This window comes from Oryza sativa, chromosome 5 (genome assembly GCF_034140825.1).
Source record: "Oryza sativa Japonica Group chromosome 5, ASM3414082v1".
Classification (NCBI taxonomy): domain Eukaryota; kingdom Viridiplantae; phylum Streptophyta; class Magnoliopsida; order Poales; family Poaceae; genus Oryza; species Oryza sativa.
Window position 1 is genome coordinate 3,063,165 of NC_089039.1, and position 70,810 is coordinate 3,133,974.

The 70,810-nt window shown below is 40.5% G+C and overlaps 7 protein-coding genes and 1 long non-coding RNA gene across 9 annotated transcripts; 6 read left to right on the forward strand and 2 right to left on the reverse strand.

Annotated features, from left to right (window-relative positions):
* The first annotated feature begins 1,147 nt into the window (after positions 1 to 1,147).
* Positions 1,148 to 2,557, forward strand: LOC4337836 (E3 ubiquitin-protein ligase SINA-like 10). The gene has a single exon (XM_015783025.3). The coding sequence runs from the start codon at positions 1,227 to 1,229 to the stop codon at positions 2,427 to 2,429; it is 1,203 nt and encodes a 400-aa protein (XP_015638511.2). The 5' UTR covers positions 1,148 to 1,226; the 3' UTR covers positions 2,430 to 2,557.
* A 3,754-nt stretch (positions 2,558 to 6,311) lies between these two features.
* On the forward strand, positions 6,312 to 12,375 carry LOC4337837 (villin-1-like). Its single transcript, NM_001420181.1, has 20 exons — positions 6,312 to 6,625; positions 7,134 to 7,233; positions 7,324 to 7,392; positions 7,494 to 7,730; positions 7,815 to 7,992; positions 8,077 to 8,212; positions 8,299 to 8,461; positions 8,728 to 8,878; positions 8,963 to 9,048; positions 9,119 to 9,274; positions 9,562 to 9,630; positions 9,721 to 9,789; positions 9,897 to 10,034; positions 10,168 to 10,296; positions 10,396 to 10,543; positions 10,626 to 10,636; positions 10,982 to 11,122; positions 11,211 to 11,339; positions 11,607 to 11,669; positions 11,790 to 12,375. Exons 1-20 carry the CDS (start codon positions 6,582 to 6,584, stop codon positions 12,120 to 12,122), a joined length of 2,550 nt encoding a protein of 849 aa, NP_001407110.1. The 5' UTR covers positions 6,312 to 6,581; the 3' UTR covers positions 12,123 to 12,375.
* An 845-nt stretch (positions 12,376 to 13,220) lies between these two features.
* LOC107277097 (probable ubiquitin-conjugating enzyme E2 23) lies at positions 13,221 to 17,398 on the forward strand. The gene is made up of 3 exons (XM_026025569.2): positions 13,221 to 15,547; positions 15,730 to 15,805; positions 16,494 to 17,398. Exons 1-3 carry the CDS (start codon positions 13,235 to 13,237, stop codon positions 17,240 to 17,242), a joined length of 3,138 nt encoding a protein of 1,045 aa, XP_025881354.1. The 5' UTR covers positions 13,221 to 13,234; the 3' UTR covers positions 17,243 to 17,398.
* Positions 17,399 to 18,222: 824 nt separating this feature from the next.
* On the forward strand, positions 18,223 to 22,995 carry LOC4337838 (factor of DNA methylation 1). Of its 2 annotated transcripts, XR_001545902.3 has the most exons (8): positions 18,223 to 18,399; positions 19,337 to 20,208; positions 20,358 to 20,539; positions 20,972 to 21,061; positions 21,154 to 21,441; positions 21,542 to 21,763; positions 22,400 to 22,682; positions 22,775 to 22,995. XR_001545902.3 is itself a non-coding variant. In XM_015783368.3 (7 exons), the coding sequence occupies exons 2-7, from the start codon at positions 19,365 to 19,367 to the stop codon at positions 22,625 to 22,627; spliced, it is 1,854 nt and encodes a 617-aa protein (XP_015638854.1). In that variant the 5' UTR covers positions 18,223 to 18,399; positions 19,337 to 19,364; the 3' UTR covers positions 22,628 to 22,995. The 2 variants fall into 2 exon arrangements, 1 of the variants encoding a protein (XP_015638854.1); XM_015783368.3 differs by having other exon boundaries at positions 22,400 to 22,995.
* A 2,019-nt stretch (positions 22,996 to 25,014) lies between these two features.
* Positions 25,015 to 29,862, reverse strand: LOC4337839 (triacylglycerol lipase OBL1). The gene is made up of 4 exons (XM_015782228.3): positions 29,399 to 29,862; positions 28,077 to 28,375; positions 26,515 to 26,548; positions 25,015 to 26,218 (listed from the first exon to the last, which is right to left on the reverse strand). The coding sequence occupies exons 1-4, from the start codon at positions 29,760 to 29,762 to the stop codon at positions 25,323 to 25,325; spliced, it is 1,593 nt and encodes a 530-aa protein (XP_015637714.1). The 5' UTR covers positions 29,763 to 29,862; the 3' UTR covers positions 25,015 to 25,322.
* Positions 29,863 to 39,170: 9,308 nt separating this feature from the next.
* On the forward strand, positions 39,171 to 40,986 carry LOC4337840 (pentatricopeptide repeat-containing protein At2g13600). The gene has a single exon (XM_015782759.3). The coding sequence runs from the start codon at positions 39,320 to 39,322 to the stop codon at positions 40,841 to 40,843; it is 1,524 nt and encodes a 507-aa protein (XP_015638245.1). The 5' UTR covers positions 39,171 to 39,319; the 3' UTR covers positions 40,844 to 40,986.
* Positions 40,987 to 44,981: 3,995 nt separating this feature from the next.
* On the reverse strand, positions 44,982 to 45,645 carry LOC136356459 (uncharacterized). The gene is made up of 2 exons (XR_010741284.1): positions 45,364 to 45,645; positions 44,982 to 45,275 (listed from the first exon to the last, which is right to left on the reverse strand). It is a non-coding gene; the product is annotated as an uncharacterized lncRNA (long non-coding RNA).
* Positions 45,646 to 46,992: 1,347 nt separating this feature from the next.
* LOC107277240 (probable alpha,alpha-trehalose-phosphate synthase [UDP-forming] 10) lies at positions 46,993 to 50,633 on the forward strand. Its single transcript, XM_026025570.2, is given in 5 exon segments — positions 46,993 to 47,081; positions 49,520 to 49,588; positions 49,715 to 49,988; positions 50,078 to 50,235; positions 50,237 to 50,633. Coding segments are annotated over 5 exon segments (756 nt in total). The 3' UTR covers positions 50,403 to 50,633.
* Positions 50,634 to 70,810: the final 20,177 nt, after the last annotated feature.

A 70,810-nucleotide genomic window follows, 5' to 3' on the forward strand; every position in this document is an offset into this window, starting at 1 on the left:
CTCTTCGGACCGTGCATTACATGGCTGAACTAAGTTGTCGACAAGTGATACTCGCTGACCAGATGAGTAGAGTATTGGGGTACGTTGGAACGAGGGTCTACGTAGTACGACATTAAGCACACAAAAGACAAGGATCATACTGGTTCAGGTCCCTTATCAGGTAATAGCTCTAGTCCAGTTTATATGAGATTAATGATGACGAGAACAGATTACAAAGAGAGTAGTCGAAACAGATGATACCGACGAGATCGCAGTCGAGGGATTTGACGAGATCTCCCGGCGAGTTGGCTCCACGTACTCCGGCTTCGTAAACTTTGGTGGGGATGTTGGCGATTGAATTGGATGCCTTGAATCTCTCCCAAGGGGTCCCTTTTATACCGTGGATCATCTTGACCCCCAAGAAAGGTTTTGAGGATATCGGACCTGGTACAATATAATAGAAACTCTGTCTCTTCCGAGTAGGACTTTGGAAATCACTTGACTCGTAGAGATATTTTCTATAATTTAAACGGTTTCCACACGACATTTACGGGGACAATCCGTATATGCAAAGGTATACCTTATCGGTATATTCCATAAGTCGTAGGATAGAAGGTATGCCTTATCTGTAATCCTGACATAAGTCTATTTTGAATCCGTCAACTATTTTCCTTTGATCGTGTCGTGCCAAGCTGGCCCATCGTGCTAAGGCATCGGCCTAGGAACGGCCTAACTGTCGAGCCGGGCTGGCACGAGCCCAACACCAGTCGTGTCATGTCGTGCTTGGGTCGGGCCGTCGGGCCTCGAGACTTATGGCCATCTATACATGCAACTGTGTTTTCATATTATAAAGGCTATAAGAGTCCTTGTTGAGCCGTTGTTACCCATATCTTGTCTCTCTTCTTTCTCTCTTGTCCATGTCAACAAATATTTCTAATTAGCAATGCTAAGAGACCACTATTAACAAACATTGCACATGCCCTATATGGTTAGATTAGATAAGATTGGTAGGATGTGATTAGTTGGGGATGTTAAGATTAGATTAGATAGGATCGAGTTTGTTATGGTATGCTATGATTAGTTCCTACTTTTATCTCTTCGCGGTTGCTTAGGATCCAAGCCATGCATCTCTATTTATACACCTGCTCGACTCCTAAATCCTAATGCTCAATTTGATTTGATTACATTACACATTTATACATCTCTCATATACGAGCTTACGAAAAACGAGTGTGTTCTTGACTTGGATGGCGAGATCGATAGCCTCTTCTTCCAGGCGGCGAGTCATGGCGGCGTTGGATCACGAAGGTGACACCATGGCGAGGAAGAAGCGTCGCGTCTATGTCGCAATCGAGGAGATCGAGAGCCATGGCCACGAGGAAGACGACGATGGCGGCGAGGAAGTGGAGGAGGAAGATGAACAAAGCCATGGCGAAGCTGATGGTGATGGTGATGATGCTGCAGCTGCGATGGAGGAGAGTGATGGCCACGACGAGGAAGGTGACAATGGCGGAGACGAGCCTGATCAATCACCTGATGGTGATGATATGGAGGAAGAAGAGGAAAGAGGCGGCGGCGTCCATGGTGGGGAGGCGGAGGTAGAGACGTTCCATCACTCCGAGCAGGCGTCGTCGGCGCGCCCGGTGGTCGCCGTCGCCGGCGTGACGGTGGAGGACGCCGACGCGCTCGAGTGCGGCGTGTGCTGCCTCCCGCTGAGGCCGCCCATCTTCCAGTGCGAGGTGGGGCACGTCGTGTGCGCGCCGTGCCGCGACAAGCTGGCGCCGGCGGGGAGGTGCCACGTCTGCCGCGCCGCCGTCGCCGGCGGCGAGTACCGGCGCTGCCACGCGCTGGAGCGCCTGGTGGACGCCATCCGCGTGGCGTGCCCGCACGCCGCGCACGGCTGCGGCGCCACGCCGGCGTACCACGCCCTCGACGCGCACCGCCGCGCGTGCCCGCACGCGCCGTGCCGCTGCCCCGGCGAGTCCTGCGGCTTCGCCGGCTCCACCGCCGCGCTCCTCGACCACTTCGCCGCCGCGCACGCCTGGCCGTGCGTCGCCGACGTCAGGGCCGGCGAGACGCACCGCCTCCACGACGGCTTCAACTTCCACCGCGTCGAACACCGCGGCGGCGGCGACCACCGCCTGATCATGCTGAACATGACGCGCGAGCCGCTCGGCCGCGCCATCTCCGTGCTCTGCATCCACCCGCACGCCGCGCCCGCCGCCGAGATGCAGTGCGAGCTCCGGCTGCACGTCTCGCGCCCCGCCGACGACGCCGGCGGCGGCCTGTGCATCAGCCACTACCAGAAGTCGGTGTTCCACATAGGCTACAGCGACCTCGCCGACGGCGTGCCGGATCGCCGGCGGCGCTTCCAGTTCGTCGTGCCGCGACATGTCGTCGGAGGAGACAACGAGGATGGTGTCCAAATCCGTGTGCGTATCAAGTATTAAGATCAACTAGGCACAAGCATCAGATTTTTGTTAATTAGGAGTTAATGCATGAATTATCATTTTGTTTAATTAGGAGTCCATGTGTGAATTCAGCTGGTTATGTGGATTTGGAATTTGAATTTGGATAATGAGGATGAGTTGTGGCAAAAAAAAAAAATTAATGCTTACAAACAAAAATCGGAAATACAGAAGGAAATACAAAACAACACTCTCCCAGAGTAAAAACAAACTGAGGAAATAAAATTGGTTTTTATAAGTTTTGTACAAAAGAAAGTTGACAATGTGAAAAATGCCTTCTGGGCAGATGATTTGATAGAGGAGAGAGGCCTTAAGCCTTTGAATGAACAATACCCAAGCTCATCGATATAACATTTACAAAGAATATTGCTATGAAGAAAGCAATGCAGAGAGTTTTTTTTCTAAAAAAAAATAAATTAGAAGAACCCTATCGGGAGACAATTAAAAACTGAATGTCAGACAATTGATCTGACTGAACATAAACAGGGGCATTTCACTGTCAAATTATTGAGCCTTGAAAATTCAGACAAGATATCCTTTTAAGAAGCCGTGGAAATTCAAGATCCCTCTAAAAGTGAAAGTTTTTATATGGCTGATACTAAAAAACAATATAATCACAAAGGATAATCTGATTTTTTTTATCTAAAAGTGTAATCTGATTTAAAGAGGCTGGCAAGATGACAAGGTTGAATGTTAGTTTTGTGATGAAATGGAAACGGTGTCAATTTTTTGTTTCAAACTGCGCTTTTGATTTTGAAACATGCTAAGAACATGAAACATGTGCTTGGTGGATGGCTTATGGCAGCGGCGGATTCACCGCCTAGCTAGAGCAGTTGCCCAGGCTCAGCGTGCGATCCATTGAGATCAGAGTGATTTATGTGCGTTGATTTGCTGTTTTCTTTTTTTCTTTTTGCAAAGTGTCGGTTAATCACCTCATCTAGTAATGTATTTCAACGATGGAGCAAGATGGGTTCTTGATTCTTGCGGGTGCATTTTTTAGATGATAGAATAAAATCTGCCCTTTGCTTAACGAGTTACAACCAATTATTATACAAATTAGAGTAAACTAGTGCAAAAAAACAAGTCTTAAAAATACACCAACAAAGCAGAAGGAAACACAAGCTAATAATCACCCACACAAAACAAAGACCCCTTAATTATTGAATCATATTTGTGAACCTCTAACAAAGTTAGTGAAAAGCTGTATGACCATTGGCTCAAGTAGTCGACATGCAGTTTTTATTAGCTTGATATCATTATCACACCTTTATATTTGAGTTCATAACCGGAGCGGAATATTTTCCTAAAAAGAACCTGCATATAAAATACAGACGGTGATTTATTAAAAACCATATCATTTCTATTAAACTATAGAGTCCAATATATAGTAGATGCTCCTAAAAAATAAGTTTCTGGTTCAATACCCACGAGCTAATTCCCAATGATATGAGAAATACTATATGGAGGATATAAACCAGAAGAAATTTGTAAAGCTCTTCATAGAAACTTTGCATAATGGCATTCCAAAACTAAATGTTGGATAGTCTCTTTTTCTACATAAACAACATCTCAAACTACTATTTCTATATCATTATTCTTTGTTAAAACTACCCCTTTAAGTAGGAAACTATACATGCAAGTTCGGTGGATCGTCTATTTCTGCATGCAATATATGCCAAAAAAAATTAGTTATGTGAATTAAGCATCGTTCAAGCATTGATGCAGGAACCATGCATATTAATAATAGTCCACTCCTATAATATATTATTTTTGTCGTTGAGCCGGCGCCGGCGGAGGGGCAAGGGGAGGGCTGGTGGAGTTGGAGGAGGTGAGGGCGTGATGTGAGGAGGGAGGATGCTGCTCTGATGAGGGGATTTGGTAAAGTAGTATCTGTGGGTCCCACTAGCGGTACTTGCACTGTGAAAAAAATGTCTTTGCAGCTCTTCATCCTAGGTGTCACCCTGTGATACCTCATAGTGGATGCTTGCACTAGGTTTGCTCGTGTCGTCGTTGGCGGCAATGGCGGTAGCCGGCAAGATTCTTCCTTGGAAGTTTGAACTGTTCAGCTGCCTGCAAAATGACAGTTAGCATGCGTCAACGGATAATGTGTGTCATGTCATACTTTCAAAGATGTTTAAAAAAGCTTTTCCAGAGCACGTTAGAGTGTACTAGATCTGTAAAACTTTAAAACCAAAAATTGTTTTTTAAATATTTTAACAAATCTCTACTATTATAAAAATTGAAAATGTTTTTATCGATATTTTGATATGTCATTCTTGTTTGAGTCGGTTTTTAATTTTGTTTGATTTTGGAAAATATATATTCGTGTTTGAGTCAGTTTTTATGTTTGTTTGTTTTTGGAAATACAAAAAGAGTTGTATAAGAAATATCTTTTAAAAAAACTCGTATGCTAACTTGAGACGAAATTCAAACTCCTAATTGCATTGCAGCTCATGATTTTGTAAAGAAACAATTCAAGAGAATTTCCAGAGTAAATTTACCCTACCTAAACCGTATATGATTAAAATAGTATTCACCTGTTGTAACGTACGGTAATTTTTTTAGTAAAATTAAAAATTAAAATAATATCGATTGCGGATTACGTTCAGACCATTTGTGTTGGCCTGAATAAATCTGCGGCCTACATATTGGGCCGGAACGGAACAGCAGCCTACGTGCGGCCCATATCGTTTGGTCAGGAAGTAGTACACAGGAATTTAGCATGTGTGGATTAAATGAGTCTAGCATGGTGCATTGATATTTTGTTAACAAACAGCACTTTACATTCTCATTTTTCAATGATCTTTTTTCTTATTTATGTACTCCATCCGTTTTAGATTATAAAATATTTTAACTTTGGTCAAAGTTAAACTACTCTAAATTTGACTAATTCTATAAAAAAATATAATAATATTTTTAACCCAAGACAACTATATTATAAAAATTTATTCAATTATAGATTTTAATAAAACTATGCTGATATTATAACTATTACTATTATTTTCTATAGAATTAGCCAAACTTAAAGTAGTTTACTTTTCACCAAAGTTAAAACGTTTTATAACCTAAAATGGAGGGAGGAGTACTCACACACAAAGGAAAAAAAAACTTTTGCAGTGACAAGAATGGTATCTTTTATTACTACCGCAATCAATCTTTTGGGATGGAGCGTGTTTTAAATGAATTAAGCATGACACATTGACATTTTGTTGACAATACCATTATACACTCACATTTTTCAATATTTTTTCTTAATTACAGAGTAGTACATGACATGCAATAAATAAATAAACAAAAACATGTACTCTAGGTCTCTAGTATCCTTGGCGCCGTTAAAACCTCTAGTACCTCTCTGTCACTACCACCGCAATACATTACTCCCTCAGTACATTACTCCCTCCGTTATCGTTTGACTTTCTTTTCATTAATATTTTAAAGTTTGATTAAGTTTATAGAAAAATATACTAACATTTTCAAATACAAAACATATATAATATCAAAGTATATTTATGTTAGATTTAATAAAACTAATTTGACGTTGTAAATATTAGTACTATTTTTTTTAAAAAAAACTGATAAATAAAATGTTTAGAAAAATAAAACGATTTATATAATATAATACTAAAAAGGAGGGAGTGCTGGTCAAAGAGAAAGGGTAAAAAGCAACGCACGTCAGCAGCTTCAACGCAAAGCAATGGCCTTTTTCTTCTTCTTCTTCTTCTTTCTCTCTCCTGCAGCTGCGTCGTCTTTTCTCTCTCTACTGGTTGGTATGGTAATGGCGGTGGTGGAGCCCGCGGCCCGCGGGAGAGCGAGAAAATCAAAGAAGAAAATGCTCCCTCCTGGGTGCAGTGATGGTTTGCTGCTGCTGCTGCTGTCCTACCAAACTTTTACTACTCCTACCACCACCAGCTTCTTGCTCGCCTTTCCCTTTCTCTCCCTCTCTCTCTCTCTCTCTCTTCTCTCCTCTCTCTGCATCCTCTGCTCAGTGCTCATTCCATTTCTTCTCAACTCGCCTCAGCTGCATCCTCATCTTGGTCAGTGAGCGAGTGAGTGAAGTGCAGAGCTATGCCTGTGCTGCGGCGGTGAGCTTTGCAGCGACCTCCTCTCTCTCTGCTGCTGCCGGCGACGGCGGCCATGAAGGGCGTCGACGATGCATTCCTCGGCGTCGGCGACAAGCCGTACGTCTTCTCTCTCGATCTTTAGCTTTGCTGTTTCTTCTTTTTTTGTTTGATTCCGTTTGGTTGTATTGTTCTGTATCTGGATGATGAAGCTGGAATCTTGGGGGATTGGTGTTTGAATATGCCTTCGCAAGATTCTCATCCTCTCTCCTTTGCTTTTAAGGTGTTTGGTTACAAAATCAAAATGTACTTGCTTGGTAATTAATTTCTACTCAAGAACATCTACAAATGCATCTTCTCTATCTGAATGGAGTAAAAAACAGGAGAACTTTGTTGAGTTATTTTATTGCTATCACAAGGGAACGTGTGGTAGGTTTTTTTTTTAAATACAAAGACAATTACTTAGAACTCTACAATCTTGGTAGGAATGGGTTTAGTAAAATTCAAGGCGGTCAAAGTCCTGTGTAACTAGTGATGCCATTCTTGGTTTTACCTCTGTGCTGTAAGTGTTGGGGATAAATGTAGCCTATGTTGTTTGTCAATTAAGGAAGATAATCTATGGTTCCAGGGGACTGGACATTTGGTGCATTATGGGTAGCAATCTAATTGCAATTGAAAAATCATTGCATGGCAAGTTCTACACTGGGAACACCTACATCATACTAAGTGTAAGTTTCTCAAAAGTCAGATTCAGCTGTAACATTGGTCATATTTTGCTGATTTGCGCAAGCGAATTCACATGATTTACGATGTTTCAGACCGTTGAGCTTAAAAGCGGAGTTCGCCAGCACAATGTGCACTACTGGGTAGGGGAGGAAGCCAAAGAGGTGTGCCACTGCAGAATTGATCTGTTTATAGCTACACTTGTTTTGCTTGGATATACATTTTGCTTATGACTTTGTCTGTCTCCTGCATTGTGACCACACAGGAGGATTGTCTGACGGCCTCTGACAAGGCTATTGAGTTGGATGTAGCACTGGGCTCGAACACGGTCCAATATAGGGAAACACAAGGCGAAGAATCCGACAAGTTCTTGTCATACTTCAAACCATGCATCATCCCCATACAAGGTAGCTTGTCTTCGCACATGAGAATATATGGAGATAAATCAAAGGATACAACAATGTTTAGGTGCGAAGGAGAGCATGTAGCCCGTGTAACAGAAGTAAGAATTTCTATTTCAAAATTTTCCGACATCTTTGGTGTTTGCTGATGTAAGATAACCAATGCTATTCTAATGCTACCTCAGGTACCGTTTTCACGGTCCTCCCTAGATCACAAGGCAGTGTTTGTCGTGGACACGGAATCAAAGATCTTCCTTTTCAGTGGATGTAACTCTAGCATGCAAACAAGGGCTAAGGCTTTAGATGTTGTTAAGCACCTCAAAGAGAACCGACATTGTGGCAGATGTGAGATTGCGACTATAGGTACCGGTACTATATACAATTGTTTCTTCCATAAGCATCGCTAGAAGGTTACTGAAATTTCGGACTTCTTATCATCAACCATAGAGGATGGGAAACTTGTTGGTGACTCTGATGCTGGTGATTTCTGGAACTTATTTGGAGGCTATGCTCCTATTCCCCGTGATGTACAAGACACGGTTATGACAGAACTGATGACTACCTCATCCAAGAAACTATTTTGGTGACTAAGCCCAGTTTTAATTCAGATTTCATTAGCCCTGAGTTAATACGTAGCAATTTGTTTCTTAGCCATTTTCCTGTCTGTAGGATTAACAAGAGAAACCTTGTTCCTGTGGAGACAAATCTGTTAGAAAGAGAAATGCTGAACTCGGACAGAAATTACATTCTGGACTGTGGCACCGAAGTATTCCTATGGATGGGTATGACAACACTGGTTTCTGAGAGGAGGACATCAGTTACTGCCCTAGAAGTAAGATGGAATATGATTATGTTTCTTTTCATTATTATACAATGTTCATATAATCATGTAGTTGTATTTCTAGAGTAACTAGATAAACAACCATCCTAGTTTGCCTCATGATATCCGTAGCAGAACAGCAGAAGATCAGAAAAAAATGGCCACAGATTTGAATAGCTGCAAATAAGTTACAGGCAGAACAAACAAAGTGTGCCAGAACATGTGTGAATACTTGAATACACTTTAGTGTGTTTGACACCAACTTCTACTATTTTTAGGATTATGTGCGTTGTGAAGGAAGGCAATCGAATGCACGTTCAGTTATATTGACAGAAGGTCATGAAACCGTTGAATTTAAGATGCATTTTCAGCATTGGCCCAAGAATGCTGTGCCAAAGTTATACGAGGCAGGGCGGGAGAAGGTGGCAGGTGCATGGACCTTAGTTATTTTGTGTATCAATTGGTTTCGTTAAGAGTTCAGAAAATTTGGTCTAATACAGCACCATGGTGCAGCAATTTTCAAGCATCAGGGCTATGATGTCACAGAAATCCCAGAGGATAAACCTCGTCACTTCATCAGTTGTAATGGTAGTCTGAAGGTAAAACTCCTTTGCCTCTATGTTGATATGTGTGAGGCTGTATCTTGAAACTGAATAAAATATATTACAGGTTTGGTTGGTGGACAATGGTTCTGTAACCCTGCTTTGCACTGAGGAGCAGGAACAACTATACAATGGGGACTGCTATATCATACGGTATAGCTACATCGAAGACGGAAAAGACTATCATTTGTTCTTTGCTTGGTCTGGACTGAACAGCATAAATGTGCGCTCTTTGATAACTTCCTTGCTAACACATCTTTTAGAGAATTTTAGTCTTATTTCTACATTCAGAAACCACGAGGAATTTGTTAAATGGTGACCAAACTGTGAAAACTTCTTTGCTAAGAACCAGTTCAAATTTCCTGCTGAAAGGAAAGTCTGTCAAAAACAAGGTCCATTGGAAATTGTTCCAGTACTTGTGCTTTTGCTTCACTTTGTTTAATAAACATATAATGTGTTTGTTACTGTTATACTTTCATTTTTCTTAATTTAGTTAGTGCTTCACTACAGGAAGATAGAGTTGCAGCAGCGTCACTAATGTCAGGCATGATTGATTCAGTAAAAGGGCATGCGGTTGTGGTAAGCTACTCCAGTCCTTTCATCTACAACTTCAGAAACTTCACAAATTTCATTTCCATGATATTGTAAACTTTCAATATGTAATTCCAGGCACAAGTATTCGAGGGCAGAGAACCAGAAATGTTTTTCCTAGTATTCAAGTCATTGATCATATTCAAGGTATACATTGTGAATGTTTTTACATGTAGTGTATGAAGCTGAATAATAATTATAAAGGAATCTCTAGATATAAAATTCTGGAGTTTGTTGACTCCTTCCATTTCCAGGGGGGCAGGAGTATGGCATATAAGAACTTCGTTTCTCAGAGAAGCGATGCAAACGGATGGTACCAGAAAAATGGGGTTGCTCTATTCCGGGTTCAAGGGCTGAAACATGATTGCATACGAGCCATTCAGGTTGATCTGGTGAGTTGGTAAAACTGTATTAAGAAATGCAAAATACACAATTTTCTCCTCTGTTTGAATCACATTTCTATTTTTTCTCACTAACTGCTGTTGTAAGCTTTTCTGGTGTTTTGATCACTCAACTGAATTGCAGGCTGCAAGTTCACTTAATTCTTCGCATTGTTACATTTTGCAAGCTGGTGGTTCTTTCTTTACCTGGCTAGGAAGCCTTTCTTCACCAAGTGACCACAATTTACTTGACAGGATGATGGATAAGTTGTGTGTAAGAATAACACTGCAAGCAAACCCCTTATTCTTTTTTGCGATGTTCCTTGATAAATGAGAAGTATTGCCTTGTGAATTTTCTTGTATTTTTTGGCAGCCACTGAAACAATCCTTGTTGGTAAGAGAAGGTTCTGAACCTGATCGCTTCTGGGAAGCATTAGGCGGAAGATCAGAATACTTGAGAGAAAAGCAAGTCAAGGATTGGCCTGCAGATCCACATCTGTATACTTGTCATTTCGAACAAGGTATAGAAATGCTATTTTGCCGTGCCTGAAAAAGCCTCCATGCACATAAGCTTTTCTAATCAAAATATATGATTTTTTTCAGGTCTCTTCAAGGTTAGTGCTACCTTTATGATTCAAGATGAACACAAAGGGCCTGTTCACTTTGATGCCATTTTCAATCTTACCAAATTTTGGTAAAGTTGCCAAAAAAGTAGCTACATTTAGTTTGCTGTCAAATTTTGGTAACTATGTAAGAAATCATGCCAAAATTTTGGCAAGTTACTGAAATTTTGGTATAGTTACCAAAATTTTGGCAATGCCAAAATTTGGTAAGGTTTTTTTTGGCATCAAAGTGAACAGGCCCAAAATTTTCTACAAGGATACAGTCAGCTACTAGTAGCTTGCACATAAAAGGTTGTGAAGGTTGAGAACTTTTTGGTTGCGGTTTCTATCTTTCAGGCAAAGGAGGTATTCAGCTTCTCTCAGGATGACCTGGTAACTGAAGAGATATTGATACTGGACTGCGTCGAAGAACTCCATATTTGGGTTGGACATCAATCTGGTGTTTTATCCAAGGAGCAAGCTCTTGATATCGGCAAGGTACTCTATTATTCCAATTTCCTTGTGATCTCTGATCTATCAAAATAAATTTTCCACAGGAAGTCTCATTCATCAACATTACCTGCAGATGTTCCTTCAGGCAGGCATTCATCAGGACGGACGACGGCCAATCGACACGACAATGTATATCGTCACTGAAGGGGATGAGCCTAGATTTTTCACGAGCTTCTTCAACTGGGATTATTCCAAGCAAACAGTAAGTGCACATACATGATCATCATATCATTGTCGATAAACCAGACATGTCCTTCTCCTTCCATTTTATGAATCAAGAACTATGCAGTGACCAGCAGGGTTTACGTTGTTGACGAAAAATGATCGAAAACCACGAAATTTCAAATGGTTTTCGAGAATTCAAAACTGAAACAATAAAATTCAATTGAAATTTGTTGAAAAATGCCGTACCTCTGGGGATCGGGATCTGGCACTCAATTGGAAAAGGTTAACCTGTTTGCAAATGCAGATGCTTGGCAACTCATTTGAGAGGAAGCTGGCAATCCTGAAAGGAATTTCACAAAAGCTGGAGGTTAATGAATCAACTCTCTTACAGAATATTGTTCTACCTAGAAATTTCGAATTAACTCGAACCTTACCTGATCTTTCAATTAGACATCATAATTTTTGGGAATTTTCTGATGCATTTCAGACACCGGAGAGAAGCCTACGCAAATCATCATCGTCTTCGCTGCCGAGAAGGTCGCCGGGGACATCGTCGTCGGAGCCGACCACGCCGGAGCAGCGAGCGGCGGCGAGGACGTTCGCCTCGGCCTCTACCGGGAAGCTACTCAGGGAGAGATCACCGGCCGCGCTGTCACCGTCGCTGTCGACGCCTTCGCCGTCTCCGAGAAGCCGCTCCTCCGCCTCCTCGTCGCCGGCGTCGTGGAACTCGACGCCGTCCACGGTGGCGCGGCGGCTCTTCCCGCCCTCGCTGCACGCGTCGGCGGAGGCGGTTGCCACCGGGACCCCTCGCCGGCGGTGAGCTTCAGCTAACGCTCACCTGCAACTGCATATGCCTGTACCATTAAGAATTTGAGATTCAGATGAAATTCAAAGAACATCGGCCATCTTTTTACAAGGTCCCTAGATTTTCAAATTTAAATTAGGTTTTTAGAGGAAATTTAAATTAAGTTTCCTCTACTGCAACGAAGAAAACAAAGCACCAAATATGAATATGAATTAACTAAGGCATGTTTGTTTCAGCTTATGATTATTATAATATAGATTATTAAGCCAGATTACAATAAGCTGGATTATAATAAACTGACATATAATAAGCTATGAGTTGTTTGTTCGTCTGGATTATTGGAGGTATGGATTATTGGGTTTGGAAGGCTAAAGTCTATAATGCCCTCAGCTATCTGTTCGGTTGATGGTATAGGTGGGTAATTTTTCTCAAGTATGTAGGAGTAGTGCGTCTTTAGCCACTCAATAATCTGAAAAAAGCTTCGCTAGAGCAGCTTATTAGATTATAATAATCTGGCTTATAGATTATAATAATCTGCTATAATAATCTAATTGTTTGTTTCAGCTTATTACTAATAACTAATAAGCTAGATTATAATAATCCTAAGTTGAATAAAAGAGGGCCTAAAACCCGATATTTCTGCAGTTACGTTTTTTTTTCTTTAAAAAAGCGGGCTAGTTTGGGAAGCGATCGAGGCCCAATAGTGGCCCATCCGTACTCCGGATCATCGAGCATTACGCCAGCCGCGCGTATGCCTCAATCCTTAACGGGCCGGATTTCTTGGCCCATTAACAATCGTTGAACAACACAGTTCTTACCCGATCCAAACTAAATTTAAACCACAATAATAAAACTCTAGTTCGACCAAAATTCTGAACTGCAGTACAAGTTTGATCGCAATTCGTGCATATGAAAGCAATGACTCTTATACTCTCGTGCAAGAACGTGACACGTACGGTGTCAGAGACATGAACCAACTACAAATCCAACCGCACATAAATAAATTTCGATGATTTTTCCCGTCTCCCTCGTGATACCAACAAGATCAATTCGATCAGCAGCCATCAAATCGAATTATAAATCGTCAAATTATAGCAAATCGATCGTACTCTCCTAGCTAGTTGATCATGGCCGGGGTCGAGGCGGCGGCGGCGGCGGCGGCGGCGCAGCTTCACCATCTTGACCTCGTGAGGTTCGAGGCGGCGGAAGGCGACGAGAAGAGGCACGGCGACCATGGGCTGGTGGTGTACACGGCGCCGAAGACGACGGTGATGTGCGTCGACGGCGCCGTCGTGGACAAGACGGACGCCGCCGCCCTCGTCGTCGTCGACCGGAGCTCGCTGCACCCCGGCATGGAGGTCACGTCGGCGTCGGACCCCGCCGGCCAGATCGGCGTCGTCACGGCGGTGTCCACCGCGGTCGACCTCGTCGAGCACCGCGCCGACGGCGACTACGGCGACGCCGAGGCGGCGCCCGCGGCGCGCGGGCTCTCGCCGTCGGGGCTCCGCCGCGTCACGGAGTTCAGCCTCGGCGACTACGTCGTGTGTTCCGGCGGCGGCGATCAATGGCTCGGCCGCGCCGTGGAGGTGTGCGTCGCCGTCGACGTGGTGTTCGACGACGGCGCGGCGTGCAGGATCACCGGGGACCGGGCGCAGGACCGCGTCATCGAGGTCAAGGTGGCGGCGAACACGTACCGCCGCCGCGGGATGAACGGCGCGTTCTACCCAGGCCAGCGCGTCACCGGCCACCACGTCCTGGCGTCGCCGTCGATCGCCTTCAAGGACGCGCGGTGGCTGAGGGGGTACTGGAAGCTCACCCGCCTCGAGGGCACCGTCGCCAAGGTCGCCATGACCGGCGTCCTCGTCTACTGGATCGCCTCGGCGCAGCTCGGCACCAGCAAGAGCCTCATCAACGCGTCCTCGCCGCCGGCGTTCCAGGACCCCGGCGATCTCACCCTCTTCTGCTCCGACGACGAGTGCCCCTGGGCGTTCGGCGATCGCTGCTTCATCGCCACCCCTCCCCGCCACCGCCGCCGCCGCCGCCAGCCGCGTGTTCCCACTGATGATGACAAACAGGAAGCGTCGCCGGCGGCGGCGACGACGAACCAAGATGCCGCGGCGGCCGCGCCGCCGGTGGAGAAGAAGGAGAACACGTACAGGAACCAGCTGAGGAAGTTCTTCTACAAGAGGGACTTGAGGGCGACGCGGTGGGGCGCCAGGGCGCGCGCCGTGGACAAGGTGATGCTCGTCTCCGGCACCCGCACCACCGCCGACGTGCTGTGGCAGGACGGCACGCTGCGGCGCGGCGTGCCGTCGCTGGAGCTGGTGCCGTTCGACATCCTCAACGACCACGAGTTCTTCCCGGGCCAGCACGTCGTCGTCGACACCATGGCGGCGGCGGAAGCAACGACGGCGGCGGCGAGGCGCGTCGGCGTCGTCAGGAGAGTCGACCCCAAGGACCAGACGGTGCGCGTGTCGTGGCTCGATGGCGGCGACGGCGGCGGCGAGGAGACCGTGGCGAGCGCGTACGATCTCCGCAAGTACTCCCGCCACGACGTGTTCTACGGAGACGTCGTCGTCCGGCTGCTCCCGCCGCCGCCGGAATCAGCCGACGCCGCCGGCGAGGGAGCAGCACCACCGGCACAGGGCACCAAAGCCGCCGCCGCCGACCTTTCATGGGTCGGGCGTGTCGTCGACGTCCGCGACGGCCACGTCCAAGTCCGGTGGGGCAACGGCGAGACATCAACGGCGGTGCACAGCGAGGTACGCGGCGTCGACATGCGGAGCTTCTGGGCGCTGGAGCACGAGGTCGGGCCATGGCTGGCGGAGGGACGCGACCGCGCGGCCGCAGCACTAGCGCAACCTCCTCCTCCACCTCCACCACCACCACCACCACCTGCCGCCGGTAACAATAACAACAATGTCGCCAACGCCGGAGCCGCCGGGAACACTGCCGGACCTGCCGCCGCCGCCCCTGCACCATCGCCGACGTTGATCGTCCGTGTCAGCGCTGCCGTCCGGAAGGTGTTCGACGCGGCGTCCCAGCTCGTGGCCCTAGGTAAGAGCTACCTGGTAACCGTCTCATCGTCGTCGTCAATCTCGGCGGCGGCGGCCACGGCCACGGGCAACGCCGAAGCGCCGCCGCCGGCTGGACCCACCGCCGGTGGCGATGTCAACGTCGAGCCTGCTCCTGCTGTTCCTGCTGCTGTTGCTGTCAATGGCGTCGCCGGCGAGGACGCAGCTGCTCCTGCTCCGGATGCTGCTGCTCTGCCAAGCAGCAGCGACGCAGGTGGCGGCGACGGCGACGGTGACGGCGATGGCGGTGACTCCGCCAGCGACGGCGGATGGAAGGAGAAGGTGGAGGATGATTCGCTCGGCGTCGCGCACTTCGACGTCGTGCAGTGCCCGCCTGATCACCATTTCCTGGATTGCAAGCTAGAGGTAATTAATTCTTGTACTAATTCTTTGGATTACATTTTTTTTATTGAAGTGATCTCTCTTTTTTTTTTTGGCTATTTGTAAGTGTCAGCCACACAGTATGTTTTACTGTTTTGTTTTAATTTTATTTTGTTTTGGTGTAAATTTATATTTGGTTTGATTTGGACGTTGCACATGAAAAACAGGGTGCTGCTCATGGAAACAAATGGGTAAAGAGAGTCCAAAAAGAATGGCAGATATTGGGCAACGATAACTTACCAGGTACACTTTCTAGTTGACCATTTTATAAATTTTAGTTGAATTTTGATGTTAAAGTTAAGTTTAGTCAAATATTTATAATTTTAATCATCAACCTGTTATTACTACAAAAGAATTTATAAACATAACCTAATTACGATATCATGATAGTAGTTTTAAGACAAATTTGGTTTTAAGCTAAGAATTTGGAAAAATATTGATGATCAAAAGTTTTAAAAGTTGATCAAATCTTGTCGAAAACAAATCAGACAGTACTTAAAAAATATTCTAAACATAACCTATTTTTGATACCATGATAGTATTTTTAAGACGAATCTATATGTACCATATACTTTTCAAAACTTCTCTTTTAAAACTACAAGCATTTAATCATCCATGGTCAAAGAATTTCATAAGTTTAATAGAAAATCTCGTCGTAAAGACCATATAACTAATACTCCATTCATTTCTAACTGTAAATCGTTTTTACTTTAACCAAAGTTAAACAACTTCATCTTTAACCAAATTTAAAGATAAATATAGTAATATATATATACAACACCAAATTAGTTTTCATTAAATCAATAATTAAATATTTTTTAATTATATATTTTTCTCTAGATGAAAATGTAATTACCTTTTCAACCAAATTCAAAACAACTTATAATCTGAGATCATAAACCGTGCACTCGTGTACATTTATGCAATGCAGGGACTATATATGTGCGCGCGTTCGAAGACCGGATGGACTTGCTCCGGGCAGCGATGGTGGGCGCCGCCGGCTCGCCGTACCACGACGGCCTCTTCCTCTTCGACCTCCACCTCCCGGCGACCTACCCGGCGGCGCCGCCGGAGGTGTACTACCACTCGTTCGGCCTCCGCGTGAACCCCAACCTCTACCCCTCGGGCACCGTCTGCCTCAGCCTCCTCAACACGTTCGACGGCGAGGGCGTCGAGGTGTGGTCGCCGGCGAGGTCGACGCTGCTCCAGGTGCTCGTCTCCATCCAGGGCCTCGTCCTCACCGCCGACCCCTACTACAACGAGGCCGGCTACGACGCCTACGCCGGCACGCCGGGGGGCCGCCGGAACGCCGCCTCCTACGCCGAGAACGCCTGCCTGCTCACGCTCCGGAGCGCGCTCCACCTCCTCCGCCGCCCGCCGCGGGGCTTCGAGGGCGTCGTCGGGGCACACTTCCGCCGCCGCGGCGCCCACGTGCTCGCCGCCTGCGAGTCGTACCTGCGGGGAACGCGCGTCGCCGGAGACGGGGGAGACGGCGGCGGCGGCGAGAGGACGTGCTCGGCGGGGTTCAGGCTCGCGCTGCGCAACGTCGTGCCGGTGCTCGCGGCGGCGTTCGCGGAGATCGGCGTCGAGGGGTGTGAGCGGTTCGGCGACGGCGAGCTCGGACAGTGCTCTCTCACCGCCATTGATGACAGCGCTGCTAGCGCTGATGCTTCAGATTAAGCTTTTTTTTGGGATTAGTAGTAGTAGTATGTTTATGTTTTGATGATGGGTTAATTAGTCGATTTTGTAATATTTGTCGGGCCAAAGAGTTACTGCAATGTGATTGTTTAGATACATATAAAATATATCAATATTAGATACCAGATTCGATTTTAATGGGATTGTTTATATACATATAATACTAAAATATATCAATATTAAATACTACTCCCTCCGTCCCACGATATAAGGGATTTTGAGTTTTTTATTAAAACGTTCGACCACTCGTCTTATTCAAATTTATTTTACAAATATAAAAAACGAAAAGTTGTGTTTAAAGTACTGTAGATAATAAAGTAAGTAAAAAAAAATAATTTTAAAATTTTTTTGAATAAAACGAGTGGTCAAACGTTATAAACAAAAACTAAAAATCCCTTATATTATGGGACGGATGGAGTAGGTTTGATTTTAATGGACAAAGGGAATATCTTAGTAAATCTAACTCCTTTCTCCACCAAAAATATAAAAATAAATCGGATGGTACACTACGAACCAAAATATCCAATTATATGTTTTATATTTTGAGAGAAATAGAGCAGATAAAATCAGATAATGCGCTTCGGGAAAATATGTAATGCAAATCATAAATGCATTGGAAACTTGGAAACTACCATTGAATCGAGAAATAGATGTCTGGGAGTTAAATTTTAACTTATAGTGACGTGGACGAATCTCGAATGTCCATTTTTTAATCTAGCGATAGTTTGCAAGTTCCCTTGTGTGTGTCTATATATATATATATATATATATATATATATATATATATATATATATATATATATATATATATATATATATATATATATATATATATATATATATGTGCGCGCGCGCTTGCACTGTGTATTTTCCCCCGATACTCTAGTGGTAGTGGGCACTGGGCAGCAGCTTGATTTGATTGCTTCATTTATCAAGTTGGGTGCTTCTACATCTTCCCCTTCATCTCTCTTCCGCCTCATCTTGTTCACAGTGCCTGCTTGCCTTCCTCCTCCTCCCTAGGGCTTCCTACCTAGCTAGCTAGCGATGCCAAGAAGAGACCATCGCGAAGAATAATCTCCCACGCAAGAACAAGAACCACCACCACCTCGCTCCCTCCCCTCCTCCTCCTCCTGCTCCAGGTGAGAATGCATTGGGAAAAAAAAGCCCTCGGTTTGTTTCCTTCCTCTCAACCAAAAACCCTCGAATAGTACCCCAACTTTTACTTTTTCCATTTCCTTTCTCCTCCCAACAAGATCGATGGTTGCTTCTTTCTTCTTTTCCGTGTTGTGGATCGGTGGTTGCGGTGTGCGCTGCAGTCTGGATAGCGTCGAAAAATCGTTTCTTGTTTTTTTTTTTGGGGTTTATTTACTGGCTTTCGCAATTAATCATGGGTTGATGACCACAAATTTCTTTTTTTTTCTTTTTGGATGGCTTAGTTCTTGCTTCTTACGATTAGAGGAATTTTGACCGGGTATGACGCAAAATTTTAGTCAAAGTTTAATTTAATAGATTTTGCTAATTAATCCAATTAGTGCCTGAAAGAAAGATAAAGTTATGGATTAGAGGAGGCTTTGCAAATTATGAACAAATGGAGAGTATCGGTGTTGGGTGTGTTTCTGGAATGCAGTAACTTTTTAGGTACCTTGTTACTGTTTCTATATACTCCAAATCCTCATGCACACCTGGCATGTATGAGGTTTAATATAGAGCTCAATTTCAGTCGTTAAACCTTGTTGATAGAAACCAATGATGGGATGATGTGACGGGCTGTTTGCGAAACACATTGCTAACCCCATCGTTGTGCATTGAGTACAGATTGTCGTGTTGTTTCATGTTTTGTAGTTTGCACTATGTCCTGTTTGTTCTCTGCAAGAGGACAGGCGGTTTGTAGGGAGTATGAGATGAGCTTACTCACCATCTGAAACATATGTATTTAGTCACTCTTGTAAGTTATACTGTTGTTTTTACGCTGACATTTTTCTAGTATTGACCATTGCTCACATATGTACTGCAGCTTCAGCATTCTGTACTATGTTGAGCACACCCAATTCATGTTCACTTGTTTATTTCTCCCAGGGTTGTTGATTTGCCCTGCTGTTCTCTGATGGAGCATACCTCTGATGAGGATCCTGAGCTTGAAGCTTATGGCAGTGACACTTATGCGCTTTTGGAAGCAGGAGATATAAAAGTGATGAACGATAAGAATATGTACCAGTGTCCCTTTTGTTCAGATGAAAAGAATGACTACAATGCACATGGTTTACTGCAGCATGCCTTGGCTGTAGGATCTGCGGATGATCGGCCAGCGAAAGAGAAGGCTAACCATCGAGCCCTTGCATTGCATTTGAAAGATGATACCGCGGAATCGTCTAGGCCACTGTCACAGCCTCCTCAACATAGCAAGAACGATCTGTTTGTTTGGCCCTGGATGGGTATCATAGTCAATATGCCTGCTGAGTATGTTGGAAAAAGTGCAAACCGGCTGAAGGAGCATTTCTCGTGTTATCATCCATCGAAGGTGTATTCTGTATACAGTAAAGGTAGACCTTCGGGCAACGCTATTATTGAGTTTGGGAAGGACTGGAGTAGTTTTAGGAATGCATTGCAATTTGAAAGTGAATTTGAGAAGAAGGGGTGTGGTAAAAAGGCTTGGCTGGATTCAGGGCGTGGAGGGCCAGAGCCTTTTGGATGGATCGCAAGGGCTGATGATTACAATTCCTCGGGGCCAATTGGTGAGCATCTGAAAAGAAATGGTGACCTGAAAACAGTGAGTGATGTTGAGAATGAAGGAACAGTTAAAACTGACAAGCTTATGGCCAGTTTAGCTTGTCAAGTTAAAGAGAAGGAAATACACTTGGAGAAACTTCAGAGTGTGTATGATGAGAGATATCTGTCGCTTGGCAAAATGATGGAGAGCAGGGAAAATATGCTCAAGTCATGCAATACAGGTGTGCATGTGCCTATCTCCTTCAAATTTGTGTAAGATATGTTGTTTAGTAAATGTTTGCATGTGATGGTCTCTGTTCTCTTTATATTGAGCAATGTTCTTTAGGTTATATTGAATACTAAGTTATCTTTTAAATTTCAAAATCACTAGAAATCCAGAAGATGCAACAACTTGCTTATGAACAAGCACAAAGGACAGTTGATGAGAACCAGAAGCTACGTCTGAATCTCCAATCTATGATGCATGAGCTTGATGCAAATTGCAAAAGACTTGAAGAGTTGACTGCACAGGCTGATTCTGACAAAAGAAACCTTGAGGTGCTGATGCAAAAGGTGAGTCATTTCTTCTCTACGTATCATATTGATCAACCAATAAGAATTGTATAACATCATTTAAGTTATAAAATTTGTAGTTTTCTTTGGCTAACAGAACTACAGTTTTTTTGATTTCATATGTGTTTTTTTTGCCGAATCATTTATATTATCTACAGCTTTTGTTTAGCATTCATAACTTTGATTATTGTTCCATCAAAATGATTTTTTTCTTAACCTCCCTCAGTCAAAGACACCATGTTCTATCTTTTGTTCTCAGATATCATGTAGAAATTTTTTTTGAATGTTTTGATTGACATACATAATGCAATTTGGGCAGCCTTCCTTGGCTGGTAACATAGTTGCAGTGGAAAAGGAGAATGCCACTAAACCACTTTTATATGAAAATATACATACACCATACATGATATAATTGTGTCTTTTGCTTTATAGAATGCAAAGAAAGCTGATCATCTTAGGCTGGCAGAATTGGAGCAGCAGAAAGCTGATGGCAATGTGCTGAGGCTTGTGGAAGAACACAATGTCAGTTTCTGTTCTTTGATATTTTTAAGCACTGTTTTTTTTTTAACTGTACAGGTTTTGTGATCCTTTTTTTGATTGTGTGGAAACTGCAGAGGGAGAAAGAAGCTACTTTGAACAGTAATATGAGGTTGCATGAACAATTGGACAGGAAGCAGAAACTTGAATTAGAAATAGCCCATCTGAAAGGCAAATTGCAAGTGACAAAGCACACGCAAGGCACTGAAGATTCAGATTTAGAGAAAACGATAGAGGCGCTGACAAATGAGCTGGAAGAAAAGATTGAAGATATGAATTATATGGACAACATGAACCAGACTCTAATTCTGAAGGAAAAAAGGAGCAAGGATGAGCTGCAGGAAGCTCGAAAATTGGTGATAGATGTATGTTACTTTCTATGGAATACTGTATGGTTCAAGTAAGTGTACTTGTTTTCCATGAGAATGCATGTTTGTAACTCTTTTTGGTTCTGTTTAATTGCAGTCTCTACAGAGATTGCCTTCTGACATAAGGAGCCAAGCACAGATAGGCATCAAGAGGATTGGTGAGCTTGACTTGAAAGTATTTTCGGATGCCTGCAGGCGAAGATTTTCAGAAGATTTTGCAGAAGTTGAAAGTTCTGTTCTTTGTTCGAAGTGGCAAAATGAAATCAAAGATCCGGAATGGCATCCTTTTAAGTCTGTTTGGGTCAATGGAAAAGAGTCGGTGAGAATTTCTCTTTGCTATTTTAGCCCTGGTAGTTAATAATTGAAATATCTAGTGCCGTACAGAATTTCAAACCTTGCAATCTACTCAGGACGATCCTTTTACTGGAAATCTAAAATTGCTAGTCAGAGAATCGGTATGAGTATGACCTGATACATGAACTCAGAGTTTAATACTTACACCACATATACAATGATCCTATTATTCTTAGTTACCAATCTTCGTCATTTACTCGTATGCGGCTCAGTGACTTTACCAACTTTTCTGTTTCATGTTCCCCCTGCAACTATACTTGATCGATGGTGTAGATTTGTAGAAAATCAAATCTTTGAAGAATTTCTCTCTTCTCTTATAGATAGATAGATAGATAGTGTAGATTTGTAGATATCTATCTATCTATCTATCTATACTTGATCGATGGTGTAGATTTGTAGATATCTATCTATCTATCTTTTTTGCTGGGATGACCGAAGGATCTATATGTATGTTTCATATCCTTCACCTATTGGCTGTGCGCATCTTAGCTATGCAGAGACTGGGAGTGTTTTTAGTACGGTTGTATCACCCTTGATGTAGTCGGAGTTCAATAAAGCTTCTATCATCTAAAAATCACTAATGGTAAACATGTATTTCCAGAAAGTAATCAGGGAGGATGACGAGAAGCTCCAACAACTGAAAGAGGAGTACGGTCAAGAAGTCTATGATGCGGTGACAAATGCTCTGTTCGAGCTCGACATGCATAGCATTGGTGGCAGGGATCCATTCCTGGAGCTATGGAACTACGAGGAGGGGCGGAAGGCGGGCACGAGGGAGGTGATTCAGCAAGTTATCAAGCTGTACAAGGCGACCAAGAGAAGGCGCTGATGGCTTGGCCGCCACTTGGTTCTTCATCAACCTACCTTTGACCTCAATGGATATGGTATGGAACACACATATATATACATGAACCAAATGCAGTACTGCATATATATACATGAACCTAATGCAGTACTACATATATTTTGGAGCTAGGGCTTTGAGACAGTGAAGTTTGTTACTGGATATTAGCTGGAGATATATTTTGCAGCCCTCTGAACTTATGACTACTAGTATTATGGGCCTCTGTGCTTTTATGTCCATTTGACTGGTTATGTGACTGATAGTCTGTGTATTCTACTTGCCAAACTTAATTTATGGCCAGTCTGGGCTGACCTAATATCTACTACAGCTGAGATGGACCGACATGTTCTAAATTGTGATGCATTTTCACCTGATATGTACTCCCTCCGGTTTTTAATGTTCGACTTTCAGACATATATTTGATCATTCATCATATTAAAAAGAACACCTAATATTATTTATTCTGTTGTGATTTAATTTATCATCAAAGTATCTGTAAGCCTGACTATGTTTTTATATATTTGCACATTTTTTTTCGAATAAAACGAATGGTCATATACATGTAAAAAAAATCAACAGCGTCGAAAACTAAAAACCGGACAGAGTACATATCACACGTATTGGCTAAATGCATCTCCAGGTGCTAAGGCTGGGGTATTTTTCTCGTCATCTGAAAGATCACTGTGCTAGCTGTAGGTAAAACTCTGAATGCACCATCTTTTCTTAGGGAAAAAAAAGAGACAATAAAAGGGAAATGCAATGAGTATTCAAGCATGCAAATAGTACAAAAATTAAACTGAAGTTCGTGAAGCGGAACATGATGTTTGATGATGATGCATGGAAAGCAAGAGAACATCCATTCCTTATGAGCAAGACAAACAAATCGGGGAATTATTAAGCCGTGCGCATGGGGCGAACGAGGAGGGGTGCCACGTAGGATAGCAATAGTGCGCGGGTTGGCGATTTTGCGAAAAAGCCATCCAGTTCGCGCGTAATAATTTGGCCACCGCCCTTCGTGAATAGTACCCTGAGTTGTAATTTTACGTTTAGGCCTCTGGTTAACCTTTAGACATACATTTAGCCATTTTATCTTATTGAAAAACTTATATAATATTATTTATTTTGTTATGATTTGATTTATCATTAAAGTTATTATACATATGTCTTATAATTTTATATATTTACTAAAATATTTTTAATAAGACGAATGGTCAAACATACGTCTATAAATCGATAGCGTCAACAACTAAAAACCGGAGGGAGTATATACCATATTTATTGGCTATGTGCATCTGCTGGTGCTAAAGCTGGGGATATTTTTCTAATCATCTGAAAGATCGCTGTGCTAGCTGTAGGTAAAACTCTGAATGCACCATCTTTTGTTAGGAAACAAATGAGGCAATAAAGGGGAAATGCATCGAGTATTCATGCATGCAAATATTACAGAAATCAAACTGGAATTCATGCAAATATTAAAGATTTGATCAGGACTCGCTAGAGAGGAACATGATGTTGATCATATGATGCATAGAAAGCAAGAGAGCACCCACCCAAAAACGTCGGTCACCCTTGAGAGCATATATGAGTAAGGCAAACAAATGTGTACTACTCCAGGCCTCCAGCTGGGAAGTCAGGAGACAATCAGCATCAAGTTAGTAAGTACTGCAACAGAAAAAATGGATCCATAATAGCTTCATGCCCTCTTTGATTGATGGGTAACCCTTGATTGATTGGTTCCGTCTACTACTTTATCGCCCTCGTTTTTCACATGTCTTTGGGTACTAACTTTTGTCCCGACGCTGGATTTGTCACTCTCTTCGTTCTCTCTCCTCACTTATCTTCTCTTCATGTAAGGATAGGATGGCCTGAAATATCTTGGAACCTGCTGGATCAGCGTATTGAACATACTCTAATAGGTACACCATCCGTTTCATATTATAAGTCGTTTTGACTTTTTTCCTAATCAAAATTTTTAAGTTTAACCAAACTTATAAAAATATATAACCATTTTCAACACAGAACAAACTTAGTATCAAAAAAAATATTAAAATTTAGCTTTAGTGAAACTAATTTGTTGATGTAGATGTTGCTAATTTTTTCTATAAAAAGTATTAAAAAAGAATTAAACAACTTATAATATGAAACATAGTACATATTGGTTTCTGTGCTACTCTGTCTGCTTTGTCCCCTCGTTTCTGTAGTACATTCATTTTAGCAACTAACCTTTGTCCATCTATGTTGAGATCGAAAAAAGTAGACCTTTGACCAAATTGAAACGGTAACGTAATGTGGTAGTCTTCCAGGAATAGGAGAAAATTCAGTGTGTTTTGATTCGATTAGTTCAGCCAAACATAATGAGGCAGACGACCATATGATAATTAAGCTGCTTAATTTTGCAGATTATTTTTACATTTTTTTCCAAGATACACATAATAGAAATAACATACAAACACAAAAATATAAAACAAAATAGAGCAAAAATAAAATACAAATAAAAACTTAATTGTTCATCATCTTCTTCCCCGGCTCAACCTCTCACCTCACCTCACTAAGCTTACTTGGACACGAACCCAACCCAACACTTCGCTGGTAGAATTTTTGGGACTTTTGTTTTTCTGCCTCGTTTTGTGAGAGGAGGGGATATAAGGAGGACGACTCTGCTTTTATAATAGTAGAGAGACTAAGCTTCCTTAGGCGCGACGTGGCCGAGGCGGATGGCATTGACATAGTCACGAGGGCTATGGGAGGCGAGGCCGGGGAAGAGGAGGCCGGCGGCGCGGTAGACGATGGACACGGGGCCCTCCCGGTAGTCCTTCCCCTCTTTCGCCCACAAGAACATGGCCTTGAACAGGTCACCCCACGCGTTGCCGTACATGGACACGATGTACTTGGGGTTGAAGTAGTTCTTGTTCGGTGCGTCCTCGCCGGCGGCGAGCGTCCTCCCGGCGTACCACCCGTCGTAGTACACGCACGTCCCGCCGTGCCTGAAGTCCGCCACCGGCGGCACGTCGAACGGCACCCTCGGCACGATGTCGTACCGGTAGACCACGCGCTGGAACGCGACCGGGGTCGCCGCGTTGGCGGCGAGGAAGCCGGCGAACGTGGCGTCGCCGACGCGGGGCTGGCCGTAGGTGTGGACAGCGGCGATGCGGGACACGACGTCGGCCTCGCCGTGGAACGCGAGGAGCGCCGGGAACGCGGCGGCGAGCGCGCCGCCGAGGCTGTGGCCCGTGACGACGACGCGGGCGTTGGGGTGGCGCCTGAGCTGGTCGCGGAGCACGTCGCGGAGCTTGTAGTAAGCGAAGGACCTGCCGACGAGGGCGGCGGCGGCGGGGGGCTCTCGCGGGAAGGCGCGGGCGGCGTCCTTGGCGTCCACCTCCTGGAGGCCGAGCGCCTTGAGGAAGCCGACATGGACGTGGCCCATGGCGGCCATGCCGAGCCAGGAGAGGTTGACGTCGGTGGACCAGTCCTGCATGTTGAACGGCTCCGTGCCACGGAACGCCACCACGATCGCCGCCGCGTCCGTGGCGCGCTCCGTCATCACGAACGCCTGCGTCGTCTCCGACCCGATGAACTCTGCACCACGCCCGCCATTGCCGGCGACGACCAAATTAGTACTTCCTCCGTTTCACATATACGTGTTTAGATTCATTGACATCTATATGAATTTGGACGATGCTAGAGTAGTAATTGTTCTTTTTTTTAAAATGGTTTACATCTCTGGTCTTTGATGATCGAATTAGTTGCTGTTTTATTGGTTAGTAATTTCAATTTAATTTTTGATAGTAATTTTCAGGTGAATATGTAAGCAATTTCGTGACGAAATTATTGATGCATTGAATTAATTGAGCATGGAGGAATAATTAACTTACTGTTCCAGCAGCTGTAGAAGCCCACGAAATTAAACTGCATGATACATTCATATTCCAAATTAAACACCAGTCAGATTCAGTGCTCATCAGTTCTTAAAACAAATAATTAAAATTCCTTGAAATATCAACAGAAGTTTATAAATCTTGCAGCAAAGTGATTAATAATTAATTTTTGGGTGGAACAAATCTATTAATTCCAGCATGCTCGCACACATGCACACAAAAAGAAATCGATCTGTTCCAGCACAAAACAGGATCATAAATATAAAATGAAGAATAGATATGAATTGACATATTAGGTGTGGGCTAGGTTTAATTTAATGCATTTTATTTTAAGGCCAAAGTATATTTGTCCCCACCTTATATATTAACTATTTTCTTTTAAGATGAGCAAATAAACTTTTGTATCATAAATATGTATTTATAACCAATTAATTACTTGTGCACACTGAGCATTTGTGTATTCTCCCTTTTGATGAAGATACAAATTACGTAGGAGTATATATGTTTCATTGTCGGAAAAAAAACGGAAGTACTACTTGTGTCACACATATGTACATTAGCTAAAATCCATGAACATGCATGATCAATCTCCATCACAAGCACATGAATGGAGTATAACATGTGTACTTGTCCCAAAATAATTCACAATGTGTCCTTGACTCTTTGTTACCATCGTCGATCGTGCAGTTCTGCACAACAAATTATTTCACAACTGTTTTGAAGATCATATACTACCTCCATATTTTAATTAATGACATCATTGATTTTTTATTCAACGTTTGACCATTTGTCTTATTCAAAAAATTTATGTAATTATCATTTATTTTATTGTGATTTGATTCATCATCGAATGTTCTTTAAGCATGACATAAATATTTTTATATTTATACAAATTTTTTGAATAAAACGAATGGTCAAATGTTGGTCAAAAGGTCAACGGCGTCGTACATTAAAATACGGAGAGAGTATTTTTTTTATTTTTATGTGAATACTGTATATGCAGAATAATAATATGCTTTTGGTTGGCCACGCTCATTAAAGTGGCTAGATCTGAAATATTTTGGACGATCGGCCGGCATTGCTAACTTTTAAAATCAAATCGAGCAAATCATTCAAGAACATTTTGTGACTAAGTTTTAAGAAAATTAAGAAACAAATTAAGGCAACGTGTCCGTTAACTTCTTCAATATCAAAAACATATATAGGTTCAGTCCATCATAGATGTTCATATATATATACACATAGATAATTAAAAGCGTGCGAGTTAATAAAAGTGAGTGTGCGTCTGTATGAGTATAAGTATGTACTCCCTCCTTTTCATAATATAAGGGATTTTGATATTTTGCTTGTACTGTTTGACCATTCTTCTTATTTAAAAAAATTTAAAATTATTACTTATTTTATTTGTGACTTACTTTATTATCCAAAGTACTTTAAGCATAATTTTTCGTTTTTTATATTTACACAATTTTTTTAATAAGACGAGTGGCCAAATAGTATAAGCAAAATGTTAAGATCCTTTATATTAAGGGACGGACGGAGGGAGTATATATATATACCTTCCAGACATTGTTGACGACGTTCTCGATGTAGGCGGCGTTCTCATAGGCGATCTTGGAGGCCATGACGGTGACCTCGGAGATGCTGTACTGTTCGGCGAGGAGGTGCTCGCTGTCGACGAGGTGCCGCCGGATGAGCGGCACGCCGGCGGCGGCGCACCCGCCGCTCTCCAAGTCGTCGTCCTCGACTCCGGCGGTGGCGGCCGGCTTCATCGGCTTCAGCTCCGTCCTCCCGTCGATCATGGCGATCATGGACCGGAAGTTTGGCGCCTCCCGGTTCAGTGGGATCACCAGTTTAACTGCCGATTACTTAGTTAATTAATTACACACGTTTAATTAATTGGTTTGTTTGAATTATTTAGTCATGCATGCATGCTTCCAATATTAATTTAACTGATGAGCAAATTGTGATTGATAATTTGATTCAACTGTTTGGTTAGAAGCTTCTTGCAATTGGTAGGTGATAGTAGTATATAATTGAACTTATTCAAGTTGTGCTTCCTTTGGAAAAAGAAAAACAATGTTCAAGTTGTTGTTAGCTTAACAAGAAAATAAACCTGGTGATCCAAAACTGGAAGATAAGACAAAAATATATTATGCTTTCTGTCAGCTTCCTTATAGTTTTAGTTAATTAGTAAGAAATTATTATGTTAACATGGCATTAATTAGTTTATACAAAGTATCATAAAAACCTTTGAAGTGGATCATAAATAGAACAACAACTCACACACTGACAGTCTGACACACACACACACACACACACACACACGAGAGAGGGAGAGAGAGGTCCTCATCCTTTTAATTTGTAGGCAGACTTACCTCACGTGCCACATTTTACGTCAACTCTTTCACAGCAGCATGCATATTCAGCAATAATCATCTGTGTTAATTTTCTCCTCGATCCATACGTGTAATAAAGTTAATTACGTCCATCTTGGCGTTCATGAATTTGTACTTCCTCCGTTGGTAATAAATTTACGTATATATAAAATTACGTTTTCACAAGTCAAATTATGAAAAATTAAGCATTTTTTACATGTGTACATTTGCACTTAATTCAATTACCCATTTGGCCATTTCGGTCCATGATATGTATCAATTCATATTTATTGTGGCATATATCCATGCATTTATGTACGTTGGAATGAAGTATATAATTAACCACGATGAAAAATGAATAACTAATTATATAGTATGGACGTTAATTTATGCATGCATGTGTGATACATATGCAGTGCAAATAATGCGTGCATGCATGAACTGATTAAACAAAACCGATCGATGGATAGATCACCGGCGGCGATCGACGGCGACGCACGTACATCGGACGATGTTCCAGAGGATGCCGATGACGCCGCCGTTGAGGGAGACGAAGTTGAGGAAGAACTCGACGGCGGCGCCGAGGTACTTGGCCGGGTAGTATGCGGCGGCGAGCGCCTTCTGGATTATCTCGGTGAGGGCGACCAGCCACTCCCCCGGCGTGCTGCCCAGCTCGCCGGCGGCGGCGGCGGTCGCGTCGCCGGCGTCCACGAAGTGGTAGCTGGTGATCGGCCGCCGGAGGAGCAGCAGCGACAGGATGTCGATGAACCTCACCTTCTCCGACATTATGATCAGCTTCTCCTCCCCCATCTTCTTCTTCTTCTTCGCATTCGCCGCCGCCGCACTGCCACCGCCGGCCATCGTCATCTCCGGTGATCGCCGCCGGCCACCAGTGGTAATAAGCTAGCTGCTATAGCTAGTAGTGATCTAGCTATAGCTAGTGAGAAGAGCTCAAGGCACGGTGTGTTATACACTTGGGAGAAAGATGGTATTTATAGAGCTCCGGTGAATGGTAGGCCGGGCTGGGTTGGGCCGCGGGTCGGGTTGGGCCGGGTCGGTGATGGAGCCAGGGTTGGCTGGGATGATGCATGTTTTGGATTGATTGAATGGTTAGACAGCCAATATGTCAGAGTGCCAGAGAGTTGGTTGGCTAGGGTTTACTCCCTCGGCCCTAAAATACTTTAACCTAGAATGATTTATCCTAAACCAACGAATTTAAACACTAGGATGAACCACATCTCATTTTAGATTGAGTTATTTTGGTACAGAGGGAGTATGTGTGTAGTATAGTGGTGATGTTGCATGATATTGCGTGTAGTGGTTTTGTGGACTAGCTGACAAAAGAGATAGCAATGAGCCAGCTAAGCTGCCTGCCAATCAGCAACTATAGCTAGCTAGGTAGAGCGTGATGCATGCATGCATGGTTGGTCAGTGACTTGTGTAGCTCGATCTATTCCCACGTGTTTTCACTAAGTGTACACACATGCATGATTATCACAAGGGAGACTAGTCAATCAATAAGGAGGTAAAAGTTGAGAAAAAAATATTACTCCATACATCCCAAAACATAAAATTTTCTAGCATCTAAATTGTTCTAAATTACAACTACGTACTCTATTTTCTCAACTAATCACAACCACTAATTTTCTATTTAATTTCTCTAGCTGATTTCTCATCTCAACAAACTTTCTATATCTGTAGACAAACACATCCATTTCTTACTCAAATCCGCTTATCTTTTTAATCTCCTCGTAAAACTTTATAAGTATTTATATATACTTTAATTTAGAATGGACGGAGTATACATATTTAGAAGGCTGACCTGATGCACGTATAATAAGGTACTCCCACTGTACTATAAAAAACCAATATAGGATGGGATTGGATGTTTCCTAGTAGTAGCTAGCTAGCTCTCTCTCACTTGATGATTGTAATTAATTTTGAGTGGCCATATGATGTTGGCGCTCAAAATTTCCTTGTTAGTACATAGGAGTAGGTTCTTTTTTGCTCGACGTTTTGGAATTCGACATACAATCTTTAATGAATATGTCTTATATATTATTTTTCTTAACTATATAGTACTTATCAATCAATTAAAACATAACTATATAAACATATATAATTTTCATGATAAATCTATCATTACATTTTTATGTATTATATTCTAACTTTTTATATATTAATGGCTTAAGATATTAAGATTTGACTGCACCTATTCTTTGATGGTACGAGTATAATATACTCTTTTGTAGTAAGTGTGAAATGGCTGATGATGCAGTCATAAACTTAGGTTTAGTACATCGTTCACACACACTTTACATTAATTATCTTATCAATCGGTCTCTGATCCTATTCTAACGAGTAAGCTAGTCCTGAGGAACCGGAGACAATAAATTATTTTAACGTGTATAGGTTACAATCCGTGTGCAAATTTGTACCGCATATATATATTATTTGCATCTTTTTCCTAATTCACAACTTTATCAAAGACTTGACGGGTCTGTCCAAAAGTAGTTGATGATCTCACTGGGAGCAAACATGATACATTCTTAAATTAAACCATGATTAATCAAATATCGTACGTAAGAAGTTTACTAGTACAGTATGGTTTGGAACCTGCTCGATATCAGTTAGTTACTTCTGTTTTTATTAATTTGTCCATCAGATCATACTCAATTATTGTTAGGGATATGCATGGTGATATTTTTTTAATAACTTTTCCCACACACATAATGCACATACTTGAACGTGTGCGTGCTGTGTTGCTTGTATGTAATAGAGTTATTATAGCTAGGAGGGTTTTTTCAATTACCCATGGAGGGATGTCTCCGCGTATATCTTTTATCTATGAAATACTGTACAATACAAGCGGTCATGAAAATTACAATTTTTTTTGATAGTATAGAGTATATTACAAATCTTTACTACCACGGAATATATCACTACTAAATTTGATGTATAAAAGAGGGAAAGAAAAGAAATTGAAAAGCCCGTGTGTGTGCGTGTCCTAATAACTACTCCCTCCGTTTCATATTATAAGTCGTTTTACTTTTTTCTTAGTCAAAATTCCTTAGGTTTAACCAAATTTATAGAGAAATTAGCAACATCTACGATACCAAATTAGTTTTATTAAATTTAATATTAAATATATTCTGATATAATGTTTGTTTTATATTGAAAATGTTACTATATTTTACTACAAACTTGGTCAAACTTTAAGAGATTTGGCTAAGAAAAAGTTAAATGACTTATAATATAAAACGGATGAAGTAGCTGATTTAGAACTTACTTATAACTAGCTAGATATATACTTGCAACTTGGTACCATCAAGTGTCTTGTATATATCTAGCTTGATCTGGTTGGTGTCAGCTGTGTTTCTTTAAAATAGAGCCACACATGCATCAGAGATAATGTATTTGATTGGTGTACTAACAATCAATTGGTCTTACCTCCTAAAAAATAAATTAATTTTACTTCCTTCTTATTGATCTTAGAGAGTATGTATATGTGCATACAACAGCAACGTACTTAAATCGTTTTCTTCATTGATTGGAGATGGATCATGGATATGTCACGTGTTAGTTAGCATAAAAAATCGTCAGCTAGCCTGATTTGAAGCTTCTTGTTCACTGACTCCAAAATGCATGGGACCATGCATCAGTGGTGATTGATTTTTTTTTACTTGTCTTAATTAATTGAACTACTTAAAACAATCATTCAAACGTGAACCCTGACAAATTATTTCACCGAAAATAAGCTAACTTTCAAGCATAAACAAACATAGAAAACACTTAGGTGAGCCTGTAAAAAACACCAAATAAACAAAACTAGAAATTGCATTAATTAATTAATGACATACATTCCAAAGTTTAAATATAATATATGTTCTATAAGTTTAATATATATATATATATATATATATATATATATATATATATATATATATATATATATATATATATATATATATATATATATATATATACACGTTGTGCGAAGGTTCATAAGATCGACAGATAATTAATAGCAAAAAGGTATCTTATATTGGATCTAATAAAAGAAAAAAATGTATATATATATATACGCTTGCAACATACTATGCTATTTTATTATCTTCGCTTTTATTGTTCTTGTTTGTCACAGATCTTAGTCTTCGATCCTATATAATTACTGACATTAGAATTTTCTAGTTGCAGTTTAAAATTTCAATCCACTGTTTTTGCCCCCAAAACAACTACTAGCTACCTCGTTAATCGTTATCTACGTATCGATCCATCTTGCTTGTTGACTATGACTGAAAATAATTAACAAGCAGTAGTTGACATCAAGTAATAACCAGTTATAATAATAACCTGTAGTTGACATCAAGTTGTATATTTACATATACTTAAAATTCATCGACGAGGGAGTAATTAACATGCATGTAGAGATATAGGTACGGACGTACATCTAAACCTAGAGATTGATATGATAGTTGCTAGTATAGCAATTATCATATGAACTACTAGCAATTATCTTATCAATTTCTAGGTTTAGATATGCAACCTTATGATATACTACTCCGTTAAAAAAAGATAAACTCTAGCTACGAATTTGCACATATATTTCGTAGATAGGATTAAATTTCTTTTTGGACAGAGGAGGTATATTAGATTGTGGTACGAGCTATAGGGCACTCGCAACTGTAGTCCGTAGGCATTCATGCATTACATGCTAACTATGCCCATTCTATTTTGTATTATTATTCTCCTAAGTTCTCGTTCTCGACGTCACTAAGAGCACCCAATAAAATTTAGAAATATCTCATGTATATAATAGTGAGTGGAGAGGGATATTATTCATTTATTTGCATATAAATATGTTACTTTTTTCTGATGCTTTTATTTACTGAATTACTGAAGTTTAGATCTGTGTTAATTAATTTTAATACAAAACAAATGTCAATTAATTTTGTGTTGCACGCGAGTAACTCTCCCTGGCCTCTGAATAAGAAGAATCTAACCATGTGTGTGTACATGTACTAATCTAACCATGCGTACATACAGTGGCACATTAATTACATTTAATTTGATTTATTTCTTATTTAGTGGGGACTAATTGGCTCTGTAAAAAAGAAAGACGAGCTGTAGCTATAGTTATGATCTGATTGTTTGAATCTTGATGGAAACTAGCTAGCATACATGCTTGCATATGATACACGGGGTCAAATTAATTAATATGATAACCATATTCAATATACGCTTGCATATCGATCTACTTCGATTAATCTATGGTCAATGATGCTCTCATAACCCTGGTGATTTGTCCTGTAAATAATTATGAGAGCATCCTCATATATACTTCCTCTGTTTCATAATGTAAAACTTTCTAACATTTCCCATATTTATATAGATGCTAATGAATATATATACTCCCTCCGTTTCACAATGTAAGTCATTCTAGCATTTTCCACATTCATATTGATATTAATGAAATCTAGATATATATATCTATTTAGATTCATTAACATCAATATGTATATCTAGATTTCATTAACATCAATATGAATGTGGGAAATATTAGAATGACTTACATCGTGAAATGGAGGAAGTATATAATAATGTCTAGATTCATTAGCATATATATGAATGTTAACAATGTTAGAAAATCTTACATTAACTGTGAAATGGAGAGAGTAGCTACTCCAGCTAGCTAGGGCGGATCCAAAAATTCGAGACAGTGTAACAGAGTACATTAATCATGCTTATTCCATATTGTTATCTTCCTCTGACCCAGGCCCTAGTACATACTTATAGTCCCACCGTTCTTTTTAGCAATTAGTGGTAACAGCTTTGACTAGAAAGTTGTTTACAAATAATTGGCATTACGCAAAATCCAATACTTAATTAGTTTATCATTTTACCCAATTGATAAATAATTAATCAAATTCCCGTCCACGTTAATCAAAAAGTTCTTTTATAACCATCTACATTCATGTTCTGAGTGCGTGGTTAAAAGTGTCAAATACTCCCTCTGTTCCATTTTAAGTGCAGCTATGGTTTTCCGCGTCTAATTTTGAACAATCGTCTTATTTATTTTTTTTAAAAAAAATTAAAAACATAAGTCACGAGTAAAGTATTATTCATGTTTTATCATCTCATAACAACAAAAATACTAATTATAAAAATAATTCAAATAAGACAGACGATCAAAGTTTCTATATGAAAGTTGCTTACAAAAATCATATCGATATATTTTTGAAAAAAAAGCTAATACTTAATTTTTTACGCTCTAATGGACCGCTCCGTTTTCCGTGCGTATTGTGCATGTCGGGAACACGTTATTCCGAACACAGCCTTAGAGCAGGTACAATAGCACGCTATAAGCCAGCTATAAACATATTTTAAAGAGATAAAGGAAGAGAGAGAAGAGCAGCGGGCTACAGATATGTAGTCAGCTGCAACACGGACTTCAAGACGTAATGTGTATATGACAGGTGGGACCAGATATTAATAGTATAGTAAGCAACTATTGTATAAATTAGTTATTACATTGGCTATAGATGATTTAGAGCTAGTAGTGGGCTATATTATTAAACTTGCTATTACCACATCAACACGCACTTCTCGTTCACACATGATTGAGCAATTAACCCTAGCTAGTAGTGCAGCTACATAAATGATGGCGCTCGGAAAATAATCGGACGAGTGTGTCGGCGGACGTCGCCGATGGAAGCAGCCAAATACTCCATCCGTCCCTAAATATTTAACGCCGTTGACCTTTTTAAACATGTTTGACCGTTCGTCTTATTGAAAAAATTAAGAAATTATTAATTCTTTTCCTATAATTTGATTAATTGTTAAATATATTACCACGCAAGTTTTTAAATAATATTTATAAAAGTTTTTGAATAAAACGAACAGTCAAATATGTTTAGAAAAGTCAACGGCGTCAAATATTTAGAGACGGAGGAAGTATAAGGCATGCATCCAAGATGCAAAACTATCCCCCGGCCGATCTCTCCGAACTATACGTTCGAATATATGACCGGAGCCATCGTTACGAAAAGTAATTCGTGAATAAAACTTTTATATACGTGTACTTAGCGATCTAAAAACAAAGGTTGAAAAATTAAACTTCGATGAGAAGACCTCAAAATCAACTCCAAATTTAAAGTTGAAAATTTAAATTTTGGCTGATAAATATAAGTACAAACGAAAAAATGAGACCTGATATCTAATACTATAAATAATTTATAGACATACGCCTATCTGTACGTCTATCTAGATTTATATTACATATGACATCTCGTACTAAATTACTTTAACTCAGGAAAGATGTAACTGGTGGTACGTACTGTGTCTGAACATATAGCAGACGATCGGTCCGGACGTGTACTATGTACAATGTACTGATCACTGTCTACTAGTTAATTGGGCTGCGTTTAGTTCCATCCAAAGTTTAAATTTTGATTAAAACTGAAAATGATGTGACTGAAAAGTTGAAAAGTTGTGTGTGTATGACATATTGATGTGATGGAATTTTGCAAACTTTGAATCCAAAATTTAGATCTAAACACAACCTTGATAGGTCTGGACCGTTCAGACATCACAACAAAGTTTCTAAACAAGTCTGTCCGGATGAAGGTCCCAGACCTATATGAACTCGCCAGATCACGTATCACAAATCGATGATCGATCATACATACTACCTCCATACATATTTTAATATTTTAATGTACGACGCTGTTAACTTTTTTTCAACGTTTGACCATTCGTATTATTCAAAAAATTTATGTTATTATTATTTATTTTAATGTGACTTGATTCATCATCAAATATTCTTTAAACATGTCATAAATATTTTTATATTTACACAAAAATTTTTAATAGAACGAATGGTTAAACGTTGTTTGAAAAGTCAACGGCGTCATACATTATAAAATACGGAGGGAGTATTTATTAGAAATACTACACCTTACAAAAGAGTAGCGAAAAAGCTCTCTACATTTATGCACCCTTTGTTTTTGTGCGAGGAATTTGCTAGCCTTTGAAGTTTAAGGGATAAATTAATTAGAGGAAATACGGTATATTTATGCACCAACATATGCAAAGATCGATCGGTAAAATTAACGTGCAATATGTAATGTTGTGGATCATATTTCACTACTTCATAATTGATTTCTCTGGATGAAACCCCTTTAGACTGCAAACAGACCATAACACATGCAAAAACCACTCCTCCCAAGTCGGTTCAAGGGGCCACAGACGAAAAATCCTCTTAAAAGGCCCACATGTGAAAAATAAACTTATAGTTCCAGGCGAGTCTTTTAAGCGGCCGCATGTGAAAATTAGATTTTTGCAGGCTTCTCTTTAAGAGGTCCGTTTATGAAAATCAAGGGAACTAAATATAAAAACCAAATCCTCTCACTCCACCCCTTCTCTCTCACAGACACTTTGCACTCCTCTCTTATCCTCTCCTCCGCAGGAGCGGTCGGCGCTGGGCTAGAGGCACTCGGGCCACACGGGCCGCTGGAGCGGGCGACGGTGGCACGTGTTAGGGTTTTGGCCGGCGGCTAGCAAGGATTCAACCGATTTGTGGTTTTTTATTTTATTTTTTTCTGCCAAAATTATTTTCGTGTGTGGTCGGTATAGATGACCGTATGAAATAATGGGATAATAATGGGATTTTCATACGGTTGCACGGGCCGCATGGAAAAATATGATTTTCGCAGGCACCAGAGCACATGAGGACCACCTAACCGCATGCGTAAATCAATTTTGACTGTATGCCAAAATCGATTTTTACCGCTTGTAAAAATCAATTTTGCAGTACTATTCGATGCCAATAGATCGTGCAAGCATTGCATGTGCCCCCAACACTATAGCTAGAAAAGCAGTACATATATATCCGACGATCTGCTGTCACATTTGTCCATGTGCATGTGCATGCACAGTCATCTAGCTGCTGCAGGCCAAGTAGGATATGACGATGTTGATCGACGTCGATCCCAAAATCTCACTGTTCTTGATCGATCGATCCCAAGCTGGATCATACTACCTCCATTCCAAAATAAGTGTAGCCGTGGAAATTCGTATCTAACGTTTGACCGTCCGTCTATTTGAAAAATTTATGAGAAAATTAAAAAAATTTAGTCACACATAAAATACTATTCATGTTTTATCATCTAATAACAATAAAAATATTAATCATAAAAAATTTTTAAATAAGACGAACGGTCAAATGTTAGACATGAACCGTGCAAAACTGTACATATTTTCGGACGGAGGGAGTATTTCATGTGACGCATGCAAATGCATTATGCATATAAATATGTATATGCATGCCGTATTAATTAATGATTATCACCCGGCACTGCATGATATGCTTGGCTGCATGGATATGATTAAGTAGGGTCATCTATATTGACGCCTGTTAATTTAGACCGACCTGATGATGTATGTGTTAGGTGACCAAACATCTGTGGCTGGATTACTGATCGATATCTATATTCTTGCACTACTTTTGGATCGCCCCAGACATATTGGCTGCCAATATTTGCATAATCAATCAATGGTAGGTGCCATATGTCTGGGGCTATTCCAATTAAATTTCTAGCGTTGGATTGGGACACCGAAATTCATATACGATGGCCCCATGGGGTTAATTATGTTTGTTTATATTGTTTATTGCAGTAAAGACACGCATATATGCATTCAATTAGTATACACGCACATCGCACTCACACGCACAGTTTTTATTGTACTTCTAGAGGGGATGGATTGAGAGCAGTACATGGTGGGGCTAGGGATGGAGGGTGACAGGCTGGGGTGGAGCGAGAGAGGTCACTGATAGCCTTAGCTTCTCCGTCGAGCTTATCGAGGAAGGGAAGGAACAAGAAGAGATAGTGCGACCGACTCTCTCCCTTTCCTGGCATGGACTACTTGCCGAATTGGATCAGTGGGAGCGTGGTTACGAGGCCGGAGAAAATCTGAGAAACACTATTCAAATAATTCGATTAAAATATCAGATAATCCACATCCGTTAGAGTTTTTGGAAACGCAATTCAGATCCGCATCTCTATCCACAATATTATTAGAAACACATACCGTATCCTCCCTTCGATGAATATCCAATCACCCCTACATATATCACCGAATTCAGCCCAGGAGTTAATTTAACCCAACTCATATCCGACAACTAATTCAGCCCACCAACTGCCTCTTCTGTTTAGGCCCAACACGGCCCATGTACATGATCTCAAAACTAAAAATAAAGCCCATCAAATCCGAACCGTCCACGCAGCTGACGTCACGCTGCTCGCGCAGCCGCGGCTATCTCGTCGACTCGTCGCCGGCGACCGCCGCCGCCGCCGCGTAGACGGGTTCCACGGAGAGATCAGCCGCACAGGCTGAGACATACCTGCCGTTGCCGCCTTGCCGGCATGTCACGTCGGGGTCTCCCGTGGCAGAGCCCTGCGGGGGAGCGGTGGGACGCCACCTCCCTCGCCGGCGCCCTGAAGGCCGCCGCCGGCGTGCGCTCGGCGACGCACGTCATGCCACTCTACGCGGTGCTCCTCAAGCTCGGTCTCTCGGCCTCCGCCATCCTGGCCACCTCCCTCGCCCACCTCGCGCTCCGGTGCGGGCTCCCTGGCTACGCCCGGAGGGTGTTCGACGAAATGCCCCACCGGGATGTGGTCTCCTGGACGTCCCTCATCACCGGCCACGCGCATCAGGGCCTGTACCAGGATTCACTCGCCCTTCTCCGCCGCATGGTGATATCTGGTGTAGTGCCCAATGGATATTCCCTGTCAGGTGCATTGCTTGCTTGTGCCGGAATTGGGCCAGGCGCTCTCGCTGCTGGGAAGGAAATACATGCCAGGGTTGTCAAGATGAGTTTGCATGGGTCGGTTGATGCGGTTGTGGAGAATGGGGTTCTCGACATGTACACGAGATGCGGGAAAATCGACTATGCGAGGAAATTGTTTGGGGTGATGCTGGTGAGGGACATTGTTGCATGGAACTCGATGATGGCTGGGTGTCTCAGGAGTGGGCAGGCTGAGGAGGCTCTTGGTTTATTCTCGTCGATGGTGTCTTCTGGGGTTGACGCAGATGGCTTCTCGTTTGCCATATCTGTGGATGCATGTGGGGAGCTAGCATTGTTGAAGCAAGGGATGCAAGCACATGCACGGGTAATTCGCGGTGGATTTGATTCAGATGTGGTCGTCAGGAATTCCTTAGTGGATATGTATGCAAAATGTGGGTGTGTTGATTCAGCAGGGCTTGTCTTTAGGGATGCACTGTCGTCGGATGCTGTTCTTTGGACCACAATGATCTCAGCTTATGGCAAGTTTGGCCGTGTACATGATGCAATCTGCATGTTTGATAGGATGTCACAATTGGGAATAAAACGAGATGGTGTCGCATATCTTGCAGTGCTATCAGCTTGTAGCCATAGCGGACTTGTGAAAGAAGGCTGGAACTACTTCAAGTTGATGTTTCATGGTCAGAACTCAGTTAAGATGCAGCCTGAGCACTATGGTTGTATGGCAGATCTCTTATGCAGGAGCGGTTACCTAGAAGAAGCTCTTGATTTCATTACAAATATGCCATTTGAGTCCAGTATTGCTGCTTGGAGTGCTCTACTCAATTCATGTAGAATCCACGGGAATGCTAAACTTGGTCAACTTGCGGCATCCCGTCTGGTCCAGCTTGATCCAGAGAATCACAGCAACTGGGTTGCTCTATCAAATGTACATGCATCGGAAAGCGATTGGCATGAGACCTGGATGATCAGAGAGAGCATGAGCATAGAGTGTGTGAAGAAAGAGCCTGGATGTAGTTGGGTTGAGTTGCATGATGGAGTCCATGTCTTTCTAATGGCTGACCAATCTCAGCCTGAATTAGTTGATGTATTGCAGACTCTTGATTCACTAAAAGAGGATATATATTGGTTGATGCCTACATGAGGTCCATAAGGACCACACTGTGGGTAATTTCTTAGCTAGACTACTTATGACTGCATAGTGGGATTAATTTCCATTTTCTGTTATACAATATTCTAGCATTGTATTCAAAATAGACAGCACAGATGTTGGCTTGATTTCTTTCTCATCTCATGACAGGGGAGAGGCATTGAGATGTCAGCTAGATGTATTCTATTCATAAAAACCAGTTGGCACTAACAGATCATCAACCATTGATAGAAGAAAATTTAATCATGTACATAGTGTTGAGTTTATGTTTCACGCATCATAAATCTTTTGCAGTTGCTCAAGTTGAGTAGTGATTGTTGCGTGATTCCACAATACATGTTGTTACATGTCCTTTGTTTCTTGAGGAAGAAGAGATTTTATGAGACACGACCAGGCAACACAGTTCATGTCACATGCTTTATATGATTGTATCATGGCAAAAATTTACAGCTGGAATTTTTGCATCAGAAACTAATTGATACCAACCATGTAGCTAATGCAAGAAGTTCTGACGAGTGACGATGCATGTGGAACGTGCACAACTTTACTTGGTTCAGGTCACATGGAAAGTTACATTTATCTTCATCAAGTTCATTCAACTCCAGAACAACCGACCAAAGGTATGTGTTCCTTAGTTTGTAAAAACTAGTGCAGAAGTACACACCATTCGTTGTACTGTACTTAATTGTAATATTGTTACAATGGCAAGACACGAGTAGCATAATAGAGTTTATTGAAGCATATACACGTTTTACATTTTAGTATAAAGATTGATGGGGATCTATGAGAGAACTTTTAGAAAATAAATACCAGATTAACTTATAGATAAATAAAAGTACGTATTACAAAGCAGAGAAGATGGTAGGTGCATATGTGAGCATCCACCTATAAAAAGAACACCTAGAAATACATTGTACATGTTCAACAGAAAAAAAAAGACCTTACATGACTAGAACATCCAAGAATTCAGACATTCAGTACCCTGTAGTTGTGAACCAGTTACTAGTGAATGGAAGGTATCAGGAATTTGGATCCCTCTTTGTCATTCCTGCATGGAGTAGTTTTAACCTCTTGAATCTTGATGGTGCCTCCATTAGGTTGGTTTAAATAATAACCTAGCCTGTTGTCTCATCCAAGTCTCTAGATTTTATTTTGTATGCTTGCATGGCTCTAATCCATTTTCTGTTGTCAGGATCTGAATATCTTGAGCATCCAGTTGTGCTAGAAGATCCAGAGAAGCAGAGGAAACAGAGGAATTCTGCAAGGAATGTGCGGTGTGACGGCTACAATCATGTGGGTCCAGCAGCTAGAAGTGAGGCAGGGGAAACGCTATGAAGATCTGTATATTAGCCACTGTTTACCTTCCATCTAGTGAACTTTTGTACCCAAAAAGTTCATGAAATATTCATCATCGAACTGCCCATAGTAGAGACCACATTGTGTCAGAAAGTACAGAAATTAGTAATAGAGCACTACATTGTGTCTGAAAGTACAGAAATTAGTAATAGAGTTTCTGTGTTGTTGACCATGGTTAATTGAGATCCTAGCATGACATAATTTTTTACATCCTGTAGCTATATATATAAAAGGAGTATCAGGGCAAGAGAGATGCAAGTAGAAAGAAAAGAGCGATGCTGTCATATGAACGAGTTTGATGGCTCTGTATCTTCTAAAGTTACAGAATGTTGGATAAATGAGAAAGGATTGAAAGGCATCGGTATGACAAAGCACTGTCTGCACGATGTTTATTGGTTGATTAAGTGACGCTGCAAGAAACAGGTCCAATCCGAAGTAGGGACACGTTGCATTGTCGTCAGGAGCTTTCTGGTTTCTCGTCCTCTACTCCTGTTTATTGGAATCCAACCAAACCAAGGGGTATGAGAAAATACTATCTTCCGTTTGTTGAGGATTTTTTATCATCATCATCATATTGAAATTTAACAAGTACTGAGAGAAACATGTTACCCAGGGCCCTAAGGGGATACTATTATTATTCAGACAAACCATACATATAGTAATTTCAATCTAGATCCCTTGGAAGATCCGGCGAGCTGTGATAAAATGACATTTTCTTCTATATGTTCTTTTAGATGTGGTGATATTTTTATAGATAATGGAATATAATCCCGAGATTTGCTCGAAAAGCTACAACCAATTATTATAACAATTCAACCAAACACAACTAATCTCAACAATTCATAAAAACACACCTAAAAAAACAGGAGCACACACAACAGAAAAGATCACATGATTATTGAATTCTGTTTGTGAATCTCCATCCAAAGTTGACGAAAAGCTGCATAACCGTTGACTCAAGATGTGGTGACATAAGATTTATTCCCCTATCCTTCGAATCTATTATGCTTCTATATGATTAATGAAGCTTATCTGATTCCGAAAGGTCCCTTCTCATTACACTAGATAGATGAAAAATTACTAGTTCAGGTAGATGTTAGATACAAGTTCTCTCTTCTGGGTTCTGAAAATGGCTGGATGGCTCTTGAGTAATCCCAATCTTCTAGTGTGTGGAGACTGGAGACTGTTACATGAACATCGCGAATACGCATGAGGATGAATTCATCAAGTTCTTGTTTCAACAAAAATTGATGTCATGTACTGTCATTCTCATCTAGCCTTGCCAATCTGCTGACGGAATGACAATCTACACTTATTACCTTTCAGTAGAAAGATTGATGGGGCTCTATAATAGAATTTTTAGAAAATAAATAGCAGATTAATTGATATATGAATGAAGATAGTACAATTCAGAGAGAAGATGGTAGGTGCAGAACTTTGCATCCCTCACCTATAAAATGCATACCTAGAAATACATTCCACATGTTCAACAAAAAAATGAGACCTTACATGACTAGCTAGGACATCTAAGGATTCAGACATTCAGTAGTTGCGAACCAGTGAACGGAAGGTATCAGGAATTTGGATCCATCTTTGTTATCCCTGCATTGACTAGTTTTAACCTCTTGATGCAGCCTGCATTACTTTGGTTGAAAGAATAACCTAGTATGTGACCTCATCCAAATCTGTAGACAAATTTTGTGTGCTTGCATGGCTCCAATCCTTTTTCTCCATCAAACAATGCTGAAGTAACAAGCATTAAAGGTTACATATCTAGCTTATGAAGAAATAAGAAAGAGGCGACGGAAGCAAAGCATGTTATACGTGCTGATGTTTGGCTGTACCCAACTGCAAGTCAAAAATCATGCTAATGTATGGATTGATGTGAACCTGCTGATGTTTGGCTGTACCCAACTGCAACTCAAAAATCATGCTAATGTATGGATTGATGTGGCGGCCCAATTTATTTCTCCAGTTCATTATTTTGGTTTTGATGCTGGTTCATTTATTTTGAAGCCATTGCACCGAGTCATTGACCAGTTGCATGCACTTAGCTCCCAAGTTTTTATATTGTGAATGTAATTTGCTAATTCTTAACCCTGCATCATATATAGCTGATCACTTCTGATCGCAAACTGCGATTTTAATTATTACTAGAAAATCAGCGCGAAAGATTATACTCCATTCAAAACAACGTTTGATTGGGATTTTAAAAAGCAGGCCCAGAAGATGTGTTGTATATGCAGCCGAAGAGCATATACATACTATTGCAAAGAGGCATGCTCATACATATTGCACACGCTGCAACCTATATATGCAGCAGAACTGACAAATGTTAACTTTGTGAGACTACAACCAAATCTCATGTATTATATCCTGCAGCCAGTAGTTGCTGAAGATGTAATAGTTAATCCTGTCTTATTCTTGTTCCATCCAGTCTGTTGTAGCTGTTCATTCATGTGTAATACAAAACTCATTCTGTAGTTGTTGTCTTTCCTGCATCTATATGGGCCATGATACCAATATTGCCATAATCAGGTTAATTCAGTAAAAGCTAATTTAGTGATTGTTAGCTGATTGAACAGATTATTACTCTATTAGCAATAACAAGGCTATCTGTAGAAACTCATTTAGTTCAATTTTGCGCAGCTGTTCAAAATCAAAGCTTAAAATCACACTCAACAACCGAGATCATGCACTGCACAAGATTTTCAAGAGAAGTATGATCATACACTTTGCAATAATGTAGGAAAAGAATGCACTACAATGTCAAGGATAAGCAAAACAGGACAGACGAATTTATATTCTCCAAGATTTGTGAATCAGAAGAATGATGACCTTACAACAAATATGATCAATTGTAGAATGTCAGGATGAGAAGTATGATCAAAAGTCTTTACCGAGTCCGTGCTGCTACCAGACGAAGATAGAGACCCTTCATGATCCCTACATCAACATACTCCAATTTATAACTGTACAATACGCTTCTTTTCACCAACTTTTACCAACCTACCAAGGCTTAATTAAACACTTAGAAGGTACTGACATTCTCACTGTATTGCATAAACTGCTGAAAGAAACGCCACATGATCCAAATACAAAGTTAGTATTACGACAACAAGAACAACGGCGACGAAGAACAGTAGCTGAAGCCAAACCAGATTCCTGTTGTGAAGAATGGCGTCTGGATCACAGCACCTTGATGACCTAAATCGGCGCAATAATGAGCTCCAGACTGCTGATGGATGATGACGCCATTTTCTTTAGACTCCGGGGAGAAGTGACGGCATCGTCGAAGCTGGTCTCTCTGCCACAAAGCTCCTCTAGTCCTCTCCACATCTAGCGACGAGGAGGGGGGGACGGCGGCGGACAGAACGGCGTGCCGGCACGTGGGAGGCTCGGCATCCGACGCCGGAGGCGGAGGTAGAGCGTGCGTAGGAGGAAGAGGGGGCGACGTCATTTGGGGAGAGCAGCACGGCGGCGGAGAGGAGACCCTAAAATCACCCATTATTACAATGAGGTCTATCGCAGCGTTTTCTCACCGTAGATCTACGATCCGACGGCTGCAGCAGGGGGTCTAACACTGGAATCGCATGGCGCCACGTGGAGGGGCTATCCGCCTAGATTTCGATATTTAGAGATTCGAATGGTTTGTCGACGTGCCTCTTGATTGTTGGTTCATGTGCTGCTTAGGTGCTTAATTGGCTGCTGCTTGGTTTGATCCCTGAACCAAGGATTTCAGTGTACTAATTGCTTGATTTATATATACCACATCGTTTTTTTTTTGTTACTGCTACTTTTGCAATCTCCCAAGGATTACTGTTGTGAAATTAAGATCAGGGAACTGTCCAGTACATACCAAATTGTATAATCACAAAGTACAGAAATTAGTACAGAGTCTCTGTTTTGTCACTATGGTTAATTAAGACCCTAGCATTATCTCTAGTTTATAACATGTGGCTATATATATTGAAGGAGCATCAGGCCAATAGAGACGCAAGTAGAATGAAAGGGAGAGATGCTGCCATATGAATGAGTGTCTTCTGAAGGTTCAACCTGTAGGATGAATGAGAAGGAATGGAAGGCATCAGAATGACAAAACATATCAAGTGACGGCACAAGAAACATGTTCAATTCAGAGAAGCGACCAAAATGCGAAAAGTGGGCTACTTGCATTGTCTCAAGCAGCTTGTCGGTTTCTAGTCCGCGGTGTATTGCAGGAATTAATCCAGCTGAGGAGATAAGAAATAGTACTAGCTTCGTTTGTTGGAGACGTCATGCATTACTCAATCATGTTATACTCCTTCCAGTCATTTGAAATGTGATGTTTTAAACAACTTAAAAACAAATACATGTAGGTTAAAATAGTTGGTCATGATATGGATCGTCATGCATATTTAAACGACCCTAGGGAGAATCCTTTTTTTTTTTTTTTGCTTTACTAAAGGTTCTCTCTCCCCTATCTATAATCAATCCAGTAATTCATCTTATATTGTTATGTTTATCTTTTGATCCTCTTCATCCCGAACGAGTTGTCTTCATGGGCTGCTTTGGTGAAACTTAAACATTAAGTTTTGCTATAAAAATGTTTTATATGGTAGGTTGATTTGTTATTATTAGCAACTCCGATCACGAAACAGTACTGTTTTTCACCATATTCGTGTGTTGGAATTTATTCTAACTGTTGGAACAGAATCCAACATGGATCAAACACAAGTATGTAAGATGTGTATTTTCTCTATTCTGTATGTCCCCTTTGCGTGAGCGAATTACACTTACATAGCCCTATGGGTTGTATGGGAAATTACAAGGTACCCACTGGCATCCGCACATTACATAGAGGTTATCAGAAGGGCCCCGACCTAGGAGCAAGAAGGTAAAAGCTTAGGGGTCCGTAGATGGGACTATCTCCATTAAACCAGAACTCATGGGCCATCCCGCGAAATATCCTTGGATGTATGGCTCACTGTCCAGGCATGATAACGAGGTGCCGTAGCATCTGTCCTACCTACTCCCACTGCGCATGTGTCTACGGTGGTTGGGGGCATTGATTGCTCCATCAATGCTCTATCCTTCTCCACAGGCCTAACAAGGAGCCCCTCTCCGAGGGTCTACTCCGGAGCCTCCCCGGATAGGAGGCCGCTTTGGACCCGCTATCCTCGGAGGCCTATTCAAAGGACCCTTGGGGTCCTTCCGAAGCCACTTCTTAGGCATCTGCAGAGTCCAGTTTAGAAGATCATACAATTTTTTTATTGGAGGGGGGATCTACAGGGACGGATCACGGTGAAACCATTCCTCCAACACTAACATTGGACGCTCTTGGATTTCGCGGTAGAACAATAAGCCAAAGACTTATTTCATTTAGTGAAAGAGAAGATGGTAGGTGAAAAATCTGTACTCTCTGCATATGTGTATGCAGAATGAAGAATCCTTTAAAGCAAATCGTTTTTGATTGGTTACAAATCATGTAATTTTGAGTGTTCCTTGTAATTTATAATTCTTGTAATTATTTCCCTTTCTTTAATTAAAATACACTGCTGGGCAAAGCCCTAGCAGTATTTGCAGTAAAAAAAAAAAATCTATACTCCAATTTGACTTATATCTTTACCTAAAAGTAGATACATGCATCTGCACCCAACGCCTATAAATTTGCATGATGCCATGGTGGCTCTCTCCTTTGTAGAAAAAATATTTATCATACAAAAATATTGTAGATGCAGTGCTTTGCATCACTTGCCTATAACTAAAACGCGTACCTAGAAATACATACCACAAGTTTGAAAAAACAAGACCTTACATGGCTAGATCATCTATGTATGTTCTGTACGTAGTGATAAATTTGAATGGAAGGTATCAGGACTTTGAGTCCCTCTTTGGTCTCAAATTTCCCTGTAGCTATTGAATCCATCTCCTTTGCCCAGCAAGAATTAATCGGGGTGGACAGATACAAGTTATTTCACTAGTTCGTTTATTTATGCACCGAATTACCTCCCATATTTTTATACCATGAACATAATTAATTGAACCATGTATCCTGTATTGGGGCTGATCACTAGTGGTACATGATCACTCTCCGCAATTTAAAATGTTGTGCTGGTTAGTTACTACTGTTCCCGAATGAGTTAATTAGATATATTGTTGGCTAACCTCTTGCTTACCCTGCATCGAATTAATATATTTTACATATTACTGATATTCTAGTATACACTGGTGGTGACAATGAAATGCCCTCCAAATCTCCTTTTTTTTTTCTCACTGGTGACAACAATTTCGGAGAGGCGCTTAATTGATTGCTCTATGGACTAAGATATAGATATATAAGCACATCAATTTTTTGTTACCATTTAATTTACACAATAATGCAGATAATCACTAGCTACTGGGTATCATTGAAATCATATATAACTACTGTCATTTAACAGTAATTACTGGTGAAATATGGTCCGGGAATGTCCCCATCAAACTGTCCAGACTAGAAATTAAATTGAGTCAGATAGTACAGAAATTGGTACGACGCCTCACTAACTGTTGTTGGCCACGGTTAATTAAGATCTACCCCAACCTTTTCTGTACTCAAGAGTCAAGACTAGCTTTTGTTACTCGGAGACGGATTCTAATCACTCGAGTGGACGTCCACCCGTTTATTGTATATCAACTTAAATAATTATGATTTTTTTTAAAAAAACAAGATAGAACAATATGTAATATATTACCCCCACAAACATGCAAGTTCAAATTCAACTTTTAGAAGTTGTAACAAAAAATAACAAATTTAACTGTAAATATACATATACTAATTTGAGTTTTATTTGTTATTTGGGATGTGCTTCTATGCTCCGCAAAAAAAAAAAACTTGCACGAAAGTTAAAGCTAATCAGCGGCTGTGATTAGAAGCGAGATTAGCACTTAATTATCATCAGCGAGGGGTAATTTCGTCCAAAGATTTTCGAGCCCATATCCAGCCCAGTCCATCTGAAGCGATCCCCACCCCCACCAGTCCACCACGGCGCCGCTCCTCAACTGCACCGCCGCGTCGCCTCCACTCCCTCCTCCCCTCGCCTCGCCGCCGCTGCTCCGCTCAACGCCGCCTCGCCGCCCCGGCGCCGTACGGTAAGCAGCGGCGCCCTCGTCTTCCCGTCGCCTCGCCGTTTCCCTGCCCCGGTGCTCTGCTCTCTTCTTCCCTTAGCCTGGCCGCTCAGCCCAGTGCCGCCCGGCTTGCTGCCTCTCCATCCTCTTCATCCCCTCGTCTCGCCGCTTCCCCGCCCCTGCGCCGTGCAGCCCGGCGCACCCCCTTCATCCATCTCACACGCGTAGTTTGCTTGATGAGTGGTTTGCTCTATGTCAGAAGCTTGCTATTGCAGCAGAACATGGCTATTTTGTCAGGTAAATATTTTGAGTACCTTTTTTTTCTTCTTAAATCTGTTTTTATTTGCATTTTCTCCCCACACTATTATGCAATTGTGCAGTTGAATTATTCAGGAGTATGATGAACTGTTTATGTTCTCTCAGATGGAACAAAGCAGCTGAATGGGAATCAAGCTATCCAAACCATGATTTTGAGTGGAAGCACAACGTTGAACCGGTCATGCAAGTTTACATCGAAACAACTGATGGGTCCTCCATAGAGCCAAAGGAAAGTGCTCTATTATGGCATTATCTGGATGCAGACCATGACTTCGGTTCCTGCCAAGCAAAGGAACTACTGGGTCATCTTGAAAGGGTGCTATCAAATGAACCTGTTGTTGTGAAGTGTGGTCATTACATTGTAGAAGTCAAACCACAGGTCTATACCATTTGAATTTATTACTACATTTTTTCACTTTCAACTCATTATGTCCAGTTCACACTAAATGAAATACATTACTTGTGCAGGGAGTTAGCAAGGGTCTTGCTGTGGACAAGGTAATTCACAGATTGATGAACAACGGGAAGACGCTGAATTTCGTAGTGTGCATCAGTAACGATCGATCTGATGAAGACATGTTCAAAAGCATTGACAACATGACCTCCAGCTCCGCATTCGCTGCACCCCTTTGCCTGTTCAGTTGGTCAGAAACCCAGCAAAGCAAAGTACTATGTCGACGATGCTGGTGAAGTAGTAAGATTGCTCAAGAATGTAGCCGGCATTTCGTCGCACCGGGAGGCCGTCAGCCATGGACGTGTGATCTTCAGGGATGTGATGGATTATGTGGACTGAACCACCTAATCTTTGTAACATCCAAACTTGTGTACATTCCAATGTCTTCATCTAGATTTGGCCGAAAGCATGAATCATCACCACCATTAGGACAACTACAGGAGTGCAAGCGGAAGCTCAGCATTTTTAGTTTAGGTGATGTATACTCATATGTAGGCAATTTTGATAGTTGAGGAGGTTCTTGCTGGAGAACTGCACTGTGAAAGAAAAGCCCCTGGCTTTGAATAGCCATCGTCCCATCGACTTGTTTCACTTACCAGTTATTACCAGTTGCCAGTGTTTACTTGAATGGCTGAATGACTGAATCCAATCTCCTGCTTCACACTGATGATTGTGTTGGGATTTTGGAAATTATATCTTAGAGAAAGTTGCATTATGCCATCATGGAAACCTTCTAACTCTTATTTGCTCCTCCTCCCAAAAAAAAAGATAACTTGTATTTGCTCATGCTACTTTTCTAGACTTAGTGCTTGGTCTGACTTCTAAAGGTTGGAGAGACCTGGAGGCATTGTTTGAACAGTATCAATTCGTGAGATCGAGTCACACAGCCTTACTGTATTGTGTTCTGATGACCGGTAAAAAGTCTCTTATGTTCAGGTTGGCCTTCATTCTCAAAAATATCCTCCAGCAAGATGCCCATTGCTAACTATATTATGAAAACATCATACTTCTCTGTTGGTTTTATGCATTTTTGCAACTTCAGGTGACTGATAAATAAATAAAGAGCAAAGACAAACAAATTCAAACCAAACTGCAAAAAATAGACCTTGTTTTGGCTTGTCAAAATGTTCTGAGCGTATGGCAGTGCGGAGCCTAGACTCATGATGTATTAATAACCATTCCGTGGCCATACCAAAGTATAGGGCTTGTTTTGTTTGAAGCCAATTTTTGCCCTACTAAAATCTTGTAGTGCCAAAACCTTGATAAGTTTAGACACTACCAAATTGGGTAGTATTGAATTTGAATTATTGTGGGCAAAATTTGGTAGCAAACCAAACATACATTTGCTACTGTTGAAGTTACCAAAATTTTGGTAGTGCAATAAGTTAGTACTAAACCAAACAAACCCTAGTTCAAGTGACACCGTAGAGTATACAAGTTCCATACGTTAACAGGCTATCAAAGCTTTGACACGAGAATAGCAGCAGTAACCATCATTACATGAGCCTACCATGCCCTGATCACACTTATACATGACACCAGCACTTAAGACACGAGCACATATCAGATCTTGTTATCTTACTTACATTCGATAGGGCAGAATATACTGACACAATAGGTTTTTAGTCAGGCACTACTACAGCAGAATAGCAGATAGCAATGTGTATTCGAGTCATAGGAGCTGCTAGTAATCAGCGATATGCTCGTATTGGTGATGTTATTGTTGCTGTAATCAAAGACGCAGTGCCCCAAATGCCTCTAGAAAGATCCGAAGTAATTCGAGCTGTAATTGTACGTACATGTAAAGAGTTCAAATGCGAAGACGGTATAATAATACGCTATGACGACAATGCAGCGGTTTGAGACAGTACACCCAAGCATCTGCTTCAGATGCCCTTAACATCCCATCTACTCTGGCAATAGTTGCTTCTTGTACCACTGCTTGCTCTCTAGCTTTCCCTAGCTCAGTGCGCCACATATGAGCCTCCTGAAGTGCAGCATCTCTTTCCTTCAGCAATTGATCCTTCTCTTTGCTCAATCTAATTACCTTTTCTTCAGACTGTCATAGCAGTAATATCCATAGACCATTTGGAGCATGAGAATTCAGAGCATTCAAAATTCAGATATTAAATAAAACTATTTACCTTGAGCATGGATTGTTACATTTGTCTTTCCATTGCTTGTAATGTCTTAGGCGCTCAATCTCTGAACATAGAAGTCTTCTATGTTCATCCATCGTATGAGTTGCAGAAGCAGCAGCTTCCGCAGCCTGTGCAGTCTGTGTTAATTTATCTGCTATTTCCTTAATTGTAGCATCCCGAGCACGAATATTGTTGGCCAAATTCTGCAACTCCCCATCTTTCACCTGAAGAGTCTCCTATGGAATATGAAAAGTAGAAAATTGTTAAAATAATGCTCGTGAATAAAATCAAGAATAACCAACCACGTGCCTAGCAGCACATGCATGAAAATTGAAACCTAACAAGCAAAGATGTAACCATCTTAAATGTTTAGCAATGAGAACATTGTTGAACAAATCTTTTTTGCGAACGCGCAAAAGGATTGCACGTCAATATATTAGCAGGAAAAGAGTTTTTGTTACACAAAGCAATCAGCCAGACTGGCTTATGCCTAAAAAGGGGGGGGGGGGACTTGAAGCTAGGAACTACTACGACGGTTAAAAACGCAACTCCAAACAGCGGGAGGGGGCAGAGCCACGCTACAGTCCCAAGAAATCCCCAAAAAAAAGCAACGCCGGCTAAAGACCATAGCTGGCCCTCTGAGCGGATGGACTCCAGAACCACTGTGACCGAAGCGAGCGCAGAGTCGAAAACCCTGGAGTTTCGTTCCTTCCACAGCTGCCAGGAGACTAGGAGTACCATTGTTGAACAAATCATACCAAACAGTGTAAATTTATGTCATACAATATTACAACAATTTTCAGACTCTCAATAAGGGCCAAATCTTGTCTACATATAATTAACCAGGTGTGTTCTGTGGCATGAATTTGCTACAAGTTTATACAGGATACATTAATCTGACAATCTAGCCTGAGGCAACCAACCTAATATTACACTAGCACAGATTGGCAGCAACGATGTAATGCATTCATTTGCCCGTTCTCAATATGTGTTTGCAGTAATGTTTAGGAATTCGCATTTGTAAATGAATGGCACAATGCCTTTGCAGCATCAGGAGTTTCAGAACAAAGAGAGTAATCTTTTTTTGAGGAGTTCCAATGTCTACTACCTTGGAAGCCCTGAGGAGGTTCAGTTTCTTGATACCATTCAGAGACATCCTCCCAGAAGACCTTCTTATCTCCAGTTGGATAATTTGTTCCACCATATTACTACATAAGAATGAAAAATTAGCACAAATGAACATGATTATGCATTTCAATTAAACAAAAGGATAACTGGCAAGATAGTTCAAAAAATGGAACCTTGGGTTTTATGATACGTCTGGTCATCGTACACCCCATACTCAAAGTCCTCCTGCAAAGCAAACTCCTTTCAGTATCAAACCATTTATTCAGACAACACAGCACAATAGCAGGGCATTCCATTCGAGTCAACGCTCTTTCCCTTCTTACACGATCCTCAGGTTTTACCAAACTAGGATCTCGAATCCCCTCCTTAGAGCAAACAAAACGCCTGTATTCGATAGCTCCAACTCTTTTTTCACGCCTCACAATATCCTTCCTCACACTAAAACCTTTCCTTTTAGCATAACTATTGTAGAAGTTGTAACATTCATCTTCAGTCTGAAAATTCATTTGAACTATATTCCAGTACTCATCTAGAGCTACATTATCTTCCTCAACGCTGTGGAACACATTGTGACTGCTACTAGGATCATTAGGCTTAGATTTATTGTGGTCTCCCTATTATAAAAAAAGTATTTAACCCCAATACTATGAGCTAACGTGATAAAAAACTAAATTACAACATGTATAAATAATTGCATAAATCCAACAAATAAATGATAAGCACTCTATGGACATGTGCAGATAGTGAACTAACCAAGGAACATTCAGCATAGTCATCATCATTTGTATTGGACGAATTGTCCATGTACGAATCAGTTGAACAATCCTTGCCACATTTAGCATCATCTTCATTGCCTGTGCCACATTTAGCATCATCTTCATTGCCTGTGCCACGAAACTCACCCATCCTACCAAGTAAACTCATTTCATTATTTGGACAGAAAAAATTTGCCTTGTATGCTGCTAGTATGGCTAAACAATCTCAGCCTTGACCATATCAGTTCGCTAAACCACCATGCATGCAATGGAAATTCACATAGGCAGGCAGTAGGGCTGTCAACGAGCCGAGCTCGAGCGAGCTCGTCTGCCCAAGCTCGAGCTCGACACAAGCTCGAGCCGAGCTCGAGTCGAGCCTATTCTACCTTCGAGCTTTTAGGCAAGCTCGGTTCGAGCTCGAGCTCGGCTACCGAGCTCGGTCATAAGTAGTATAATATATATTTTAATGATAATCTTTTGATAAGTATAATTATTTTCTAGTTAATCACACTAATAAAAGAGTAGAAAATGATTAAAATAAATATATTATGCTAACACATGCTAATTTATTGTGCAAATAGATACTAATATATATATTTACCTATTAGTTTATTATATTAATAAGGTGAACGTGCAATATGAACTATAAATAGTCAAGCTCGGCCAGCCTCAGCAAAAGCTCGAGCTCGGCTCGGTAAAGCTCGCGAGCTTTTGCTCAGGCTCGGGTTCGGCTCGTTTGAAGCTCGAGCCGAGCTCGAATCGAGCCTAGGACGAGCCAAGCTCGAGCTGCCCGCGAGCCTCGAGCTTTTTTGACAGCCCTAGCAGGCAGCCAGCAAGCCAGGCTAGGCCAAAACATAACACTGATATGGGTAAACCCATTGAACTAGGTTTCTACAGCCTTAAACTGTTAACCCCAAGTTAAGAACTGTTAAGAAGCACTATCTACTATGCAAGTGGTGTAGAGGCAAAATAGGTGAAAAATAGAAAAAAATGTCTAGACAACACAAACTAATACTAGAAATTAATAACCGTGATTAAAATGGTACTTAAACAGCCTTAAAAACTATAAAACAACTAACTTGCCCAAAACCTTGACAGTTGGGAAACAATCGGTGAATAACATTTAGCTAATAGGTCATATCATAATTAGCTATCGACAAAGAACAGTCAAGGAATAAAATCAAGCTATATAGATTGGAGGCGAGGCATCATATTCTATACAGTGAAACAAAACAAATATGGTGGGAACTGAAACTATACCTTCAGAAAAGGTCTTCTGATGGAACAGGAAATTGTTTCACATCAAACCTGTAGTCCAAATCAATTGTTAGGTTAATGCTCATTCAACATCACACACGAGATGGGGCACATCAGAAATAGCAAGCGTACCGGTATGTTGCAATTCGGAGGAGGAGCCTCGGCGGAGGAAGGGGGCTGTTCATATCTCAATCCCGTGTATCACTCCAGTTGTCAATGGCGGCTCCGGCGCAGCGCCGCGGGACGGAGGCGCCTGTGGATACTGCAGCGAGCCGGCGGCGAGCTGTGAGATGGATGAAGGGGGTGCGCCGGGCTGCACGGCTCACGGGCGGAGGTGACGATGGTTGGGCGGCGCCGCCGACGCGCAGGTTGTGGAGGAGCGATGGCGGCGCCGATGGTGGCGGAGGGAGGCAGGAAGAGGCGTGGAGAGGGAGCCGAGCGGCGAGGCAGCGTTGCGAGGGTTTGAAGAGGGTGGAGCAGCGACGGCAAGGTGAAAATCGGCACGGCGGTGCGGTTGAGGAGCGGCGCCGTGGTGGACCGGTGGGGGTGGGGATCGCTTCAGATGGACTGGGCTGGATATGGGCTCGAAAATCTTTGGACGAAATTACCCCTCGCTGATGATAATTAAGTGCTAATCTCGCTTCTAATCACAGCCGCTGATTAGCTTTAACTTTCGTGCAAGTTTTTTTTTGCGGAGCATAGAAGCACATCCCTTGTTGTTTTTGTTACAATTTATAGAAGTTGAATTTTAACTTGTATGTTTGTGGAGTGATATATTACATATTGATCTATCTTGTCATTTTTTTAAAAAAATTATAACTATTTAGATGACATGCATTAAACGGGTGGACATCCACTCGAGTGATTAAAAGAGTTTCCCCTTGTTACTCCTATATTACATCCTGCAGCTGTATAAAAGGACTATGAGCCAAGAGATATGCAAATAGAAAGAAAGAGATCGAGAGAGATGTCATATACTCCCTCCGTTTCATAATGTAAGACTTTCTAACACTGCCCACATTCATATAGATGTTAATGAATCTAGATATATACGTTCTCGCTCTTGTATGTGTATATATATCATGGAAGGCCGGGGATACTTCCTCATCAAACTAAATTGAGTTGACAGAGAACACAGAAATTGGTATAAAGCTGACCTCATCACTCTTCTCAACCATGGTTAAGAACCTAGCTATTTCCCTAGCCTTCTCTCAGCAGAAAACTAGCTAGCTAGCTTAGTTGCATCCTGCAGCTATAAAACGACATCTATGAGATAATTAGCAGGATGAAAGTAGAAAGAAAGGGATGATCGAGAGATTACATATATATATATATATATATACATATATACATATATACATATATACATATATACATATATATACATATATACATATACATATACACACACACATATATATGCACAAGTTTGACGATGGTGCATATATGCAGTCCGCTCTTCTGAACTTTCATCTTGTTAGATGGATGAGAAAGAAATGGTAGGCATCAGGATGGCAGATCAGTGAGCCAAATCCATCCCCAGTGAAATGAAGATGTCTTTCTCTTCTCAGATGGATCATTCTAGTACTGACGATGAACAGATCTGCAGAAACTGAAACAACATTGTCCAGTTGCAGCGGGATGTTCACACTCCACAAAGCCTTCACACTTCATAGTCTCCGCGGTAGCAAACTTTGCCTCCGTTGCAAGGATCCATTGACATGCTCGGTTCTTCTGAAATTGGCTGACTAGTGAGTACTGGATTGCAGAGCACTGATGATGGTCATTCAGAAGAACTGATTTTCCAAGAGTCACATGCCTACAACAGCATCGATCGGCTGCGGATGTAATGTTTTGCACTTTTAAGTTCACTACCAAGATTTTAAGGGTCAGTCTACAGTTCTTCACTATACCTCTGTGAAGGACTGAAGGGAAACTGTGATTAGTTTCAGTTTACCTCTGTGAAGTGATAGGTTCGCATATTAATTCTATTACAAAGCTCCTTATCAGAAAAAAATAATAATACACCCCCCTGTCAATAACAGTATTGGACTATAACGGCCTTGCCTCCGTCTTCTTGATGCCCTTTTGTTTCATAATATAAGAGATTAGATAGTAATATACTATTTACAGCACAAATAATTTGCCTGTTGAATTCAGAGATATCATAAATCCGAGATACCATGTAACTAATTAAGATGTCCCTGTAGCTACCATGGCTTTGGATAGTGGCAGTATACGGTACAGGGTGTATTAAATTAAATCAGCATAACATCCTAGGAGTAGGATTATCCCCCAAAATACATAATTAATGTTTGTGTGCACAAGATTTAAATCCTAGTGGGTGAAGTCATGCATCACCATACCACTAGTACTTTATTATTGCTAGAGCCAACGGAAAATCACCAGATCTCTGGTTTGCCTCATGCAACTATTTATATAAAAGGAGCATCAGGCCAAAAGAGATGCAAGTGGAAATAAAGGGAGATATATTCTTTCATTTTTGAAGGAAATTTGATGGCTCTGTGTCTTTTAAAGTTATAACTTGTTGGATGAATGAGAAAGGAATGGAAGGTATCAGGTTGACGTCCAGAACACTGTTTGCTGGATGTTTATTGGTTGTATAAAGTGATCAATTGACGGCACAAGAAACATGCCTGATCTGAAGAAGTGACAAGCTAGTAGGGGACACCTTGCATGCATTGTTGCCAAGCGGTTTCTCGTCCTGTATGATGGAATCCAATCCGTTTGTTTGAAATTATTCCATCTTCAATACATTTCAATCAATGGTGGAGCCAAAAATTTCTTTAAGCCTAGGGCACAATTAATGCAATTTTTATAGGCTTATCTTTTATCTTCTGATCTTTTAAAATGTGGAGTGTTATTTTAATGGGTATTTAGGGCCAAGAGTAGAGCTCTAGCCATAGTTGCCTTACTCCCGGTTCCGCCCCTGCATTCGATGTATATCTGTAGAAAATAAATCAACGATTCAACTCAGTCATATATATACTACCTGGACCAAATAGCTGAATATTCTATATGAACTCCTCAAAATAAGCATATGTGAATGGTATATATGACATACAAATCTACAGGCAATGAGATTGGTTGTGGAAGGTTGTGGTGAGCTGCAATTTTGCTATCCACCAATCTGTTCAATCAATCAATTTAGTACACGATATTATCGAATTCATATATGTACATTGGATCGCCATTGGTAATGGCCTATTTTTGCATCGCCCTAGACCTGGATGCATGGTGATAGGAGGTATCGGAGATGACAGGACATAGATTAACAAAAGTTGTTCTTGAGATATCACAAGAGGGGTGATCCTTGTACCTTGAGCAGTGCCTGTTCCCGAGTGCATTCAAGATGCAGAGTGAAGGACGTGAGCTTGTATAGTACTATGTGGTTTACTTCTAATGATGAATGGATAATGGACACTAGCTGTCATGTAAATTTACTCGAAGGCTTCAAAAACAAGGTCCATTGGGTAATTCAAAAGCATTAACATTAAATTGAAATACTACTTGATAGAACAAAAACAAGAACAAAGTCTTGTGTAGCTCTTTTTTTTTTATTTTATTTTGCTCTTGAGTTGTACTCCCTCCAGTCAATATGACAATTTAGACAACACAAAACAATTACATGCAGGTAAAATAGTTGGTCTGAAACGTCATGTGGATTTTTTTTAAAAAATATATATATAAAGGTCAAAATCTGCTAATTTATCTTATTTTATTGTGTTTAAATCGTCTTCATGGAGGTTTAAACAGTAGGTTTCACTTAAAAAGATTGAGTTGTTATAAGGTACCCCGACCACGAAAGAGTTTTTTTTTTCTCACCATTTTTGCGTGCTGGAGTTTTCAAAGTTTGCATGCTTTTTGGACTTCGATGGGAACACAATAATTACTTAATCCAATGAAGAGATCGTTGGTGAAAAAATTGTAGTAGTGCAGTTTGACCCTAGGTAGAATTGCTTCTGTCTTTACCTAACATCCTTAATTGCTTCTGTCTTTACCTAACAATAACTAGATGCCTACATCCAAAATTGTCATGACGCCATGACAGCTCTCCTTTGCACAAGAAAAGAAAAAAAGAAAACATCTTGAGATCCAAAAAGCAGAACTTTGCATCCTTTGCCTATAAAATACGTATCTAGGAATACATACCATAGTTTGAAGAAAAACAAGATATTACATGGATAGAACCTCCAAAAAAAATTTTCAGTGGTAATGTAAAGGGGGAATGAAAGGTATCAAGAATTTGGATCCCTCTTCACGATGTCTTCATTTTTAGCCGGTCGATCATGCTTGAATTAAGATGGTTTGATGAAGTGCCATGGCTTGGGTCTCATCATCTCTCTCTAGCTAAATTTTGTGTGCATACATGGTTCTGATCCATCTTCTGTGGCCAACAAGCTAGAGCTGAGGGGTTCTATGCAATATCCTTGGATCTTGATTATGGGGATGGACAAAAATGTGAGGGAAGAAAGGATCTTGCTTAATGAGTGACTGGTGCAGAGGCCCAAGTCATCACCAATATGCTCCAAATTGCTGAGGTTGGGCAATTTTCTTTGGTTCGCATGCACCGTACAAGTTATTATTTCACCGCTGCTCGTTCATTTCTGTGTAGATGCAAGGTGTACTTGTACCCACCTGGTTAACTCCCAAATTTTTATATCATGAATATAATTGGATCTTATATTGCGGCTGATCACTAGTGGTGATTGCTCACAGCAATTTAAATGGTTGTGCTGGTTAATTACTACTGTTCGTGAATTAGTTAATTGATCGAGTAATATTTCACATATTACTGCTATTCTAGTACACTGGTGGTGACCTATTGCTGATGAGACAATTTTGGAGAGGTGCTAAATTGGTTGCAGTTTGGACTAATGGTTCTATATAAGCATATCAATTTTTTGTTACTATTATTAATTTAACTTTTACAATCCAAATAATTACTACCTACAATATATCATCAAATTCATATCTGTAAATTATCAGTAGTTACTGTTAATTTGAGGAATCTCATAAAACCGTCGATGCCAGAAATTAAATTGAGTCAGAGAGTACAGCCATATTGGTACAAAGCCTCACTACCTAGCTTCTTCTCTCTAGTCAAGATCAGCTAGTTTGCTCCTTACATCCTGCATTGCAGCTGTAGTCTGTAGAGCAGTATGAGCTAGCCAAGAGAGTTGCACATAGAAAGGAAAGAATTGAGAGAAATGTTGTCACATATAATTATTATGAAGTTTGATAGCTGTACACTTTCTCTCTTGTACACTTTCATTTCACGTGTCTAAATGCATGAGAAATCTGGAAATGGTGGGCATTAGGATGGCCGAACACCGCCTCATGGCCACCGCAACAACGACGTCGAAGCCTCTCGTTTGTGGCTTCGCTTGCATAGTTGCTGTATCTTTCTGAGTACTAAGTTCTATTTGTTGGAATCAAACCGAATACTTGAGATAATCTATATTCCATTTGTGGGAGATTTTTTTTTCGCATTGTCATATTATATCGAATGTATGTTTATAAAAAAAAAAACAATGGTTTGACTTGACCATATATAATCCCTGAACAAAATATCATTTTACTCCTCAAATTGGAAGCATATACATTCGTGATATCAAATGAGATGAGTTCCCGGGCCTCGCGTTGTGAAGCCCTCTGTAAATAACATTTTGTATTTTTCTTTCCTACTCTATCAATATATACGAGGCAATGCTTTTGCCTTCTTTTTAAAGAAAGAAAGAAAGAAATGAGACGAGTTGAGAAAGGTAACTTGAGCAGCAATTTGATTATCCATCTGTTCGATAAAGTAGAGAACATCTCATGTTCCAACAATGTCTTTTTTAAGTCAAATTTCAGTGGATGGAAAGACTATATTTGTAGTAATTTCGCAACTATTAAGTGGGTAATGAATTCTTCAAGTTAGGAGGATTATCTTTAGCTTACACAGATGCTTCACCGTCAATTGTAAAATTACAAGATGTCCTAGGTATGAAATTTGATTACGATCGACTTTAATATATTCATGAAACGTTTATATTTAGTAACGGAGGGAGTATGCCATTAAAATATAACAATCACAATTTATTAGTTATAGGTCTAGTTATCTCCTCGTAAAATTATTGACGCTAGATATTAAATTGAGTCAGGGAATACATAAAAATTGTTATAAAAGCCTCGTATCATGACTAGCTGTTGTAGAAGCCTTCTCTCAGTCAAGACTGGCTGCTAGTTACTCCCTCCGTCCCAAAATATAAGAACTTATGACCAGATTAGACATTTCGTAGTACTAGTACTAGCAAATATCCCATCCGATTTTAGGTTCTTATATTTTGGGAGGGACGGAATATGCAAATAAAAAGGAAAGGGATCGATGATTGAGAGAGAGAGGGAGAGAGAGAGATGCTGCCATAGATATGAACAAATTTGGTAGCTCTGCGTACGTTCTTGTTGTAAACTTCCATTGAACTCTTTAGACGATCGATAAATATGCATGAGAAAGTGGGAATGGTAGGCATCAGGGTGGTGAAACACATAAGAAAATTCCATAGGAGCGCCGGCGGCAGCGGTTGCAGCCGCATCAGCACAAAGCTGGTGCCTGTGTCAATTAATGGCGAGGAGTGATTTAAGGGGATTAGATGGTAGTATGAAGCAACCATGAACTATTCAGAATCTTTGCTTAATCATACTCTCACAAACACAAATCAGTACTCTGTAGGAAAAAAAATGATCTAAACACGTCTACGCCTAAAACAGTACTTTGTAAGAACATAAATCAGTCTTTCCGGCAATATCGTGCAATTGAGACTGTTTTTTTCCTTTGCTCTTTTTTATATTTGCTCTCGCTCTTATCCATAGGCCACACCTCTGTTTTTTCCGTCCTCCGCCACTGCCTGCAAGACAACCACCTTTCCCAGGAGCATGGAGCAGCACCAAGGTAGACGACACCGGCAAGTAAATTTCTTTGTGCCCATGCTCATCTCCTGCTCGATTAAATGCTCCTTTACGGTTCTTTTGTTCAATCAATAATTTGTGATCATCCTGTTGCAGCTACCCTGTTAGAACAGGCTTGGAGTACTGCAATGCAAGGTCCTGTCATAATGCTCCAGGTTAATTCTCCTGTCTCACTCTACTGAAACAATTTCTGTGTCCACATTTCTAATTTGTTTGGACCATAAACAACCTGGTCATGGCATGTTAAGAGGTAGCGGGAAATCGATAGCGATATCATTGCTTCAGAGGTTCTATGATCCGAATGTAGGCCATATACTTCTAGATGGAGTGGACATTCAAAAGTTTCAGCTAAGGTGGCTAAGGCAACAGATGGGTCTGGTGAGCCAAGAACCAGCTCTGTTCAATGACACGATTCGCGCAAACATCGCATATGGGAAGCAAGGGGAGGTGATAGAATCAGACATCGTATGTGCCGCACCATTGGTGAATGCACACAAGTTCATCAGCTCATTGCATCAGGTGAAATTCAAATTCAGCTCACCCTCAATCATTGAGACATGGTGTTCATGTTTTCCGACAGAAAATGTGTCACCTGAAGAAACAAAATGCAGGGATATGGAACCATGGTCGGGGAGCGTGGAGCTCAGCTATCATATCAACCTTAGGTTGTGTATGTTAGATGGTGTTGGGAGCAAATCTCTCGCACAAGCAAAACGATGCGACTCATTAGTGCATGATTAATTGAGTATTAGCTTTTCTTTTAAAAAAATGAATTAATATAATTTTTAATTCATGCAACACTTGGAGCTACATCTAAGCAAAAGTAACAGAACACCATCAACTTTCAGTCTTGAAGGACCTCAAAACCTTACTATGTTTAACTACTAGCAAACTGAATCCATCCAAAGAAAGCATTATAAATCTATTACTCTGTACAGTGAAGCAGAGAAAGCATGTACTAATAAACACAGCTAACCATGAGAATCCAAATAAGTACAAATATTCAAGCGATGAACACATTATCACGCATGAAAAATGATACAATGCTTAGGTTTAGGTAAATATAATTCGACATATCTTCTCATAGCTGAGTTTATGTTGTTCAGTTAGTAGTATTGTATTTCACACAGAGAAATACACACGAACACACACAAAAGAAAGAAAAGCTAGAAATGACATATTTGAGCTAGTTTTAGAGAAGTGCCTTGTAGTGTTGGCTCCGCATCGTCAGCCACAAACCGGCGGTGTAGCTTGTTCAGTTAGTTGAACGAGAAAATACCGATGGTGAAGTCATGGAGGGCCGTTCGAAAACCTAGAGTTTGGAGGTACCCTCAGGTGCCTCCCGAATCTGAAGCTATATATCGCGCAAACCTTGAGCATGCAAAGACCCTAGCAGAATACCGCCCATGTCAAAACGGCCTTGCCATCCCACTCGGGATGAGTGGTAGTTGTTCTGCACAACTGTTTCGTTTTCTCGCTACCTCCTATCCCTACATGTGTATTATTTCATTTTTTTTCTGTTCAGATAACTAGTGTTAATTTCTATCAACAGCAGAGCTCACAACCACTAAACAATGTTTTATATGTTTTACAACCACAAGCTAGGAAAATCAACTGTTGATAGAAAGAAAAAAGAACTAGACCATATACATTGTTTTGGTAGTATGTTTCACGCGATCGAAATCCTTCGGGATAGCTCAGTAGATTGATGATGCATGATTCTTTTCACAATTCATACATGCTTTTACTTCTCATTTGCTTCCTTAGGAAAAACAGATTTTATCAGACAGATCACTATACATATGATGGCCCCGTGGCAATGCTAGCTACAACTTTGAACTTGTGCACCAGAAACTAATTAACTGATACCCAAAACCGAAACTTTTAGCGGAATTAAGTTACCCTCGATTCGATGTAGATCGGTCTGACCGGAGTAGATCCGCCGGTTTGATCGATCATCTTCAAAAACCACTTCGCCAATAATCTCCAAATATCAACACCAATAATCTCAGATGCCAATTGTTCATAACAGAATAAGAATTAAACACACTTTGATTTTACACATATCAGATGCAAAATTAGTTAGCTACTTTTATTTTCATTAAGGTCATTCAACTCAAGAGCAACCAACCAAAGGTAGAAGTGTAACTTAGTAGTGTAGATATACACATATCGTTCATTACATTCTATTGGTAAGATTGTTACTATCAGAAGATACAAGTTAACAGCTCAATCGAGTTTATTGCAGGACATACACTTTCTATCCTTTAGTATAGAAACATCAGTGGGGCTCCATCATGGAAATTTTGGAAAATAAATAGCATATTATTATTAGCTGATAGCTGAATAAAAATATTACATTGCGGAGAAGATGGTTGGTACAGAACTTTATATTGTCTGCATTAGGGTGGTTTAAGGAATAGCCATGCATTTGGTCCCATTCAGGTATGTAGCTTAATTAGACAATGGTTGTCATAATTTTTCTGTGTCCAAACAACAATTGGGGCAACAGGCGTCAAATTTGCAAGCTAGGATCAGAGAAGTAAGAAGGCACCAAAGTATAAAGAAAGAAAGGGAGAGATATGCTGTCATATGGAGTTTGATGACTCTTTGTGTTGGATGAATGATAAATTAAGGAATGGAAGGCATTGGGATGGCAAAACACTACCTACAATACAAGCGCTGTACGTAATGCCAATTGCAGATATGTAGTGACTGAAGAACGAACATGTCCAATTGGAAAGGGCTACGGTCACGGACATAAATTAATCTGTCCCAAGATTTGTCACCATGAGCTTTTGGGTTTTCTTGCCTAATTACTATTGGAATCCAACTGATGACTGACGTGATAAGAAATACTTTTTTCCATTGTCATCACGTTGAGTATTCCTGAAAAATGCATATTCCACTGACCCAAAGAATATGTGTGCATGATATCAAATACAAATCTCTCCAGGCAGTGAGATTCGTTGAAGAAGGTAATTAATTTAAGTTGAGATGCAATTTAATTTATTATCTCATCTAGTTTGCTCCAGGCGACGCCGGCCCGGCAGAGAGACACCAAAACATTGGCTGAATTGGATTCCCAATTTGAGCAATAGTTGAATTTTGGTGACTGTTGAAATTATGTTAAATTTGGTTTAGTAGAATTATATTCAGGTACTCTAAAAAAAGAATTATATTCAGGTTTTCAGCATATTTGAGGGATTCTATTAAGCTAACAAATGAAGTGATAAGATCTTGGAAAGATCCAGGTGGGCTTAGAGTGTTGTGTAGTATTTTGAGAAATTTTTCATGATTTTATATAGAGCCATATAATTTTCCCATATCCATTTAAACGCCTGTGAAGCCTATAATGATATGCAATAAAGATCCAAAAATACTAAAAATAAGATATGCACACCCAAAAGTACTTGCCACATTTTATTACCTGATTTTATATTGATCAGTAAATTTCACTTTGGACCACCTTTCATTACTTATGTTTTTCTTTGAACCACATTTTATTTTTGACCGGGTAAATTTGTCTTTTGTTTCACTTAGGATCACCGGACCCTCTTCTCAAGCATGTAAACAATCTTTGAATATGTTGGCTCCTATTCGTCAATAAACTCACACAACTATATGTAAGATCATTTCTCTAGTATATGATAAGTTGGAAGTAGATGGATAAAAGAGTTGAGGGTGGTCTAAATTGCTACAAAGGTAAAAAAAATCCTAGTTCAAAATAAAAACATTGGTTAAAAGGTGATCCAAAATAAAAACATAGTTAATAAAGGGTGGTACAACGTGAAGTTTAGTATGGTACATATATTGTATAATATATAGTACAACGTGAAGAAATCAAGAGCAGCAATCTTGATGCGCAGGTCCGTGTAATTCTTTTTTCTCTTCCTACATATAGTGCTGCCACTCTACTTATTTTGTTTAGAACCATCACTACGCTAGATCAAGTCATTTATGATAGACCTAAACCCTCATCTTTGATGAATTTAGCCCTGGTCAGAAATTTGTGGTTACTGATGACTCCACTCACCTTTGACGGGCGGCGGTCCGTCAAAAGTGACAGTCAGCTCTGACGGACTAGTATTTTTTGACTCGTCAGAGATGAGGGTCTCCATAAATCCAAGGGTGGTTGCAACTCGTTAGAGGTGAGACGTCTTTGACGGGTCCAACGGTGACACGTGCTAGCTAGCAAATACTGCATCTGTTTGCCCTCTTACTTTCATTTATAATAAGCCTGTCAGCACTAACAGAGCATCAACCATCCATAGAACAAAATTGAATCATCACGTACGTACTTTGTTTTAAGACTAAGTTTTACGGCCAACAGATATATTCTTTTATAGCTAGCTTAGTGGACTAATGACTCGTGATTCTTCAATACATGCTACCTCTTATTTCTTTCAGGGGAGAACCTATATAGGTAGTAGTTCTTATCAGACACGATGACCGGGCAACCAGTTAGATGATACTCCCTCCATTTCAAAATGTTTCACACCGTTGACTTTTTAGCACATGTTTGACCGTTCGTCTTATTAAAAAAAATTGTGAAATATGTAAAACTATATGTGTACATGAAAGTATATTTGACAACAAATCAAATGATATGAAAAATATAAACAATTACTTAAATTTTTTGAATAAGACGAATGGTTAAACACGTACTAAAAAGTCAACGGTGTCAAACATTTTGAAACGGAGGGAGTATATATATATGATGGCATCATGGAAATGCTACCACTTGAACTTAATTGTGCACAAGGAACTACTTGATACCAACCATGTAGCTAATGCAAGAGGTTTCTCTGATAAATTAAGTGTTAATATGATGCCTATGGAACAAGCACTTCTTTACTGGATTCAGATCAGATGCAAAGCTACTTTTATCCTCATTAACAAGTTCTAACTCCAGAGAAACCTACCAAAGGTCAGGTGTTCCCTAGTTTGTACAAAGTACTAAAAGTTCAGGAGTACTACACATGCATGGTCATTGGACTGTACTTTGTACTTGTAAGATTGTTACAGTCACACGTTATATTGCACGTATATATATACACACACGTTATATCACTCGTCCAGTGGAAACAAATAGCACAAATTTTGACAGCAATGATGGGACTCTTTTTATTGACAGAAATTTCGGAAAGCAAATTAAATAGCAGACAAACTGATAAAAGGATTAAAAATGTTATGATGCAAAAAAGACGGTAGGTGAAGAACTTTGCATCCCTCACCTATATAATGCATATACTTGAAAGAAGTATATACCACATTTCAAACAAAAAGTAATTAAGACCTTTGGATCTCTTTTCATTAATTATGAACCGGTGAATGTAAGGTATCAGGAATTTGGATCTCTTTTCTCCACGGCTTCATTAAGCATTTTGAGCAATTCGATCTTACCTACATTAAGTTGGTTCAACAAATAGCCATGCAAATGGATCTTATCTCTCTTTGTATCTAGATTTTGTGTGGTTGCATTGTTCCAATTAATCAGGTGTATATAAGAGAACAAACATATTATTTGCTAGCTAGCTCGTGTCGTTAGTACCGTGTAAGCTATATATGAACTCTTTGAATTCCTAGCTGGATGAATGAAAAATATATATAGGACATACCGACATGGGAAACAGAAGGTATCAAGGTAACGGGACACACAGATTAGCTATCAAAAAAGAATTGTTCTTGTGATATTATGAAAGTGTGATCCTTGAGCAGTCAGCAGTGCCTGATCCTGAGTTCCTGACTGAGTGCATGGATTTAAGATTCAAAGTAAAGAACACAAGGCGGCGGCGGCGGCGCAAGGGCAGGGGAAAGGAAGAGACGGGATGGGAGCAGTAGTGGCTAAACACCGTAGTCGTGATATTAAACGTCAACAATAAGGACGCGGTTGGCTCGCCGGCTCGGCTCGGTTTAGTATAGGTTCTGGTTTTGTTAAAAAAAACGGTAGCTATAATATATTATTGGTGTCGGTTCTTTAATTAACCAATACCTATAATAGGTACTGGTTCTTTTAAAAAACCGGCACCTATAGTGTAAGTGCCGGTTTTTCCTCTAGAACCAGCACCTATAGTGTTCAAATGTGTCGGTTCTATACTTTTTCATCGCAAGGAAGTGGAAAAAGGCCCATAGGTGCCAATTTTAAATAAACAGACACTTATCAGTCATTCCCTATGAGGTATGTTGTCGTAGTGTGTGCTTGGGTAGAATTATAAGCACAAGAATTATTTAATACTACCTATGTCCCAAAATAATTGTAATTCTAAGTTATTTAGCATATATTAATGTTTAAGAAGAAAGACTATAGTGTCTCTCATTAAATGGTGCGTAGGTAAGTGTACCCGAGTTGGGGAGTGGTTGTCTGGTTGAGGGTAAAATAGGGAGAAATTTGCATGAGAAGTCATTAGTGAGATAATTAGTACTCTATTGTGATAACTATTTTGGAACAAATTTAAATTCTATAAATATAATTATTATGGGACGGAGGTAGTATAGTGAAGGGAGGATGATATGTGAAAAAACTGTACTCCAATTTGACCATAGTTAGAATCCTGCCTGTGTCTTTCACTAGCAGTAGCTGCATTCACATACACCCAATGCCTATAAATTCGCATGATGCTCTCTCCTTTGTACAAGAAAGAAAAAGATAAAAATATTGCGATGCAAAAAACTATCGTAGATGCAGAGCTTTGTATCACTTGCCTATAAATTGCATACCTAGAAATACAATCCATAGGTTGAAAAAAACCAAGACCTTACATGGTTAGTATTGAACCTCAAAAGATTTTCAGTAGTGATAAATTAGCATGAATGGAAGGTATCAGGAATTTTTGTCCCTCGGCATCAAAGTTTTCATCGAGCAGTCTTACCCAATCGATCCTGCATTAAGGCTCAGTTAGGACTAGTTTCTCAATTCATTCTCCTACATTTTCGCGCGCATATTTTTTTAAACTGCTAAACTGTGTATTTTTATAAAAAAATTTCTATCTAAAATTGCTTTAAAAAGTCATATTGATCCATTTTTTTTAAAAAAACTAATACTTAATTAATCATGCGCTAAGGCTATCCTATATCCTCATCCCTACATGTCATCTAGTTTCCATAGCATTTAATATATTATCACATAAGCAAAAATCTGATGTGGTAAGAGAGTTAATGAGGAGAGAGGTAAAAAGATGAAAAAACCATTTTTCATGCAAGAAACTATCTCTACACAAGAACCAAAAATGAAAACAAGAGTATAGGTGAATAAAAGGAGAGATAAGATCAAAAGAGAGGTGATTGGATGTGAATTTAATTTGAAGTCATCATCCATTGAATATATTGTTTCTATATATAGTGTCTATATGACATGGTAAATATAAAAACTATTTAGCGATGTCTAGTTCTTGGATCTTTCTTACCGAGAAGAGGGGAAATGTGAGGTAAGAAATAATACGTTGGTTAATTACTTCTCTTCTTGAATGAGTTAATTACATATTATTAGCAAACCTCTTGTGTACCCTTCTTCAAATTGGTATATATTACATACTCCCTCCGTTCCTAAATATTTGACGTTGTTGACTTTTTTAAATATGTTTGACCGTTCGTCCTATTCAAAAAAAAGTTTAAGCAATTACTAATTCTTTTCCTATCATTTGATTCATTGCTAAATATACTTTTATGTATACATATAGTTTTACATATTTTACAAAAGTTTTTGAATAAAACGAATGGTTAAACGTGTTTAAAAAAGTCAACGGCATCGAATATTTATTAGGGACGGAGGGAGTATTATATTACCACGGATATTCGAGTACACTGGTGGTGACCTGCATATACAGCTTGAAACAAATGTACTCATCAATACACAGAAGTTTAATCTGTATTCCTTGTTTCATGTTCCGATGTTCGCTGTTAGCTAGGTGAAGGGAAAACTGACAACTTGGTATATGTTGGTATAAGAGGTATCGAGATAACGCAACACATACAGAGCTGTTCAAATAACGCTCTTCTCCTGAGTGTTTCTTGTCCAGAGAGTGCCCTAGATTCAGAGCCGAGAACTGGTCATCCTTCCGATCCTTGACGACCTTGGAGTGTACAAGCGTGTGCACTCTGATTCTTCATTTCCTTCCAACAAAGTTTAAGTTGATTTGTGAACACCACCAGTGTGTTTACCTAAAAGCTTCCGACAAAGGTACATCAAAAGTGTTTCTACACCTAGGTGCTATGGCACCCATCGATTGCATGCGACTCAAATAATTATAGGAAAATTTGAAAAAAATTAGTAACATCAATTGTGTTGTTATAAGTCTACACACAAACATGCAGAACTAAATTTGATCTACAACTAGAGAAACAAAAATAATAAAATCGGACAGTGAATAGTACCGGTACAACGCAGATAAAATTTGTTATTTTTTGTTTCTTCTTATATCGATCGAATTTAGACTTGCATGTTTGTACAGTGTTTTATATTATCATAGTCTATCTTACCAAATTTTATGAAATT

What these genes read in the sequence shown, in the direction of transcription:
- LOC4337836 (XM_015783025.3), top strand. Translation starts at nt 1,227, where the DNA reads ATGGCGAGATCGATAGCCTCTTCTTCCAGGCGGCGAGTCATGGCGGCG.
- LOC107277097 (XM_026025569.2), top strand. Translation starts at nt 13,235, where the DNA reads ATGGCCGGGGTCGAGGCGGCGGCGGCGGCGGCGGCGGCGCAGCTTCAC. An exon ending in TCCTGGATTGCAAGCTAGAG is followed by an intron (nt 15,548 to 15,729) that starts GTAATTAATTCT and finishes CATGAAAAACAG; the next exon opens with GGTGCTGCTCATGGAAACAA. An exon ending in GGGCAACGATAACTTACCAG is followed by an intron (nt 15,806 to 16,493) that starts GTACACTTTCTA and finishes TATGCAATGCAG; the next exon opens with GGACTATATATGTGCGCGCG.
- LOC4337838 (XM_015783368.3), top strand. Translation starts at nt 19,365, where the DNA reads ATGGAGCATACCTCTGATGAGGATCCTGAGCTTGAAGCTTATGGCAGT. An exon ending in TTGAGGTGCTGATGCAAAAG is followed by an intron (nt 20,540 to 20,971) that starts GTGAGTCATTTC and finishes TTTGCTTTATAG; the next exon opens with AATGCAAAGAAAGCTGATCA. An exon ending in GGCTTGTGGAAGAACACAAT is followed by an intron (nt 21,062 to 21,153) that starts GTCAGTTTCTGT and finishes TGGAAACTGCAG; the next exon opens with AGGGAGAAAGAAGCTACTTT.
- LOC4337840 (XM_015782759.3), top strand. Translation starts at nt 39,320, where the DNA reads ATGTCACGTCGGGGTCTCCCGTGGCAGAGCCCTGCGGGGGAGCGGTGG.
- LOC4337837 (NM_001420181.1), top strand. Translation starts at nt 6,582, where the DNA reads ATGAAGGGCGTCGACGATGCATTCCTCGGCGTCGGCGACAAGCC. An exon ending in CATCAGTTACTGCCCTAGAA is followed by an intron (nt 8,462 to 8,727) that starts GTAAGATGGAAT and finishes TACTATTTTTAG; the next exon opens with GATTATGTGCGTTGTGAAGG. An exon ending in AGTCATTGATCATATTCAAG is followed by an intron (nt 9,790 to 9,896) that starts GTATACATTGTG and finishes TTCCATTTCCAG; the next exon opens with GGGGGCAGGAGTATGGCATA.
- LOC4337839 (XM_015782228.3), bottom strand. Translation starts at nt 29,762, where the DNA reads ATGACGATGGCCGGCGGTGGCAGTGCGGCGGCGGCGAATGCGAAGAAG. An exon ending in CCTCTGGAACATCGTCCGAT is followed by an intron (nt 28,376 to 29,398) that starts GTACGTGCGTCG and finishes AGTAATCGGCAG; the next exon opens with TTAAACTGGTGATCCCACTG. An exon ending in TCGTCAACAATGTCTGGAAG is followed by an intron (nt 26,549 to 28,076) that starts GTATATATATAT and finishes TGTATCATGCAG; the next exon opens with TTTAATTTCGTGGGCTTCTA.